The sequence below is a fragment of the Schistocerca serialis genome, chromosome 9 (genome assembly GCF_023864345.2).
Source record: "Schistocerca serialis cubense isolate TAMUIC-IGC-003099 chromosome 9, iqSchSeri2.2, whole genome shotgun sequence".
NCBI classification, from domain to species: Eukaryota; Metazoa; Arthropoda; class Insecta; order Orthoptera; family Acrididae; genus Schistocerca; species Schistocerca serialis.
Window position 1 is genome coordinate 99,625,768 of NC_064646.1, and position 72,089 is coordinate 99,697,856.

A 72,089-nucleotide genomic window follows, 5' to 3' on the forward strand; every position below is an offset into this window, starting at 1 on the left:
GCCAAACCTGTGGAGATTCACAGGATACCTGCCGTGGCCCGTGAGAAAGTGCACCATGCCACGTGCTTGATTTATGTACTTCAAATGTTCAAATGTGGGTGAAATCTTATGGGACTTAACTGCTAAGATCATCAGTCCCTAAGCTTACACACTACTTCACCTAAATTAACCTAAGGACAAACACACACACCCATGCCCGAGGGAGGACTCGAACCTCCGCCGGGACCTGCCGCACAGTCCATGACTGCAGCGCCTTAGACCGCTCTTATGTACTTCAAATTCATCCTCTCTCGGATACTCGGAAGGAAGAGTAGACTTGTCTTCCCTTATTAGTTGTGTCCCGTTCTGTCTACCATGTATCACTTCTCCACTTTTTAGATATCCGTCTGTCAGTTACGTCTTGTCCAGTTATTTCTCTTATTTTGTCGCGTCTTCCCCTCTTCAGCCAGTATGCAGCTGCTCTGTGCCGAATTGTAATGTCTATATGGAAAACTCCCAGTACCACGCACAGTGCCTCAATAAAGTCGAGCTGGAAGTCCCTGAGATTCTGAGTAGGGTACTCCTCTGGCCGCACCTCATAATGGTCTTACGCGTACCTAAGCATAATCGATGTGCCCAAGCACTAGCCGCAAAACAGTTTACTGACTCAAAGAGTGCTGTGTAATATGTCCTCATTGCCTGAAGGTGTAGCCAGTATCTTATAGTCTTCAGTCTTGGAAGTTTATGCATGAGTTTCGTTGCTTTGTTAATAGTCCACCTGGCATGTTTGTAAAGTGTAAATGTTCGTCAATGTAAATGCCAAGGTATCCTGTCATAGCTTTCCTTTTGATAGATATGTTGTTCAACTTTATAACTGGATTTCCTTTCAGTGTGCCTCTTAGCAGTAGGTACACTATGTGATCAAAAGTATCAGGACACTTGGCTGAAAATGACTTACAAGTTCGTGGCGCCCTTCACCTTAATGCTGGAATTCAGTATGGTGTTGGCCCACCCTTAGCCTTGATGACAGCTTCCACTCTCGCAGGCGTACGTTCAATCTCGTGCTGGAAGGTTTCTTAGGGAATGGCAGTCCAATCTTCACGGAGTGCTTCACTCAGGAGAAGTATCGATGTCGGCCGGTGAGACCTGGCACGAAGTCGACGTTCCAAACCATTATGAACAGGTGCTCGATCGTGTTGAAAGATGCAATCGCAATCCCCGAATTACTCTTCAACAGTGGGAAGCAAGAAGGTGTGAAAAATATCAATGTAGGCATGTGCGGTGATAGTACCACGCAAAACAACAAGGGGTGCAAGCCCCCTCCATGAAAAACGCGACCACGCCATAACACCACCGCCTCCGAATTTTACTGTTAGCACTACACACGCTGGCAGATGACGTTCACCAGGCATTCGACATACCCATACACTGCCATCGGATCCCCACATTGTGTACCGTGATTCGTCACTTCTCACAACGTTTCTCCACTGTTCAGTCGCCCAATTCTTACACTCCTTACACCAGGCGAGGCGTCGTTTGGCATTTACCGGCGTGATGTGTGGCTTATGAGCAGCCGCTCGACCACGAAATCCAAGTTTTCTCACTTCTCACCTAATTGTCATAGTACTTGCAGTGGATCCTGATGCAGTTTGGAATTCATGTGTGATGGTCTGGATACATGTCTGCCTATTACACATTACGACCCTCATCAACTGTCGGCGGTCTCAGTCAGCGGACGAGGTCGACCTGTATGCTTTTGTGCTCTACGTGTCCCTTCACGTTTCCATTTCACTGTCACATCGGAAACAGTGGACCTAGGGATGTTTAGGAGTGTGGAAATCTCGCGTAGCGAAGCATGACACAAGTGACACCCCATCACCTGACCACGTTCGAACTCCGTGAGTTCCGCGGAGCGCCACATTCTGCTCTCTCACGATATCTAATGACTACTGAGGTCGCTAATGTATAGTACCTGGCAGTAGGTGGCACCACAATGCACCTAATTTGAAAAACCTATGATTTGGGGGTATCCGGATACTTTTGATCGCATAGTGTAAATAGTTTTGTTTATTGCTACTATGAGTTTTTTGTTTGTGTACGATTAACCTCTACTGTTCGTATCAAGCCCAGATTAATTGTCAAGTTTCCCCTTATTTTCTTAAACCTCTTCAGCCAAATGCCAGGATAATTCCTTTGAAAATCGCACTCCTGACTTCCTTCCTCATTCTTTTGTAATCCGAGCTTGTGTCCCGTCTCTAATGACCAGTCTGTCGGCAGAACATGAAGCTCTAATCTTTCTTCGTTTCTTTCTGCTGGTTAGTGTCCCCCATAGATACCTAACCTCAGCTGCTTTGTCCATATCCAAACATCAAACTGCAAAACTTCTGTGTACAGCAGTGTCTCTAATATGACAGTCTTGACAGTATGAATTCTGCTGTAGGTGGAGCTGCTACTCTGCTGTCGGTACAAAAGACGTTAATAAAGATGTATGCATCAGAGTGTACTTTCAAAGCTGTATACTGGTGGGAGAGGTTTTTCCGAGTAATCTTCCAGTGGACACTCAATATTTTAAATTGAATATGTCATGCGACTCGTTTATCTCAGAACAGACGGTCCAGCCACATTAATGTCACCCCCTCCTATGTTCGAAGTCAACATGCAGTAACCACTCAAAGACAGCTGGTGGCAACATTGGCAGTGGACGGTGTACAGTACATCATTATCGTAGATAAAGGTGAGACTCAAATGTCTCAAGGAAAATTCAATGTCGGCCAGAGTGGCCGTGCGGTTCTACGTGCTACAGTCTGGAGCCGAGCGACCGCTACGGTCGCAGGTTCGAATCATGCCTCGGGCATGGATGTGTGTGATGTCCTTAGGTTGGTTAGGTTTAATTAATTCTAAGTTCTAGGCAACTGATGACCTCAGAAGTTAAGTCGCATAGTGCTCAGAGACATTTCTGAAAATTCAATAATATCAGATCTATAGATCATTTACACCGAAGGTATGGCCAGTATTTGCCCATTACATTCAATGCTGTGGTGCTATTCCAATACCGGAGAGCTTCGGCAATAGTGATGATCCAGGAAGGGGAAAAATAAGCTGGAGATATGAAATGAAGTTTGTGTTAGGGAGAGCGCTGAAGCAGGGTAGTCCATACACGTGTGTTAGCTACAATGCTATAATGGCGCAATAGTTAGCACTCCTGCGTAGGACGCCAGGAGACTTGGCTTCGAGTCCTGGTGATGGCAAAAGTTTTTATTCATTTTTTCAGGTTCTGTCAGTATCGCAGGTGTACAGGGTGTTAATTTTTACTTAGAAATATCTCGAAAACTACACTTCGGATAAAAAAAATATGTTGTTGTTGTTGTGGTCTTCAGTCCTGAGACTGGTTTGATGCAGCTCTCCATGCTACTCTACCCTGTGCAAGCTACATCATCTCCCAGTACCTACTGCAGCCTACATCCTTCTGAATCTGCTTAGTGTATTCATCTCTTGGTCTCCCTCTACGATTTTTGCCCTCCACGCTTCCCTCCAGTACCAAATTGGTGATCCCTTGATGCCTCAGCACATGTCCTACCAACCGATCCCTTCTTCTAGTCAAGTTGTGCTACAAACTCCTCTCCAATTCTATTCAATACCTCCTCATTAGTTATGTGATCTACCCCTCTAATCTTCAGCATTCTTCTGTAGCACCACATTTCGAAAGCTTCTATTCTCTTCTTGTCCAAACTATTTATCGTCCACGTTTAACTTCCATACATGGCTACTACACTCCATACAAATACTTTCAGAAATGACTTCCTGACACTTAAATCTATACTCGATGTTAACAAATTTCTCTTCTTCAGAAACCCTTTTCTTGCCATTGCCAGTCTACATTTTATATTCTCTCCACTTCGACCATCATCAGTTAGTTTGCTCCCCAAATAGCAAAACTCCTTTACTACTTTAAGTGTCTCATTTCCTAATCTAATTCCCTCAGCATCACCCGACTTAATTCGACTACATTCCATTATCCTCGTTTTGCTTTTGTTGATGTTCATCTTATATCCTCCTTTCAAGACGCTATCCATTCCATTCAACTGCTCTTCCAAGTCCTTTGCTGTCTCTGACAGAATTACAATGTCATCGGCAAATCTCAAAGTGTTTATTTCTTCTCCATGGATTTTAATACCCAATCCGAACTTTTCGTTGGTTCCTTTACTGCTTGCTCAATATACAGATTGAATAGCATCGGGGAGAGGCTACAACCCTGTCTCACGCCCTTCCCAACCACTGCTTCCCTTTCATGCCCCTCGACTCTTATGACTGCCATCTGGTTTCTGTACAAATTGTAAATAGCCTATCGCTCCCTGTATTTTACCCCTGGCACCTTCAGAATTTGAAAGAGAGTATTCCAGTTAACATTGTCAAAAGCTTTCCCTAAGTCTAAAAATGCTAGAAACGTAGGTTTGCCTTTCCTTAATCTCTCTTCTAAGATAAGTCGTAGGGTGAGTATTGCCTCACGTGTTCCAACATTTCTACGGAATCCAAACTGATCTTCCCCGAGGTCGGCTCCTACACTTTTTCCATTCGTCTGTAAAGAATTCCCGTTAGTATTTTGCAGTTGTGACTTATTAAACTCATAGTTCGGTAATTTTCACATCTGTCAACACTTGCTTTCTTTGGGATTGGAATTATTATAATCCTCTTGAAGCCTGAGGGAATTTCGCCTGTCTCATACAGCTTGCTCACCAGATGGTAGAGTTTTGTTGGGCCTGGCTCTCCCAAGGCTGTCAGTAGTTCTAACGGAATGTTGTCTACTCCCAGGGCCTTGTTTCGACTTAGGTCTTTCAGTGCTCTCTCTCTCTCTCTCTTCTCTCTCTCTCTTTTTTTTTGTTGCAAAGAAGGGAAAACAAAAATAATATAACTGTAATTTATTTGTCTCGGAGGGGGACATGCAATGATACCACACTCGATGCCACCCCATTCCTTCGTTAAGAAGACCACGAAGCCCGTTGCGCAACCATTTCCCGCGGCGGCGGCGAGTGCGACTGTCTTTTGTCCCACTGTGCGACACGCGACGTGTGTCTGCGGGCGCGGCCTTGTCGTGGGTCGCCGTGGGAGCAGAGCGCATGGCGGTTCGAACGCCGCGCGACGTCGAATTCCTGGCCAGCAATCCCAGGCAGCCAGGCAGGGACAGCAGGTAGCGGGAATGGCAGCTGCCTGAATCCGCTGGGCCTGGCTTGCGCACTGCCGGTCCGGCCTTCGCCATTCAGGCTGTGCGACGAACGGAACCGACTCTCAGAGCGGCGTCCGCTGTCGAATACCGTGCTATGTTCTGTAATGCCTCCTTTGAAAGTGCAGCTAACCACATGCGAGCCTCTTGCAGAGCGAGTTCCTAGGAGCAATTTGTTCAGTTACTTCCTGAGAAATCGTAAGCAAGCAATGTGCACCAAGCACACAAATGTCAATCTAAGAACTACACTACTGGCCATTAAATTTGCTACACCACGAAGATGACGTGCTCCAGACGCGAAATTTAACCGACAGGAAGAAGATGGTGTTATATGCAAAGTATTAACTTTTCAGAGCATTCACACAAGGTTGGCCCCGGTGGCGACACCTACAACGTGCTGACATGAGGAAAGTTTCCAACAGATTTCTCATACACAAACAGCAGTTGACCGGCGTTGCCTGGTGAAAAATTGTTGTGATGCCTCGTGTAAGGAGGAGAAATGCGTACCATCACGTTTCCGACTTTGCTAAAGTTCGGATTGTAGCCTATCGCGATTGCGGTTTATCGTACCGCGACATTGCTGCTCGCGTTGGTCGAGATCCAATGATAGTTAGCAGAATATGGAATTGGTGGATTCACGATGGTAATACGGAACGCCGTGCTGGATCCCAACTGCCTTAAATCCCAAGCAGTCGAGATGACAGGCATCTTATCTGCATGGCTGAAACGGATCGTGCAGCCACGTCTCGACCCCTGAGTCAACAGATGGGGACGTTTGCAAGACTACACCATCTCCACGGACAGTTCACGACGTTTGCAGCACCATCCACTATCAGCTCGGAGATCATGGCTGCGGTTACCCTTGACGCTGCATCACAGACAGGAGCGCCTGCGATGGTGTACTCAACGACGAACCTGGGTGCACGAATGGCAAAACGTCATTTTTTAGGATGAATCCAGGTTCTGTTTACAGCATCATGATGGTCTTATCCGTCTTTGACGACATTGCAGTGAACGCACGTTGGAAGCGTGTATTCGTCATCGCCATACTGGCGTATCACCCGGCGTGATGGTACAGTGTGCCATTGGTTACACGTCTCGGTCACCTCTTGTTCACGTTGACGGCACTTTGAACAGTGGACGTTACATTCCAGATGTGTTACGACCCGTGGCTCTACCCTTCATTTGATCCCTGCGAAACCCTACATTTCAGCAGGATAATGCACGACCGCATGTTGCAGGTCCTGTACGGGCCTTTCCGGATAATGTTCGACTGCTGCCATGGTCAGCACATTCTCCAGATCTCTCACCAATTGAAAACGTCTGGTCAATGGTGACCGAGCAACTGGTTCGTCACAATACGTCAGTCACTACTCTTGATGAACTGTGGTATTGTGTTGAAGCTGCATGGGCAGCCGTACCTGAACACGCCATTCAAGCTGCGTTTGACTCAATTCCCAGGCGTCTCAAGGCCATTATTACTGCAAGAGTTGGTTGTTGTGGGTACTGATTTCTCAGGATCTATGCACCCAAATTGCGTGAAAATGTAATCACATGTCAGTTCTAGTATAATATATTTATATATTTGTCCAATGAATACCCATTTATCATCTGCATTTCTTCTTGGTGTAGCAATTTTAATGGCCAGTAGTGTATATCTCAGCGCTCGTCAGTCTATAAACTAATAAAATAAAACGGATCGATAGTGGGTCCCCTACTGTTCCCTCTGCACATAAACGACCTAAGCTTAAATGTGGTTGCTCGTAAAACGGTCGAGAGAGCAAACCAAAACGTAAATATCTTTGATTACAGACCAATGATGATGCTTCATTTCAATAAAGCGAAAATCATCTGATAAGAAAAACATGCATGTACTTGTAGCTGTAACAAAGGCACAAAAATGCCCCAGGAATTGTAAAGGAAGTCCGGACAGTATAGCCACACAAATGAAGAAAATAAAACGATCATATTTGCAGGTAAAACCACAATTCTATGAATCAGGGCAAGGAAGAAAGAATTGCAGCAATCAGTAAACACTCTCACAAAACAACTTACCAATTGGACACAGAATAATTAGGTTGTAATGAATAGTAAAAAACTACCGCACTAAAATTCCATAAGCTCCGTACAGGGATATGTACAACCCATCTGTCTCCATCGACGACGAAACAGTTGGTAAGAGTACGGAAACCAAAGTGTGAGGACTATGGCTGCAAACCCACCTAAAATGGAATAAACATATCGAATACCTTAATGGAAAACGGAGCAAGACATTCTACCTTCTCTGCTCACTAAAATTCTGCTGTAGTAGGAAACAATAACGAATACCATGCCTCCTTTCATTCTTGCCTTACATACGGGGTCACTTTCTGGAGGAACACTAAAGCAGTTATCAGTACTTTCAAATCGAAAAAAGGGCCATTATAATCGTGTTTGGATGCAAACGTTTACATGCACCTAAACCTTTATTTAAAATTTCTGGTATTCCTCTTTTACCATGCATCTACATCAAAGAAACCCATACATTCTTTAAAATAGTTAATGTAATACGTAAGAACTGCAGATTAAAAAAAAACGTTGCGATATTTATGATAACTTTACCAGACAAAACAAAAGCTTACATGTGACCAAAATCAGCACAGCCCTGTGCCAGAACGGTACTTTCCATATGGGAGTTAAACTTTATAACAAAGTTCCTGAAAACATGTAATCAATTACTAAGGTCACAATGATCGGAAAATCATTAGTCATATTTACAGCATCACTGCTTTTACTCCACTGAAAAATATTTGAATCTATGAATTGTACTATATAAACACTTAATGTATGTGGTGTATCATCGTAATCTTATATACGAGTAAATACGCATAGAAATCATTTTCACTTGTTTACCTATAAAATGATTTTTCCAATGCCTTATGCATAAGCTGCTTTGAAGGCGGCGGTAAAATAGAACCTATAATCCGTTTAGGTACTTGCTTAGGGCGAAGATTTCATTTGTTCTGAGTCTGGAGCGATATACAGCCGAAGCCTGTTAGGAAAATACTGACAAGAAATAATTAACAAAAGAATGGAAAACTGGTAGATGCTGACCTTGGGGAAGATGGGTTTCGGTTCAAGAGATATTTAGGATCACGTGAGGCAATACTGATCCTACCACTTACATTAGAAGAAAGCATTAAGAGAAGGCAAACCTATGTTTACAACATTTTTAGATTCAGAGAAAACTTTCGACAGTGTTGTCTTTGAAATGCTGAAGGTAGCCAGAGTGTAATACAGGGACCGAGGAGTTATGTACAAGTCGAAGAGAAACAATGCTGCAGTTGCAAAAGTCTAAGGACATGAAAGTGATTTGGTGATTGAGAAGGGAATGAGACAGGGTTGTAGCCCAATGTTATTCAGTCTGTCCACAAACAAGCAATAGATGATGATGATGATGATATTTGGTTTTTGGGGCGCTCAACTGCATGGATATCAGCGCCTGTACAACGTCCCAATCTTTTCACCGTCCAGTCTCGGCACTTTCGCGAATGAGATGAAATGATGAGGAGAACACAAACACCCAGTCCCCAGATGGAGAAAATCCCCAACACAGCATGGAAATGAACCTGGGACCCCGTGGTCCAGAGGCAGCAACGCTAGCCATTAATGCACTGACATACGCTTTCGCCAGCACACCGGTCGGCACTGGGAAACATTGTGTAGCAGGCGCTGAACTAAGCGGGCCAATGACAAGAGGAGACCAAGACACGCCCCCCACCTACGCTCCAATAACGCCCCCTGGATAACGTGCATATAGGCCGCCGCCGCCGACCGAGTAGCCTGAATTTCTCAACTTCAGTGCCTCATCGTATGTCGCATCGGGACTCAGTTCGCATTGCACCCCAATATGTCGCACGGTGCTCCAGTCTTCCACAGTGATGGTCGTCACCTCGCACCCTAGCTAGCTGTGAGGGGACGTTAGTCATTGTGTACAGTTGTGATACGGATACAGACAAGATTCAAAAATTAGTACGTGTTATTTGATTGCTGTTAACCACAGAACTTCAGACTGGACATCATTGAAGTTAAGTACTCAACTGGTTCCTGTAATAAAGTGTATTTTAAGCACGTGTGTATTTTGTGTTGCAGTGAGAGGTAACTGGCCACCCACCTAACATACCACCCTCTCCTCATCCAGCCAGGTACCACAAAATACTACAAGAGGACACAGCCACAACAGCTAGACCACGAGCTGAAGACAGTAAGCAACAGAGGAAGCAAACTGAGATTTGGTATGACAACTGAAGTTCGGAGAAACTTTTAACAACAAGAAAAGCGTGTATGAAAAGACAAATTTGTTAGCATCTAATATAAATTTAAGTTTGGGATGTATTTTCTGAAGCGCCTGGAACGTAGCCTTGTACAGAAGTGAAACAAAGACGAACAACAGTTCAGGCAAGAAGGAGAAGAAAAAAAAATAGAAGCTCTTAAAATGTGGTGTTACAGAAGAATGCTGAAGATTAGGTGGGTAGATCATGTAGCTGTTGAGGAGGTACTGAATGAAAATGGTCAGAAAAGAAATTTACGGCACAGCTTGACAAAAAGAAGGGGATCGATTAGGGGGACACATCCTGAGCCATCATGGAATCATCAATATGGTGACGGAAGGAAGTTTGGCAAAGATTGCAGAGGAAGACAAAGGCGTGAATAAGATAAGAAGGTTCACATGAACGTATATTGCGGTAGGGTCTAGCCATTTAGGGATAAAGAGGTTTGCACAGGATCGGTTGGTGTGCGGAGTTGCTTCAGAGAAGTCTTCAGACTGAAGACCACAACAACAGCGCCCTGTAAAATCGTAGAAAATCCGTAAGGCACTGACAAATGGTTGTGTAGCTGTTGTGTACATAGTTCCGCGATGTCAGTGCGTACACAACTTCCCAATCGAGCGCGCCCCGCTAAGCACAACAGCGCAGGCGCAGCGCTCGTCCGTCTCCGCTCTACGAGATGGCGCTGCCATAAAGACGGACCAAATTCTGCTTCCGCCGATCCGCATATTAATATGTAATGCAGCCAACGAGATTGCTGCTAACGTAGAACCTGTTCTCCTCGCAGGTCACACTCGCGCAGTGATACCTGAACGCGCGAGGTATTATAACGAGTGTACAGACCTCCGATGAGTTAGTCTGCATTTGTCTGCATTAGTCTGTACCAGTCTGCACCAGTCTGTACCAGTCTATAGTCAAGTTTCAGTCTGCGCCTAATAAGATTATCATATTCCTGTACATAGCCATGAAGATAAATGTATAGACACTTTGTCAAGTATCAGAGATATGTTAGAATAAGATTAACGTACCAAGACCAAAGGAATTTCAGATTGTCAATTGTAAACAGCATCCAGAATCAAGTTAAGTAATTTCTATGATTTTTATTATTTTAATAAATGTGTGTAAAAATTAATCAAGTTCTGTTTATAGTTGGTCACCGTCAATCTGCTACTGTAAGCGTGCAAGTGACATTTCTATCGTCTGGCCTAACGGCAGAAGATAAACACGCCACGATAAGACCACGAGACATATTGCTGATACTCGCCTACTTCGTTAGAGCGACAAGTCAAATAATCTGATGGTGTGTGTACCGAAGGTCTTAAAGTACGCACACCACAGTAGCCAAAAGGCAAACAAAACGATGTCGCTCCGGAAGGCAACTACACCCGATATTGTCGGTGGCGGTAAGTATGAAAATCACACGCTTATAAAAGCTAAAGCGCCGCTCACCACCCTCACACTGTAATCACTGATCTTTCGACTCTGCCCTTCTGCTTTGGACTAGTCTTCCCGCCTCACTGAACGACTTCGATAATTGTTTAGTCTTCGCCATCCGTCTTTTCCCCGCTCTTTCCCCTCCTGCCAACACTTTATTTTCGTGTAATGTCCTGATCGTCATTTGCACTCGCGTATTCGCTAATTTCCTCCGTAACTCTTCATCTGCCTACTAAGGTTTTAACGTCCTCCTGCATCAAAACATTTGATACGCTGCTAGTATCGCCTCTGATGTCTTCCCACAGTACCTGTTTCACTTCTATTGAATGCTGGGCAACAGCTGCACTTTCAGTTTTCCTATCACTGTTTGGTAACTGTCGGTTTCCATCACCTGCGCCTATCTCTTTCCGACGTCTTCCTTGTTTCGGTCACCTTGGATAATCTCGTTGCTTCTAGATAGCAGAATTCTTTCGCTACTTCTATCTCCTCTTTCGCAGTCATCGTGTTAAGCGAAATGCTGCTGCGATTTTTTAATTTCAATCTTTCCTACTTTTATCCATAATCAAATCACGTACTAACTAAGACGTCGATTTCATTCCGAGGTCTCTTAAGGGGCTCCGGAACGCCCTATACTTGCAATTTTAAAATAACGCTTATAAATTACATCTTTCCTCACAAAGTATTTGAGGTAGGAAGTTGAACTTTTTACAGATTATTTATTGGAATATGGGCTACAACTTAACACAGGGATTTTACAAAATTTTAGTTCAGTTATTAAAGATGATTTTTTTTCTATTGTAATGAAAATTCATTACATTTTTTCGCAATTTTTTATTTATATATTCAAAAATATACAGTTTTTTGGAAAAAGGCTGTGTTAAATTATGCAGAAGGTACTGTGTAACATTTACTGAAAGTTTGAAACAAATAGGTTTGGAAGATCCTTAGAAAACATGTAATTAGTATGAGAAAATAAAAGTTTTGGGAATCGAGCGACAAAGATTGGATTAACTTTTTAGTGCATTCCAGGTCCATGGGATGGATTATCTTCATCTTCTGCAAACTCCTCCTCCAGCTTCCTCTTGTTCCTCCTCCTGTTTACTCTTGCTTGTATTTCTAGACTCTTTACAGCCCTGTCTGCAGCCTGAAGGCGTTCCTTGTCTAAAGCAAGCATCGCTCGTTGTTGTGTTCGTAGATTTTGCTACCATTTTATTCAGTTGCAGTTACTGCAACACTGTTCCAAAAAGGTGGTGATGTATGAACACTTATCACATTTCAGTTGTATTTCACTAGCAAGTCCTACGTGCTTTATTATGGAGAGTTCCAGACCAACTTCACTACAATGAATACATCTTACACAGTTTGAAAAAATTCCTTTGAAAACCGACATATCAAATATTTCATTCACATCCGATTCGCCCATAAAACATTCATAGTTTTCACTCATTGAACCAAGCTTCTTCTGTGAAGTACTTTCTTTCCCACTTTGACTGCTATGGGCAGGTGTACTTGAGAGGTTAGGTTCACTCACTTGGTTATCGTCTTTATTGTTTACAGTAATAACACATACCTTTGGCTTTCCAACATTACTCCTTTTCTTAAAAGCCTTCAGAGGATTTCTAATAACTTTACTTTTACTCATTATTATACTTCAACAAAACAGAGGCTCAAGAAACAGAATTAATTATGAATATTTTCGAGATAACGACAGAGTAAATAAACATGAAACAATCGACAATCACACCAGCGATATATATTGAACCATCACAGGTTAGCCACAACACATACTTTATCTCACATCACTAAAATGTACCTGATGAACACGGACGTTAATAATAATACCATTTGACAGCAGTTTAACAGCACCACAGTGGGTCACGCCCATGTAGAACACATTTCAAAAAAAATTTAAAAATAGTTGTAGTCTTCGGAATTGAATAAATTATATATCTATTAAAAGGTAATAGTCTGCAGATTCAGAAAACGCAAAAAAGTAAAAATTGAACTTTTCATGATTTTGAGCCTTTCCGGAGCGTCTTAAGTCGCCTTAATTTCGTTTACAAGAGCTAGATTTCGCTTGCACCTTAACGTAAGTATTTCCTACCAGTGCCCTCTTTATTTAGTTCGCCCTGCTTAGACTATATAATTATAATAACAGGAATATGTCACATACGAAGTGCATCGAAAAAATAAGGAAATTTACTTAATCTACGCCAAGGTTATCCCCACCAGAACGGTCATCATTAGATATAAGACATTTATGACGAAACTCCTGTAACGCAATCTTTCGGATAATTTTTTAGCTTTTTCAATGATGTCTTTTTAATCTCATCTGAGCTTGTAATACGGCAGGCTGTTAAGGTTTCTCTTCATTCTTGTAAAGAGAAAAATTCACATGAGAGCCTGTCTGGTGAATGTGAAGGCTCGGCTATAGGTAAAGTACTGGGTGATTTAAAAAAGATTTTACAATTTTAAAAATTCATGTAAATTTATTGAAAAAAGATATATAGCTGGGTTTAGTGTTATTTTGTAGGGAAAAACATCAAGTTTTTGATGTATGTGGCTTCCGTCGGTTATCCTGCACACATCCCATCGGAAGTCAATTTGTTCCCAAACTCGCTGTAGCATTGCAGGTGTAACTTGCTCAGTGGCGGCGTAAATTCTTGCTCTAAGTTCAGGTAGAGAAACCGGCACAGGAGGTACAAACACGGTATCCTTGATGAAATACTATTAAAAAAAATCAAGTGGTGTCTGGTCTGGGGAGCGTGGGGGCCATGCAGTTGGCGCATCACAGCCAATCCATTGACGTGGAAAGCGGTCTCTGAGAAAATCCCGGACGTCAGCCTGGTAGAGGGGTGGTGCGCCATCTTGCGTGAAGTAGACATTTCGTTCCTGGTCATCCTCATCGATCTGTGGTATCGCAAATTGTTGTAACATATCCAGGTACACTACCTCGTTGATGGTTCTCTCAGGGAAAAAAGGGGCCGTACACTTTGTTCTTGCTCAATGCACAATCACGAACATGTTGCAATGTTTGGTGTGGATTTTCAGTGCGCCAAATCTTACAGCTATGTGTGTTAACCTTGCCACTTAAGTGAAAAGTAGACTCTTCAGAAAAGATGATTTGGTCCAAGAAATGTTCATCCTCATGTAATCGATTTAACAAAACTTGATGTACTTCCGTAGAATTGACAGTGCAATCACCACTGTAAAAACTATGAATTAATTTATATGAATTTTCAAAGTTGTAAACCCCATTTTGAAACATCCTGTATTGCTTTCGTTCAAAAATTCACGATCAAACAAACACATGTGAGCTGGTGAGTTATCGCAGATGAAAAAGAGGAATTTTGGGCGTTTATTTTCAGACTGCTTCACGGAACCACCGTTGAACTTGTAATTAGTTCTCCTTATTGTCGTTTACCTCATGGTGTCCTACTCCGTCACATTAGGTCGCACTTGTCCAGCTTTTGTCACTCTTCTCGATCCAGGATGCTTCCTCTGGGACTACTGTATCCGTAAGCACATGTTTCATCAATTGTTGTGACACATTTCAGTAGTTTTGGATCGTCATTGACTTCACCTAGCGATTCCTGATCAACCTGCATTAGCCCAAGTTTTTGTTTTAAATCCAGCAAACTTTGCTCTGACACGTTTCTTAACCAAAACATCGAAAAAAAAACTTATGCTATCAGCCAGTCGATATGCCAACATCGTCAGCGACCTCTATGTCTGTGACTCGGCGATCTTTCATAACGACTTTTCACTTTTTCCACTAGTTCATCTGTTGACGCTGACCGGTGTGGCCGAGCGGCTCTAGGCGCTTCAGTCTGGAACCACGCGACCGCTACAGTCGCAGGTTCGAATCGTGCCTCCGGCATGGATGTGTGTTATCTCCTTAAGTTAGTTAGGTTTAAGTAGTTCTAAGTCCTAGGGGACTGATGACCTCAGATGTCAAGTCCCATAGTGCTCAGAGCCATTTGAACCATCTGTTGACGATCGGTTTCAGTGTCCAAGGCTCTCGTCGTCTTTAACGTCTGTACGGCATTCCTCGAACTGCTTATACCACAAGTAAATCGTTGTTTTACTCATAACAGACTTGCCAAAATCAATATTTCGCGTCCAACACTTTGTTGTCCGTTCTCATAGTAAAATGTAAAGCAAATAAGATGTAGAATAATAACTGCTACCACTCACAATACACGGTGATATTATTTAAAACTCAAAAGATTTCAGGCTTGTACTCATCTTCGGGTGATTTTATACTGAGTTACATGTTTCAAGGCTCAATGTTGGAGAACAATACAGCTGAATTATCGATGTCGTTTCCACACTACATTCATCAGATTCCTTTTACAAAAATATGTCAATTTTTTATATATAACTGTATATTATACATCAAGCTAGTTAAGGTGCAAACAGTCGAAATATTTTTGTAAGAAGATGTGATGAATATAATGTGGAAATGACATGGATATTCCAACTCTACTGATCTCTAACACTGAGCATTGAAACATGTAACTGAACGTACACTGAAACGCTAAAGAAACTGGTATAGGTATGCGTATTCAAATACAGAGATAGGTAAACAAGTAGAGTACGGCGCTGCGGTCGATAAGGCCTATATAAGAGAACAAGTGTCTAGCGCAGTTGTTAGGTCGATTACTGCTGCCGAATGGTATGTTACAAAGATTTAAGTGAGTTTGAACGTGGTGTTATCACGAATGTACCGTGAATATCAGGAAACCGGCAAAACATTAAATCTCCGACATCGCTGCGGCCGGAAAAAAATCCTGCACGAACGGTACCAATAACGACTGAAGCGAATCGTTCAATGTGACGTAAGTGCAATGCTTCCGCAAACTGCTGTCCAAGGAATAGAAAAGCAACTGAAATCACTCAACAGAGGAAATTCCAACGGACCTGACGGGATACCAGTTCGATTCTACACAGAGTACGCGAAAGAACTTGCCCCCCTTCTAACATCCGTGTACCACAAGTCTCTAGCGGAACGGAAGGTTCCAAATGATTGTAAAAGAGCACAAAAGAGCACAGGTAGTTCCAGTTTTCAAGAAGAGTCGTCGAGCAGATGCGCAAAACTATAGGCCTATATCTCTGACATCGATCTGTTGTAGAATTTTAGAACATGTTTTTTGCTCGCGTATCAAGTCATTTCTGAAAACCCAGAATCTACTCTGTAGGAATGAACATGGATTCCGGAAACAGCGATCGTGTGAGACCCAACTAGCTTTATTTGTTCATGAGACCCAGAAAATTACTAGATACAGGCTCCCAAGTAGGTGCCGTTTACCTTGACTTCCGGAAGCCGTTCGATGCAGTTCCGCACTGTCGCCTGATAAACAAAGTAAGAGCCTACGGAATATCAGACCAGCTGTGTGGCTGGATTGAAGAGTTTTTAGCAAACAGAACACAACATGTTGTTCTCAATGGAGAAACGTCCACAGACGTTAAAGTAACCTCTGGCGTGCCACAGGGGAGTGTTATGGGACCACTGCTTTTCACAATATGTATAAATGACCTAGTAGATAGTGTCGGAAGTTCCATGCGGCTTTTCGCGGATGATGCTGTACTACACAGAGCAGTCGCAGCATTAGAAAATCGCAGCGAAATGCAGGAAGATATGCAGCGGATAGGGACTTGGCGCAGGGAGTGGCAACTGACCATTAACATAGACGAATCTAATGTATTGCGAATACATAGAAAGAGGGATATTTTATTGTATGATTATATGGTAGCAGAACAAACACTGGTAGCAGTTACTTCTGTAAAATATCTAGGAGTATGCGTACGGAACGATTTGAAGTGGAATGATGGTATAAAATTAATTGTTGGTAAGACTGCTGCCAGGTTGAGATTCATTGGGAGAGTCCTTAGAAAATGTAGTCCATCAACAAAGGAGGTGGCTTACAAAACACTCGTTCAGCCTATACTTGAGTATCGCTCATCAGTGTGGGATCCGTACCAGATCGGGTTGACAGAGGAGATAGAGAAGATGCAAAGAAGAGCGGCGCGTATCGTCACAGGGTTATTTGTTAAGCGTGATAGCGTTACGGAGATGTTTAGCAAACTCAAGTGGCAGACTCTGCAAGAGAGGCGCTCTGCATCGCGGTGTAGATTGCTCGCCAGGTTTCGAGAGGGTGCTTTTTGGATGAGGTATCGAATATATTGCTTCCCCCTACTTATACCTCCCGAGGAGATCACGAATGTAAAATTAGAGAGATTCGAGCGTGCACGGAGGCTTGCCGGCAGTCGTTCTTCCCGCGAACCATACGAGACTGGAACAGGAAAGGGAGGTAATGACAGTGGCACGTAAAGTGCCCTCCGCCACACACCGTTGGGTGGCTTGCGGAGTATAAATGTAGATGTAGATGCAGATTTCATTTCTGGGTCATCAGCAAGTGTCAGCTTGCGGAACTTTCAACGAAATATTGTCGATATGGACTTTCGCAGCCGAAGGCACACTCGTGTACCCTCGATGACTGCACGACACAAAGCTTTACGCCCCTCATGGGCCCGTCAACACCGGACATTGGACTGTTGATGATGGGAAACATGTTGCCTGGTCGGATGCGTCTCGTTTCAAACTGTATCAAGCGGATGCACGGATGTACGTGTAAGGATATGGAGACAACCTCATGAATCCATGGACCCTGCACTTCAGGAAGGGACTTTCCAAGCTGGTGGAGGCTCTGTAATAGTGTGAGGCGTGTGCAGTTGTAGTGATATGGGACTCCTGAGACGTCTAGATACGACTCTGACATGTGACACGTACGTAAGCATCATTTCTGATCGCCTGCATCCATTAGTGTCCATTGTGCATTCGGACTTGGGTAATTTCAGCAGCACAATGTGAGACACACACTCCAGAACTGCTACAGAGTGGCTCCAGGAACACTCTACTGAGCTTACACACTTCTGCTTGCCATCAAACTCCCCAGATCTGAACATTATTGAGCATATCTGGGTTGCCTTGCAACGTGTTGTTCAGAAGAGATCTCCACCGCCTCGTTCTCTTACGGATTTATGGACAGCGCTGCAGGATTCATCGTGTCAGTTCCTTCCAGCAGTTCTTCAGACATTAGTCGAGTCCATGAAACGTCGTGTTGCAGTACTTGTGCGTGCTCGCGGGGCCATACACGATATTAGGCATGCGTACCAGTTACTTTGGCTCTTCATTGTATAACCACCTGCAGATGGACACAAACCCGAAACCGGTCGGCCAAGAAATAAAATCACCTTCTATTGTGACTGGCAGTGGTTAATAATCAACACCGTCTAAAGGAGTAGTTGCGGAGTTCAGTTTTAGCCTTTATGTACAAAATTCGCGTAGTAAAAACACACTGAACCATTCTTATACAAAATAAATAATCATCGATACTAGCCAAACAAGAGCAGCTTCTTTTACATCTGGAAACAAAGTATTCAGTAGGGCTAACACTACAGTTATTTTCCTTGAAACGTGTTTACCAACGTAACAATGACCAAAGCGCTCGATTAGGGCCAATATAACACGCGAAATTATTTTTTTAAAACAGATCGTGTAACGGGTAGCTTAATGAACGGTGCAGTTAATGCTGCTTTAAACATTTGTCGCCACCATAATCATCAGCAGCAGCCATTCGACATCCACAGCGGACAAACGGCACTTCCAGATTTCTCCACATATTATGGTCGTCTGTTATACGAATACATGTTGCTCGAATGCTCGTTTGTGACGCCGTCCTGCCAACTTTCCCCAGATGGCTGCCTTCGTCTTCTTTGTCTCCTGGACTGCAACAGACACCGTCCTTGTTGTACATTCGAGGGATCGTCATATCATGAAAAAAATCAAGTTACGCACTTGAAAGTTGACGGTGGTATTAGTGATGCTGCACATCTACATTTACGTCTAGAAACATCTTCCGCAAGCCACGGTAATGTGCGTGGCGGAGGGAACCCTGTAACAGTATTAGTCATTCCAATTCCGTTCCGGTCCGCAGCTCGTGGTCGTGCGGTAGCGTTCTCGCTTCCCGCGCCGGCGTTCCCGGGTTCGATTCCCGGCGTGGTCAGGGATTTTTCTCTGCCTCGTGATGACTGGGTGTTGTGTGATGTCCTTAGGTTAGTTAGGTTTAAGTAGTTCAAAGTTCTAGGGGACTGATGACCATAGATGTTAAGTTCCATAGTGCTCAGAGCCATTTGAACCAATTCCGTTCCACTCGCAAATGGAGCGAGGAAAAAGTGACTATCTGCAAGCCTCTGTACGAGGCATAATTTCTCACGTTTTACTTTCGTCGTTCTTACGCGAAATTTACGTCGGCGACAGTAGAATAATTCTGCAGTCACCTTCAAGTGCCGTTTCTCTAAATTTTCTACGAGGGTTTCTCACTTCAGTTCACGAAGCATCTTTGTAACAATCGCTTGTTGATCGAACCTACCGATAACAAATCCAGCAGCACGTCACTAAACTATTTTGATGTATTCCTGCCTGGTCAGTTCCGCAAAACGGTAGAGCAGTACTGAAAATGAGTCACACAAATGTTCTACAGGCGGTCTCCTTTACACATGAGCTGTACTTCCCTACAATTCTTCCAGTAAACTGAAGCCGATCGCTCGCCGTCGCCACTAAAATCCTTACATGTTCGTTCCATTTCATATCTCTTCGCAACGTTAGGCCGAGACATTTAATCGACGTGACTGGCTCAACCAGCACACCATTAAAATTGCACCAGGGCGTTATAGGATTGTTTTTCCTACTCAACTGCACAAACATACATTTTTCTATATGTACTATATTGATTATTCCTTGCTACTGTAGTGTTATCTTGAATCTGTGAGAAAGGAGGACAGGCGCTCCAAGGCGCGAAAGCAGAGACAATACTGAGGGCAGACGGAACTAGTAGAGATATTGTCGCATGAAGTAAACCGTAAGGAAAGAGCCTTGCGAAAATGCAGACGCCCCCAGACGCGGTCCCAGGGCGCTAGTTACTCTTCAAGGAATTAACATGTAACTTCATATGTCGTCCAGACGCTGAGGAAGGTTGCCACCGTAGAACTTTGTAACCAACAGGCACGTATTAGCGTATAAAGCCAGCTTGATACCAGCCCTGAGAACAGCAACGTCAGTAGGCTCACAAGGGTTAGAACGAGAGCAACAAAACGCCAAAAAAAAAAAAAAAAATGTGGACCTAGCAGTCCCTACTCCGGGGAGCCCGAGGGGCAGGGCTAAATGACGTATAACAATAATGTTGCAAGACTTATTTGGCAGAGCAGTTACGTTTAGCTTTCAGCTGAACAATGTTGATACCAAATACAGACTTAGTGCAACTGCATTAACATCCCCGCCTTAGGAGTAGTAGTGGGGACCTAACTAAACCGTGATTGGCAGGCGCCTGCAAGAGACCTGCGGGACTGGCTCGGTGACTTTAAGTGGGAAACACAGTGCCCCCACGTGAATCTTTAGAGCCCCTAGATTCCGCATTTTGGCGGAATTCTCAGTCAGACGATGTGGGCGCCGATTCCGCGTCCGTCGACTCCAGCCTCGGTCCAGCTCCGCGTAAGTCTGCTCTCTCACTGGAGTGCCTCAGTGAACAGTGTCACATTCAGTATGTTTTGTTTTGCAACTAAGTTGTTGCCATAAGATGCTGCTACTGTTTGCTACTGAGGTTAGCATCCACTCCAGGGACTTCTGCACTTCCTTCTGTTGTAACAGTGTTATTCATACTTTTTCTAACCCTAGAACTAGCCTCCAGTGTAATAGTTAGTCCTGTCTGGAATAAACAACTATTTCAAAACCCTGTTTGTCCAAGAGTCTCCATAACGAGTTCCCTACCAAGACTCACCACCTGCATTTCTAGTAAATGCCTGTACCAGGGTTGGCTCAGAAGGGGACCCTCCATACTGTAAATGACGGATTTTGATACGCTTCAAATATGTTGGAGAAGCACTTACCATGAGTACCTGGCTATCTGATTTTTGTAGCGACGGTCCTTGGTTTTTGAGAAAATCGATTTTGAAGTTAATTGCGTGCCATGTATACCGGTAAGATTACACATAGGTATATTCCGAGTAAGGCAGCGTAGCGCAGCGGTAAGGTTCAGGGCTAGAGCGCCGAAGGTGCCGTGTTTGAATCCTCCTCGTGTACTTCATTTTTTTCACACTAGACCGAATTTTTTAATTTTATTTCAAAGAATATCAACAAACAGTGTAAGGTGTGCGAAATTATAAAGATATATTCAGTTACTAATTTTTTCAAATATTCATTCCGTTACTGGTCCACAGCTGGAGTTCCAAATGTTCGTACAACGGTCGCTTCTTGTATTACCTGAAATCGATCTCCGCCCATTATCGTCCCCTCTCCCGTGAATACCGTTAGTCGTAACGGAAACCACGACTCCTAGTTGCGGCCAATGAGTATTCGAGTTGCATTCCTTTACGTTCGCATCTAAACACAGCGTCAGCTGCTCGCAATGCGTCTCTAGTGCCGTGTGTTAGAAGAATTCTGTGAAATGGAAGTACCTCTTTCTGCAGTATCGCAGCCAGAAGAAGATCCACAAGTAGAGAAGTTGAACGAGGAATCAAAGGAATATCTTTATAATTTGGCACAACTTAGCACTCTTTGCTGATATTCTTTGAAATAAAATGGAAAAAGTCGGTTGATTTTGAAAAAAAAAGTACACGAGTAGGATTCGAACACGGTACCTCCAGCGTGGTAGCCGTGAACCTTTATCACTGCGCTACGCTGCCTTGCTCGGGAGATTTCTAATGTTACCGGTATAGATAGCGCGCAATGAACTTCAAAATTTTCCCAAAAACCAAGTCCCATCGCAAAAAAAACTCAGGGTAAGTGCCTTTACAACACATTTTAAGCGCATCAAAATCCGTGATTTACAGTATGAAGTGTCCCCTTGTCAGATATAAGAGAACAATCAAATGCCTTCACTGTGAATTGTCCTTCTGCCATCCGCTCTGTACCGCTCGGGGCCGCAGACTGACCGGTAACCCCTTTTCTCCCTCTCCCACCTACGTCAGGACACGACAAATATTTAGAGTTAACTGGCACTCGTCATACCAACTGAAAATCTTATCTAATTGATGTCGTATCCTCCTATTTTCATTCGTCTTCTAGTCATTCCCTTACACCGCAGAATCGCAAGCAAATAGCTGTAGATAGCTGCTCTCCGTGTCCGTCAGCTCATTTATACATACAAAGAATAGCAGCGGTCCTGTCACGTTTCCCTGGGCACCCTTGTTTCATGTTTGTAATGAACACTAGCCGTCCAGGAAAACGTACTGGGTACTTCGGGCCAATCACATATTTGGGAACTTTTTTGGAAATTTGTGGTAAGATCTTACGGGACCAAACTGCTGACGTCATCGATCCCTAAGCCTACATACTACTTAATCTAACTTAAACTTACTTACGCTAAGGACAACACACACACCCATACCCGAGGGAGGACTCGAAACTCCGACGGAGGGAGCCGCGCGGACCGTGACAAGGCACCTGAGACCGCACGGCTACCCCGCGCGGCACACATTTGGGAATCTATTCCGTATGGTAGTACGATCGTCAACAACCTGCAGTGCGGCCATGTGTCAAACGCTTTCTCGGATATCTAGGAAAATGGAATCTGCCGTTCGCCACTCATGCATGGCTCGCAGGATATCGTGTAGGAAATACGACACGTTTATCTTAATGATGGATGCCTTGGCAGAGACTCTGGTCCAAAATGTCTGTATTTTGGCTGTTCATAGGTCATTACACCCCGAAAATAATTTTTTTTGTCCTTCTAGAAATGCCTCCCACGCAGTGGATTCGCCGTTAGACGACGACGACGACGACGACGACGACGATGATGATAATGATGATAAGGTTTAGAGGTCAAACAACAGCAAGACCTCTAACGCCCTCGATAAAATATAATGAGGCCATAAAATATAATGATGCCAGTGTGGAGGAATACCATAAAATTACTAAAATGAGAACTGCGAATAAAAACGTAAAGGAAGTCCGGAAAAAGTTGATCACACTCGCGCCCAAAGGAACGAAAATCACGTTGTCAAGCCTAAAACACGGTAAGAGAGGGAAAAAGCAGTGTAAAGGGTTGAAAAAAGGTAGCAGACACCTGCGGCTGGCTGATCGCTGGAAGAAAAGGGTATGAACCGGCCGCTCTGCAACACACTAAAGTCTCCATCCTCAAAGCTTTGGCCAGAGCCCAGACGTATCACAAAGGTCGCAGCTTCACCACACTCGTCTCGTTATCAGTCGTCATACAAGGAAAAAGGAAGATGTCATTTGGTGCCAAGTCGGGAGAGTACCGGGTGGTGGAGATAAAATTTTAGTGCTCAAAGCAGCAGATTTGTGACTGCGTAGAATAAGCTGGAGCGTTGTCGAGGAACAGAACCACAAGCTTGGACATCTTGCTGCGACGCCTCTTCTTCACAGCCTCCCCTATCTACATCAGGAGGTTTTGGTAATACACTCCTGTGACGGTTTTTCACTTACGATCGCAATCTGTTTGCAGTAAACCATGACAGTCCCAAAAATCACCCGATGACTGTTGAGTCTTCACATCTTTCGGCGCTGGTGAATCCACATGCTTCCACTGCTTCCTTTGCTCCTCTATCTCACGGTCAGTATGATACACCCGGCAATAGTGCGGCCAAAGAAATCAGCCAGCTTGGCCTGAGACAGATGCCAGATTTTTCAAAAATCTTTGAAAAGGTTACGTTCAAGCGTCTACTTCAGCACCTTAGTGAAAATAACATACTGTCAAAGTCACAGTTCGGGTTTCTTAAGGGTTCTGATATTGAGAAAGCTATTTACACTTACAGCAAAAATGTCCTGAATTCATTGGACAACAAATTAGAGGCAACTGGCATATTCTGTGACCTGTCAAAGGCGTTTGACTGTGTGAATCACAGCATTCTTTTAAGTAAATTAAAATGTTATGGCGTCACTGGTAGTGCTGCAAAGTGGTTTCAGTCATATCTTACTAATAGAAAACGAAGGGTGTCATTACGTAACACTTCAGCAGTAGGTAATCAGACATCATCTGACTGGGAAGAAATTACATGTGGTGTTCCCCAAGGTTCCATACTAGGTCCACTACTGTTTCTTGTGTATATTAATTACCTGTCATCTGTTACGTTACCAGATGCCAAGTTTGTCTTATTTGCAGATGATACAAACATGGCAATAAATAGAAAATCAAATATAAATTTAGAAAGGGCAGCTAATCAAAATTTTACTGATATTAATAAGTGGTTCATAGCCAATTCACTGTCATTGAACTTTGAAAAGACCCACTATATGCAGTTCAGAACTTCCAAGAGATTTCCTTCTGGTGTGTGTATAAAATATGCTGACATGGAAATAGGAGAAGTTGAGAGTGTAATATTCTTGGGATTACAACTTGATAATAAATTCAGTTGGGAGCAACACACCAACGAACTGCTAAAGCGCCTAAACAGGTCTGCGTTTGTAATGTGAATGATGTCAGCCATAAGAGATATAAATATAAAAAAACTGTCATACTTTGCTTATTTTCACTCCATTATGTCATATGGTATCATATTTTGGGGTAACTCCACAAACAGAGAAAAATTTTTAGAGTACAGAACTGTATAGTAAGAGTAATGAGTAGTTAGTAGTGTAAATCCAAGAACATCATGTCGCAACCTATTCAAAGAACTAGGCATATTAACCACAGCTTCTCAGTATATTTATTCCTTAATGAAGTTTGTTGTAAATAATACATCTCTTTTTCCAACTAACTGCTTAGTACACAGTATCAATACTAGGAATAACAACAATATACATAAAGATTTAAAATCACTTACTCTTGCCCAGAATGGAGTCCAGTACTCAGCAACATATATTTTCAATAAGTTACCAGCAACCATTAAGAGTTTAGTTTCAGACAAGATACAATTTAAAGATAATTTAAAAGAATTTTTGGTGGCCAACTGCTTCTATTCCATCCATGAGTTTCTCAACAAGTGCAGTAGACCATTTTAACGAAAATTTATTATACTTTAATTTTTGACAATACTTGGTTGTAACAGCCAAGTAACTACCTACTGTGTGAATGACGGATGTATGGAAAGCAGATGTAAATCTTTAAGTCTGTAAATAGTGGAAGTTTAATTTTAAATCTTGAACATAATGTGACTGTTCTTAATTGAGGATCACTGAAATAAATAATTTACTTTAATTTTTGACAATACTTGGTTGTAATAGCCAAGAAACTAGCAAATGTCTGAATGATGGATTTAATGAAAGCAGATGTAAGTATTAAATCTGTAAATATTAGAAATTTAAATTTAATTCATGTACATAATTTTACTGTTTATTGACTGAGGATCATTAAAATTAATGAAACTCAAGTTTTTCTAATTACATTTTTGTATTGTGTTTATCTGACGTGTTCCACACCCAGGAGGATTCCCTCTTTTATTGGTCTATGGAATGAATAATTAATCTAATCTAAACATTCCCCGCTGCTTCCCCAGTTGGGAGGAATTTTTGACTGGGTGCGATCAGTCACGGAACCCAGAGGGTGGCGACCCTTGCCTTGCACGATGTTGAAAACTGATCCACGACTGATCTGCAATTTTTCCCCTGACACCTCAACTGTGATGCGGCTGTCTTCGAGCATAATGGTCTACTCTTGGCGGGTGCCGGTTCTTCGCAGGGAGATGGCCTGCCACTTTGTTCTTCGTCATTCAGTGTTGTTTGAGGAAGAGCTCGCGTAGTCAAATCACTGGGTCAAATGATGTTAAGTTGTTACCTATAAGTCATCCTGTTCCCTGTAGTTTTTGTTAAATCAGATAGTTTCATTTTTATAATTTTGTTATTTCACACCGTTCATATTTTTATACTTCCAATGTTCTACACTTTTAATATTAAAATATACTCAATTCAAGTTTTGGTTACTTTACATAACTCCATTTCCATAATTTTATTATTGTATACCTTTCACAGTTTACATTTCTATAGTTCTACGCTCTTAATAATTTAATGATAATTTTTACGCAATTTTGTTTTTTATAATTTTAGCTTAAGAGACTCACTCTTTACACAAGTTACTATGATAGAAATTTTCCCATTCCATCGTTGCAGGCTGTTACAGCAAACGGTTTAAACGCGTTTCAGAACAAAAGCAGTCTTGCTTTCGAAATTATTCAATAAGTTTCCTTTACCTCACATCAATGGTCACAAATTTTTTGTCGTCAGACAACCAGTTGTGGTCTATAATGACCATCTTCACATCTGTATTATAAAAACATATCTTAATATACTGGAGCCATAGTGGTGTCGTCAAATGTTAAACACAAAATCAGCACCAGTGCTGCTGACAAGATAACTCTTGCATATGCTGTTATTTGTATATTTCTGACAATGCTGGTGCTGATTTTGTGTTTAACATTTGACGACGCCATTATGGCTCCAGTGTATTAGGGCGTGTTTCTATAAAACAGATCTGAAGATGGTCCTTATAGACCGAATCCGGTAGCCTGATGACAAAAAAATTGTGATCATAGCCCTGAAGTAAAGGAAAGTTATTCTGTATTCGGGTGACTGTTCAATTGGCGACCATTTCGCAGCTTGTGAAATTATTCAGTGTCTATAACGCATTTCGCCTTTTTGGGGTATCATCATATTGTGTAAAAGTAGCTGGATACGTGACCCATCAGTAATAAAACCACAAATAACATAAAATAGTCATGTTTGTGTACGCGGCAATACAGGTAGTGCCTACGCGCGTTGTACCGCGATTTTGTAAGCGTGGCCCTACGTTGTACCGCCACGGTTGAGCCGGCTGATGTGCTCAGAGTCCGCTTCATGGTTTAGATATTTCATGACGGATGGATAATGCATCCGGTTACCTCGGTGTCTATTTTACTTTATACGTGGTTTTATGACTGATGGGTAGTGACTTATCCAGCTACTGTTCCTATTTCACATTGTACACAACTGGCCATTAAAATTGCTCCACCAAGAAGAAATGCAGATGATAACGGGTATTCATTGGACAAATATATTATACTAGAACTGACATGTGATTACATTTTCACGCAAATTGGGTGCATAGATCCTGATAAATCAGTACCCAGAACAAACACCTCTGCCCGTAATAACGGCCTTGATACGCCTGGGCATTGGGTCAAACAGAGCTTGGATGGCGTGTACAGGTACAGCTGCACATGCAGCTTCAACACGATACCACAGTGCCTGGCGTATTGTGACGAACCAGTTGCTCGGCCACCATTGACCACACGTTTTCAATTGGTGAGAGATCTGGAGAATGTGCGGGCCAGGGCAGCAGTCGAACATTTTCTGTACCAGAGAGGCCCGTACAGGACCTGCAACATGCGGTCGTGCATTATCCTGCTGAAATGTAGGTCTCGCAGGGATCGTATGAAGGGTAGAGCCACGGGTCGTAACACATCTGAAATGTAACGTCCACTGTTCAAAGTTCCGTCAATGCGAACAAGAGGTGACAGAGACGTGTAACCAATGGCACCCCATACCATCACGCCGGATGATAAGCCAGTATGGCGATGACAAATACACGCTTCCAACATGAGTTCACCGCGATGTCGTCAAGCATGGATGCGACCATCATGATACTGTAAACAGAACCTGGATGCATCCGAAAAAACGACGTTTTGCCATTCGTGCACCCAGGTTCATCATTGAGTACACCATCGCAGGCGCTTCTGTCTGTGATGCAGCGTCAGGGGTTACCGCAGCCATGTTCTCCGAGCTGATAGCCGATGCTGCTGCAAATATCGTCGGACTGTTCGTGCAGATGGTTGTTGTCTTGCAAACGTTCCCATCTGTTGACTCAGGGATCGAGACGTGGCTGCACGATCCGTTACAGCCATGCATATAAGATGCCTGCCATCTCGACTGCTAGTGATACGAGGCCGTTGGGATCCAGCACGGCGTTCCGTATTATTCTCCGGAACCCACCGATTCCATATTCTGCTAACAGTCATTGGATCTCGACCAACGCGAGCAGCAATGTCGCTATACGATAAAGCGCATTCGCGATAGGCTACAATCCGACCTTTATCAAAGTCGGAAACATGATGGTACTCAATTCTCCTCCTTACACGAGGCATCACAACAACGTTTCACCAGGCAACGCCGGTCAACTGCTGTTTGTGTATGAGAAGTCGGTTGTAAAGGTTCCTCATGTATGCACGTTGAAGATGTCGCCACCGGCGCCAACCTTGTGTGAATGCTCTGAAAGTCTAATAATTTGCATGTCACAGCAACTTCTTCCTGTCGGTTAAATTTCGTATCTGTAGCACGTCATCTTCGTGGTGTAGCAATTTTAATGGCCAGTAGTTTATGTGGTTTTATGACTTGTGGCTCACGTATCCAGGTACACAATCTGATGATGCCCCAAAAGGACGGAAAGCGTGAGTGAGAAATAATTTCGCAACCGAGACTGTTTTTGTTCGGGAAGTTACTATAATGTTTCACTCAATGAAAATCCGTTACATCTCTGCCACTCCCCCTTCCTAGCTTCTTTACCCACTCACAACACCCGACACTCCACTTCTCTCCCCTCCTGCTTTTCTCCTCTCTCCCCTCATACAGCTGTTACCTACTGTTATCAGAGTAGCATACTACAGCGTTCTGTTGTGTAGTTCCCTTACAGAGACATCTGGTTGCTGACGCTACTGCATTTTTAAATTCAACAGCTATGTGCAACACGATTGTACATTTTGTGAAATAATAGATAGTACATATTTAGTTTTGCTTTGTTTTTTAGAGCTGAAGATCATTCAGGAAGATATAAGCTAGTCATACTGTAAAACAAGTGCAACTGGGACCCAAAAATAAACAATATATTAAAAAATTGTGTATCAATACATTTGCTGAATTCCCTCGCAATGAATATGCTGGTTATAGTGATTCTTTGGTGTAATAGGGAAATGGTTTCCGTTTCTTGATTCACAACTTGTCTCGGTTTGTCATTTTGCAAGAAAATTGAACGAGTAAAAGCGGCGCTTTTTGGAGAGTTTGTCCGCTGGCGGGTGCCGCATTGCTGCCAGGAAATACCAGATGACGGAAGGAAGCCATTAGCTTCATCTGCCGTGGCGTGCCTGGGAACCGCGGCACTATTGTACGCTGCGCTCTGCCGTGCTCTGCTAAAATACCCGGACTGGGATCTGCGCAGGTGGACGGTACCAGGGACGGCAAAGCCACCAGTCTGTGTATGCAGCGCGGAGCTCACATTTAACAGTTTGGTCTCACACACCCACTGTCTCGAATGTGGCGTAATAGCATTTTTCTTTCTTTGCTTGATGTATATTGTTACAGAAAGATTCTATCTACACTACTGGTCATTAAAATTGCTAAACCACGAAGATGACGTCCTACAGACGCGAAATTTAACCGACAGCAAGAAGATGCTCTGATATGCAAATGATTAGCTTTTCAGAGCACATTGGAAGCGTGTATTCTTCATCACCATACTGGCGTATCACCCGGCGTGATGGTATGGGGTGCCATTGGTTACACGTCTCGGTCATCTCTTGTTCACATTGACAGCACATTGAACAGTGGACGTTACATTTCAGATGTGTTACGACCCGTGGCTCTACCCTTCATTCGAACCCTGCGAAACCCTACATTTCAGCAGGGTAATGCACGACCGCATGTTGCCGGTCCTGTACGGGCCTTTCTGGATACAGAAAATGTTCGACTGCTGCCCTGTCCAGCACATTCTCCAGATCTCTCACCAACTGAAACGTCTGGTCAATGGTGGCCGAGAACTGGCTCGTCACAATACGCCAGTCACTACTCTTGATGAACTGTGGTATCGTGTTGAAGGTGCATGGGCAGCTGTACCTGTACCCGCCATCCAAGCTCTGTTTGCCTCAATGCCCAGGCGTATCAAGGCCGTTATTACGGCCAGAGGTGGTTGTTATGGGTACTGATTTCTCAGGATCGATGCACCGAAATTGCGTGAAAATGTAATCACATGTCGGTTCTAGTATAATATATTTGTCCAATGAATACCCGTTTATCATCTGCATTTCTTCTTGGTGTAGTAGTTTTAATGGCCAGTAGTGTAATACACACCATATAGTCAGTTCTATGTAAAGTGGAATGCTGTCACATACTACATGAAATCGCACTTCCTTACGTCAGCTGATGTTTCATGTCCGCAAAATGTGGTTCAAAGGCTCTAAGCAATACGGGACTTAACATCTGAGGTCATCAGTCCCCTAGACTTGGAAGTACTTAAACGTAACTAACCTAAGGACACCACACACATCCATTCCCAAGGCAGGATTCAAACCTGCGACCGTAGCAGCAGCGCGGTTCCGGACTGAAGCGCCTAGAACCTCTCGGCCACAGCGGCCGGCCTCCTGTCAGCAATATGGCACCAGCCGCCAGCGGACAAATTCACCAAACGGCGCCACTTCTACTTGTTCAGTGTTCCAGTAAAATGACAGAGTGTTGAAGTCGGCAGGTTTGCTGGACGTCCGAATTCTGTAACCTCCTACAGTTTCTATCGTCTAAAGCTGGGAGGCCAAAAATTCGGTACACGAGCTGTCGTATGGCACACCTGGCTACACACTTCCCCCACCACCACACTATCTGAACCCAAGGAGGTAGAAGAGGTGGAAAATGCAAACACACAGCATTTGAATCACAATGCAGTCGCACTGCATACCACTTGGTTTGATATTTGGACTTTCGAACAATATAGACCACAAACAAAACCGATTTTCAGTATTTAATAATTTTTGGTCCACTGAAAACATAATATAATTTTTATCTGGTACAGTCTGTCAGCATGCGGATAATGTAGATGATGTTGCACTCAGATTGCCACATAATCATAACTCATTTAGTTCCATAATTGAAAAAAGCCTTTCTCACACACGTTGATCAAAATTTTTTATCTGGTTTGCAACGTCATTTTCCAGGCATGGACACTCTACCCGAGCAAAACAATGTAGACCTCCAGGACAGATTTAAAGTAGAAGCATTCGGGCTTTAAAAGCAAATCACACTACAGATCAATCAGTCCCACATGCACACACACAGGGGTAGATGAAACGGCATACAGTCTTGGAAACAGCTCAAAGACAGATATAACATTTGGCAGTGTCCTCCAAACATTCAGAAATCCTTGTAACTTTTTCAGAACCACAATGAATTCTTCAAAACGCGCCTTTTCTATGACATCAGTTCTCTTAGAGAAGTGAATGGAGTTTGTTGTCATAATTTGTCCCTTCCAGAATACAATTTGCTTTTTACGTGCATCCCCATCACATAAGAAATAAGTTGTTTCTGACCTTTTAATGTCGTACTGTGGCAAGTGTACAGTCAAGTGCACTTACAATGTGAGGTCTGCAATCCATTCTCGATGCTTTAATTTTCGATCCTGATTTCCTTTTTCCTTCATAAATTCAACAATAGCACGTTTTATATGGCAGAATCATTCCACACATATCTCTTGACTTAACCAATGTACATAAAGTCTCCATAGTCTTCTTTCAAATCTTTCTTGTTGCAGATGACACTGTAATAATGCGTTCGACTTCAAGAAATTTAGTGCTTCATGTCTGCAAATTTAGCACAACATTCTTCTTGATGTAGAGAACAGTGAATCCCATCTGTCGAACGTTGTAATGTTTTGCTCTCTCACTGTCAGCTGAATTTTTAAATTCGTTCCGCGCGTTGTTGTAATGTCATTCCATAGTAAATTGGCGGCACCCGTCGACTATGCGATTGCGTAATAGATATTACTAATTCTCATCCATTCTCTCATTCCCATTCGTTCTTAAAGGCTTTTAACAATCGATTACAAGACCGCCTCTTTCCTAGTGCAAACAGCTAGTGGATCTGTGGACTTGTTTTATACAACAAGCAAATAGCGAACGGTAAACCTGACAATACCATTCAGGCGAAATGAAGAATTTCGTGCCCACCAAAACGTGCCGCACTGCAGTAGTAAATGAAATGTCGCGCTTCAATCCAACCTAATTTTCAACATTCTTCTGTAGCACCACATCTCAAACGGTTTAATTCTCTTCTGTTGCGGTTTCCCCACAGTTTATAACTGTTACTATATAACGCTGTATTCGAAAAGCACAGTCTCAGAGACTGATTCGTCAAATTAAGGTCGATGTTCGATACTAGTATACTTCTTTCGGCCTGGAATGCCCTCTTTGCTGTGCTAATCCGTTTTTTATGTCCTCCTTGCTTCTTTCGCTCTTAAGTTAGAAAAATTCCTCCACGTCGAGTACTTCGTTACCCTCAATTTCTACGTTAGGTTTATCGCTAACCTTCTTTCTGCTACTCCTCATTAATTTCATCTTTCTTCAGTTTACTCTCTATTCACAGAGTGTTTTGATTAGATTGTTCATTCCATTCACTAGATCTAGTAATTTTTCCTCATTTTCGCAGAGGAGACAAACGTCATCAGCGAATCTTATCGTTGACATTCGTTCACACTCCATTTTAACCCCACTCCTGAACCTTTCCTTTAATTAAATCATTGCTTCTTCGATGTGTAGAACGAGCATAGGGACTAAAGACTACAGCCTTGTCTTATACCTTCTTGATTCCGAACACTTCATTACTGATCTTCCATTCTACCATTACCCTCCTGGTTCCTATACATACTTTATATTACTCTTCTTTCCCTACGGCTTACACCTTTCCTCTTGACAATTCCGAACGTCTTGAACCACTTAGCATTGCCGAAAGCCTTTTTTTATGTCGACAGATCCTACAAAGATGTTTTTATTTGCCGGCCTGTGTGGCCGAGCGGTTCTAGGCGCTACAGTCTGAAACCGCGCGACCGCTATCGTCGCAGGTTCGAATCCTGCCTCGGGCATGGATGTGTGTGACGTCCTTAGGTTAGTTAGGTTTAAATAGTTCTAAGTTCTATTTATTTTATTTATTTATTTATTGTTCCGTGGGACCAAATTAAGGACAAGTCTCCATGGTCATGGAACGAGTCAATACATGAAATTATAACACGATATTAGAAACAGATAAAATGAAATATAAAAAAACATATTCAGGTGACAAGTCGTAAGTTTAAATGAAGAAAATCAACAATGTAACACTGGAATTTGCTTAATTTTTTAGATCTTCCAGGAGCTCCTCGACAGAATAGAAGGAGTGAGCCATGAGGAAACTCTTCAGTTTAGACTTAAAAGAGTTTGTGCTACTGCTAAGATTTTTGAGTTCTTGTGGTAGCTTACTGAAAATGGATGCAGCAGAATACTGCACTCCTTTCTGCACAAGAGTCAAGGAAGTGCATTCTACATGCAGATTTGATTTCTGCCTAGTATTAGCTGAGTGAAAGCTGCTAACTCTTGGGAATAGGCTAATTTTGCTAACAACAAACGACATTAAAGAAAATATATACTGTGAGGGCAATGTCAGAATTCCCAGATTTTAGAATAACGGTCGACAAGAGGTTCTCGAACTTACACCACATATAGCTCGAACAGCCCGTTTTTGAGCCAAAAATACCCTTTTTGAATCAGAAGAATTACCCCAAAAAATAATACCATACGTCATAAGCGTATGAAAATATGCGAAGTAGACTACTTTTCGTGTTGAAGTGTCACTTATTTCAGATACTGTTCTAATGGTAAATAAAGCAGCATTTAGCTTCTGAACGAGATCCTGGACATGGGCTTTCCACAACAGCTTACTATCTATCCGAACGCCTAGGAACTTGAACTGTTCCGTCTCGCTTATAATATACCTATTCTGTCTGATCAAAATATCGGTTCTTGTTGAATTGTGAGTTAGAAACTGTAAAAACTGAGTCTTACTGTGATTTAGCATCAAATTATTTTCCACAAGCCATGAACTTATTTCATGAACTACATTATTTGTTACTGTTTCAATATTACACACAAGATCCTTCACTACCAAGCTGGTGTCATCAGCAAACAGAAATATTTTTGAATCACCTGTAATACTAGAAGGCATATCATTTATATAAATAAGAAACAGCAGTGGACCCAGCACCGACCCTTGGGGAACGCCCCACTTAATATTGTCCCATTGGGACTGAACATCACTACCACTCTCAGTATTGTGGAGAATTACCCTCTGCTTTCTGTTCTTAAAGTAAGAGGCGAACCAATTGTAAGCTACTCCCCTTACTCCATAATGGTCCAACTTCTGCAGTAATATTTTGTGGTCAACACAGTCAAAAGCCTTCGTTAAATCAAAGAAAACACCTAGCGTTCGCAACCTTTTATTTAATCCGTCCAAAACCTCACAGAGAAAAGAGAATATAGCATTTTCAGTTGTTAAACCATTTCTAAAACCAAACTGAACATTTGACAACAAATTATGTGAATTTAAATGCTCCAGTAATCTTGTATATACAACCTTCTCGATAACTTTAGCAAACAACGATGGCATAGAAATAGGTCTAAAATTGTCAACATTATCAATGTCTCCCTTTTTATAAAGTGGCTTCACTACCGAGTACTTTAATCGGTCAGGAAACCGACCACTCCTAAAGGAAAAGTTACAGATATGGCTGAGAACTGGGCTAACATACATAGAACAATACTTCAGTATTCTGCTAAATACCCCGTCATATCCATCAGAGTTCTTGGTCTTTAGGGATTTAATTATTAACTCAATCTCATTCTTGTCAGTATCATGGAGGAGCATTTCAGGGAACAGTCTCGGAACACTTTTTTCTAAGGGCGCTATATGATACTCTGTTGGGACTAGGTTTCTATTTAGTTCACCTGCTATATTCAGAAAGTGATTATTAAATACTGTACATATATGCGACTTATCAGTAACACGGACATTCCCACTACGCACTGATTCTATATCCTCGACCTGACTCTGCAGACCAGCAACTTCCTTTACGACTGACCATATGGTTTTAATTTTATCCTGAGAGTTAGCTATTCTATCTGCATACCACATACTTTTTGCCTTCCTAATAACATTTTTAAGCACCTTACAATACTGTTTGTAATGGGCTGCTGCATTTAGATTTTGACTGTTTCTAACGTTTTGATATAACTGCCACTTTGTTCTACAAGATATTCTTATCCCTCTAGTCAGCCACCCAGGCTGCCTGTTTGTGCTAGTACCCTGTTTTAAACGTTCTAACGGAAAGCAACTTTCAAAGAGCATGAGAAAAGTCTTGAGAAAAGCATTATATTTATCGTCTACTGTATCAGCGCTATAAACATCTTGCCACACTTGTTCCTTTATAAGGTTTACAAAGGTCTCTACAGCAACTGGATCAGCTTTCCTGAACAGCTGATGACTATATTTAACACGTGTTGCAGCACAAAAATCTTTTAAAGTTAAAATTTGTGCATCATGATCTCAAAGGCCATTCACCTTTTTGCTAACAGAATGCCCTTCTAGTAATGAGGAATGAACAAAAATGTTGTCTATGGTTGTTCTACTGTTCCCTTGCACTCTCGTTGGAAAGAATACGGTTTGCATAAGATTATATGAATTAAAGAGGTCTACCAGCATCCTCTTCCTTGCACAATCACTTATACAATTAATATTGAAGTCACCACATATAACTAACTTTTTGTATTTCCTATAAAGTGAACCAAGAACCTCCTCTAGCTTTAGCAAAAATGTTGTGAAATCGGAGTCTGGGAATTTATAAATAACAACAGTTAGAAGTTTAGCTCCGTTAAATTTAACCACACCTGCACAACATTCAAACACCTTTTCGGGGCAGTACTTTGAAACATCAATTGACTCAAATGGGATGCCGTTCTTCACATACATGGCTACTCCCCCACACCCCAAAGAGCTCCTCGAAAAGCTGCCAGCCAACCTGTATCCTGGTAAAGGAAGCCTCTGAATTATTTCCTTACTTAACAAGTTTTCAGATATACCAATAATTTCAGAGTCAACATCTATAAGCAGTTCACTAACTTTATCTCGAATACCTTGTATATTTTGATGAAATATACTAATTCCCTCATTACTCGGATACCTAAGCTTTGTCAAAAGTGATTCCCTTGTTAGAGAGACTTCCCTTAAGCAGGAATACCTATCAGCTGACTTCAATCCAAAAAAGGTGCAGCTCTAACACCCACTACTGCAGGAATTTTCCCATGAGTGATCCCACCAACCCCACCTATGCTGTCACCTATAAGCTTTGCCAACCTCCCCTTCCCATACCTGTTGAGGTGCAGGCCATGTCTAGTGAAACCCGTCCTGCTGATAGACTCCACCGACACCACTGAAATGTGACCCATGCTTTCTGTCATCAGCGCACCCCTAAGTCTCATGTTATTACGCCTGACGGCTGTATTAAGATGAGGCCGATCGTGACGCGGAAACAATTCCACGAAATGCACATTCGTGTTGCCAGTCTGAGTGGCTATCTTTTCCAGGTCACCATCTATGTTATACTCCCCATCCCTATCAATACTATTACCAGGCCCACCCACAATCACTACCTGATCCTCTTTAGTAAAATCTCTACATAACCCACCTATGTTAACAGTCACCTGAGCCAACTCTGCATTAGGCTTCACAATGCTGGTGACCTGGTACTCACTCCCCAGCACTTCCTGCAACTGCTGGCCTACACCTCTGCCATGAGAACTACCTAACAGCAGAACCTTCTTCTTCCTCTTCGACTTTGCAACTGTTCTAGGCACAGTAACTACTGAGGTCTGCTGCATACTTCCTACATCTACAGCTACTAGAGATTCCTCTCCACTAGACTCTGACAGTTGGTCATATCTATTGTAAACACCAATAGTAAAACTATCTGAAAATCTTCTTCTCCTAGCAGATCTCTTGCCAACAGCCAGCTCCCATTCCCCAACCCCCTTCTCCCTCCTCATCCTATCTAGCTCCTCCTGTGCATTTTTCAACTGCACCTGAAGGGCACAGATCTTACGCTCCTGACGCTGATGACCTCAGAAGTTAAGTCCCATATTGCTCAGAGCCATTTGAACCATTTTTTGTCTTTATTTTTCCTCAATCTTGTCTCCATTATCAAGGGCAACGTTAGAACTGCCTCTTAGATGCCTTTACCTTTCCTAAAGCAAAGCGATCGTCATCTAACAGAACCTCAATTTTAAACAATGGAAATTCCACTTACGAATATCAACAATGTAAAGAAAGATAGATTGTTTCTTACCATAAAGAAGACACGTTATGTTACAGACAGGAACAATTAAAAGATACTTACGCAAAGCTTTCGGCTACAGCCTTCATCAGCAAAAGATCACCACACACCATTCATACACACAAGGAAGGCGCCCGTCACGCACGCATGACCACCAACTCCGGCAGCACAGGCCAGAATGTGACGAGGGTAATCGCCTCCAACAAGTTTTTCCGTGGTTGAAAGTTAAAATAACGTCAGTATTACGATTTTCGTGGCTATTGTGAAGGCCGTTTTGACTAGACCATGACAGAGGCAGAAGTCGCTGCAAATGTAAAATCGGGATCTTGTTTAACCACAAAATTTAGTTTTTGTCTCTACTGAGAAACAAGAAATAAAAAATCTTTACGTGTTTGCGAAATTCGTTTGCTTCCACCCAACCCCCTGTTGCACATATTTCTTTTCTTATCATCCAACTTTTTCCTAGGTTACAGAATAAAACTATGAATGACCACATTAATTTCGTATGATATATTATTAAAATATATGTGTTTTTCTTTGTGATGATAAAAAATAATAAGAATTATATAGAGATGCAGGAAATCAACAGGACACGAGTGTACGGCATTAATTGTTTATGCCAACAAATGTCATCTGGTCTGATTTTATAATTAAGCTTAAATTTTGAACAAAACTCAGTGGCCTGTGTTTTCATTTCATACAATCGTATGTGTTAGAGGTAGTGTTCTCATTACCAGTTTTTTTTTTAATAAAATGACTTTTTTTGATACGGGTGGGCTGTGAAGGTTGAAAATGAATCGTTGACATTTGTAGTTGCAGGTGCTGATGAATGTCAGTAATATAAAAAGGAAGGGTTAATTTCCCGGTCTCATTTCAGAAATTACTTTGCCTCCCATCATATAATTCATGGAGCGCTACGTCATGTTAGCATTGTTTCGTTCCAGTATGTCATAAATGGGTGATGAATGTGTCCAGACTGCAGCATATCAAGTCAGTTTCAAATTTTGCGTCATTCGTTAGTTGCTACTATGGAGATGTGGTTCACGTAATGAGGGTAAATGAAACGCTGTTTGTATTGTGTCATGTTCGTTTAATGTATGTATTAATTGCATTATATAAGATTCACCGATGAGGTAGTGTATTACAGTTCTTAGCTGTTCAGTTGTTAGGCGAGAAATAATTGTTGTAGCACAAGTCTCGTGAGGTTAAATTACTGCTTGGTTCTACTTACGATTTTTTATCTTATTAGTCCATATGTGCTCTCCTGGAGTTATATTACTTGATCTGCAACACCAGGATGCCTGATTTTCGAAGTTTTTTGGTATACATCGCCACTGAACCAATCACTGTCACTGTTCACTCTGTTTTGGTTTGGTGTGTTTACTGTATGTAGAGTTGCCTGCTGTCACTATGTGTTCGTTTTTTGTTTGTGTTGTGGTGTCTATATATAGTTTAATATTCTTTCGTTTGTCGTGAGTGTAGTGTGTGTATCTGTTGAAATTTAACCCTTCTTCGGTGTTTCACTGTTTACGTCCCGATGAGGCGTTGTGTCGAAACGGTGCTGGAGCTCGCCAGCTGTGGTCGCTGTCTGCCCAACGTCAACACCGAAATAACACACGAGCGAGTGCAATGCTCGTTGTACACTAATTTAAACAAATCAGTCAAAATCTCCGAAATGTGGGCACCTGTATTGCAATAGAAATACCGCCACAGCGAGACAACAAATTAAGATATGCAAGTGACTAAGTATATTTATTATTTACACGTCGTCTAGTTAGGATTAATTATAGGACAATCAGGCTTATGATTACAAAGCAAGAACTGAACATCTTGTTTAGGCGCTGGTCAACAGAATGAACGAAATATACAAAATGCACTACACTGTGCTGTCTGTGAGAGTGATATTTATTCTGCTACCGTTTTGGGTCTTAATTCGTCGTCAACGGCAGAAAAATTATCACAGCTTTATCACATGTCATACATGCTTTGTCATACGTTACTTCTGAAAACGATAATTGCCAGTATAAATGGAAAATCGTGGCAAGATTACAGTACGATGGCTTACTCACAAAAGAACAACATGTTGATGTTGGTGTCCTGTTGTGAGTAAGCCGTCGTATTATAATCTTGCTACGATTTTCCATTTATATTGGCAGTTACCGTTTTCGGAAGTAACTTATTCAAAGAATGTACTGCATGTGTTAAACCTGCGATAATTTTTCTGCCGTTGAAGATGGTTTAAGACCGAAACCGGTAGCAGAATAAAATCATTCTCGCAGACATCACAGTGTTATACATTTTAAAAAAAGGCAAGAATTCACTGAACAACATCAGTTTATTGTGTACAAAGTTCTACACGGACCAAAGAAAACGACTATTAAGCAGTGACAATCGTCAGAACAATCATTTTCTGAACCTTAACGACAAACAGTGACTCACTAGATGCTTAATTGTATCTGAACGTACCCCTAACACAGTGGAGGATACATCAGATCTAACTGAAAGACTGCTTGCGAAGCGCAGCAAACTTTCGCTGTCTGTGTAGCTCGCAAGTGCAAAGTTGGTTGGTTGATTCGGGGGAGGAGGCCAAACAGCGAGGTTGTCGGTCCCATCTGATGAGGGAAGGATGGGGAAGGAAATCGGCCGTGCCCTTTCAAAGGACTCATCCCAGCATTTTCCAAAAGCGATTTAGGGAAACCATGGAAAACCTAATTCAGGGTGGCCAGACGCCGGTTTGAACCGTCGTCCTCCCGAATGCCAGTCCAGCGTGCTAACCACTGCGCCACCTCGTTCGGTGCAAACGCAAAGTAATCTAACGTAAAACTCACGAAATAAGACAGCTAATGCAGCAACCCAAGCTGCGCTGCCAATCTCGAAAATTGTGAGCTGCTCAGGTAACGAATAGTGCTAACTGCGAAATGCGAAACTCATCGAATATGCGCCCCAACAAACAAGACAGAACAAAATGCAAAATGATTGAGATAGCGCTGGAGAACAGATGCCACCGGTGTCAGGACAGATCTACACGTCCTGTCCACGGCAAGTTCGTGTCTCCTACTATCTCTCTACCTCCCAAAAAAATTCAGTGTCGAGGGAGGATCTTCGGACATTGCCGCAGTGGACAGCGAGAATTTCGCTTTCTTCTCGAGAATACATGGGAACCCTGAGTAAGTAGGCTGTTCAGGTGTTTATGTTGGTAACGCCACGTAGCGCTCTGTATGAAAATCACTGACTGTGCTGTGTGCAGTCTGTGGCTGGTTGGCATTGTTGGAATATTCGCTATTGTAGTGTTGGGTAGCTGCATGTGAACAGCGCCTAGCGTTGGGCAGTTGCAGGTGAGTCGCCAGTAGTGGTGGATGTGGCGAGAGAGATGCCAGAGTTTTGAGGGGACGATCTGGACGTGTGTCCGTCAGAAAAAGGAAATTTGTTTAATTGGATGTCACAAGATTATATATATTGAAAGGGTACAGTAGCGCCCGACATTGAAAAAAGGTACAACATTCTTCGTTATTCTTGTCAGAACAACATATTTTTTGTAATAATAACTCAATTTCACTTAATACACCGAAGCCGGATACCAGTGTAGGAAAGAATGACAATTTATTTGTTTAATTGATCACATGTGCATTCCCACAAAATAAATCCCTACACCCAATTTGGTGAGATCTGTGAAATGAATGAATGTATGGTCGTCTGCTAACCGCAGATAGTGAATGTGCAATATATGATCATCCTTGAGATGGTCCTTTGGTCACCTTTGGTGGAACCAAAGAGATGAAATTTACCTGAGCTTTGAGCGCCTGAAATGTGGCTGACCAATGTGTAGCATGGTCTTCCCCCACCTCGACAGAGATGCGAGATGACCTGAAGAACGGCCATGTTTCAGGACTCTGGTGCTGGATCTTGTGTTGGTAAGTCCTGTCTTAGGTGTACTCCGTAAAGACAAAAGAGTGGAGAGAGTGGTATGCATGTGGAATACTTAAGAGTAGTTTGGAATAATAATTTCTCTATTTCAGGAACTTTTGTAGGGAGAATTAGTCAGGCAGGTAATATTAAGGGGATCGTAGTAATCTTCGTAAGTGACCAACGGTCACAATGAAACCACGTGTAGAAATAAGTTGAAATACTTCCGAGTGCTAAAGTTACGCTGAATTACTGGCGTGTGTACTATAAGTTGGAAATATTTAAGACATGGCGTGTGCAGGACTTGAAATTAGGGACGAGTACTTCCACGTGGTGAGTACTGTGTGAGTCTCAATCTGTGTATGAGACAAAGGATAAAGATAATTCCTCGTCCATGGCATCAGTTGAGGACTCGCGTGTGTGACGAATATGTTCTTAATATTACTTTGCCTGTTATGTTTCCGTGTGACGCCGGATTCAAACTCTAACACACTGAGAGCGAAGCAAGGTGAGTCAGCCGTCTATCCAGCAACGCTACTTTGCTTGGATTGCACAGGAAGACGTGCACATATTCTCCAGAGTTCGTAGTAGGAAAGAAAAGTTACGAACTGGGGTAGTGTCGGGTGAAACTGGGATGAATGCTAATTGAAGTGGGAAAGCTGAAAGTGAAGTGATTCTATCGTTGTGACTATTCTTTGTGGTGTATGTTGCCAGTATGATGTATTTCATGTAATTTAAGTATGTGTGGTTTACGTGGGAGAGTAGCAAGATAGATTCAGAGGCAGTGGGTTATGCATGTTCCTTTTGTACCACTCGGTCTGGAGGAAATTTTCGTGATGATGGGTGTGAGAGGCGAAGTGTGAGATACAATAAAAGGTCCACCATCCTATCCAGAAAGTGCACTGTACCGTTAGATCATTACGAGACCATAAGATAATCACCAATGTAAAGCCATGCCCACTGAGCGGAATTTCTCATGTGTAATTGTAGTACAAAATGTAATAGTGGGTTTAGGTTATCTGTGAATCGCAATAGAATTTATCTGAATAAAAAAGATAGTGAAAAGAAAAAGATCGGTGGCCTTGTTCTTCGAATAGTGTGTAGTCATGATATGCAGAATTTATAATGTGTGCACCATTCACATTCAGTGCGGTGGCCACGTGTTGATCAAAGCCGCTGAGTAAGAAAGAAAATGTGGTATTGCCAATGCGTAGTGAACAATCAGAGTTGTGTAAATTACTAATAGTCAGATGTGCGTTATCCGTTTCCGTTGCGTAATATTCAAACAGGAGAATAATTTGTAACTTAATTGTGAGTAGTAGAGCTCATGTTACTCGATAAATGGTTCAAATGGCTCTGAGCACTATGGGACTTAACTTCTAAGGTCATCAGTCCCCTAGAACTTAGAACTACTTAAACCTAACTAACCTAACGACATCACACACATCCATGCCGGAGGCAAATCGAACCTGCGACCGTAGCGGTCGCGCGGTTCCAGACTGTAGCGCCTTTAACCGCTTGGCCACCACTACTCGATAAATAAGAATGAACCCACTCGCTTGGCAGACCACTCATCTTGCAGGCCTGACTGCTTGATCCCACAGTATGAGCAAGGCATGTGGATGCCTCTCAATATATTATGCCTTTTGAACACTATTAAGGTAAATACATTGTTTGTTCTCTATCAAAATCTTTCGCCAGAGTTCTGAGCGGACGATCTAGCGCCTTCAGTAGTTAGAATCTTGTATTTAGCTGGCAGTATTGGCGCTCGCTGTATTGCAGTAGTAACGAAGATTTTTGTGAGGTAAGTGATTCATGAAAGGTCTATGTTATTGTTAGTTAGGACCATTCTTTTGTAGGGATTATTGAAAGTCAGATTGCGTTGCGCTAAAAATACTGTGTGTCAGTTTAGTAATGATCAGAATAAGTAAATAGAGAACGGTCTGAGTACGTTGTGTGTTACTCAACTGTTTCTGTATCAAATAACGTAAGAGTTTTACCAGCACAGTCATTCATAATTTTTCAAAGGGACGTTACACCTAATCGGATTTACCATTATTGGCTCTCTGAATGCATTTTGGTGTGCAGAAGGTTGATACTGACTCCTAATCAGGTTCTATTTACTGGTCAAGTCTTCACGCCTGAGCACCGTGTCGGACAAGATTCTCACGATTGGATAACTCGATTTTGCAGGGAAGGCGATGAGATTTCCACGGTAGACTAGCGGCGCCATACAGTACTCTTCTGCGGTCTGTCTATCCAAATGTGAATTCGTCACACTTGGCAATACTCTGAGGACTAGTCGGCAACTCGTTTCAAAGGAGAAAACCGAATTTGCAGCCGAAATGGACAGCCACTGGCTTAATACAGACGCTTCTGCGAAGAGCACCACCCGCGAGTCTCGAGTCCTTCCACCACAGCCTTTGTGACAGACCTCCTGCGGCCACGAAGGCCACTCAGCCCGATCGTTCTCCAGTAACGCAAACTGAAACCTTTCTCCGTAATTATCTGGCCTTGTGCTTTCGTCGAAAGTAATAAAAAATGAGCAAATAAAAAGGTAAACATCACAAAGCGACATGGCTCTGCAATGTCACACTGTTTGTGTATGTGTGTGTGTGTGTGTGTGTGTGTATGTGTGTGTTTATGTGCAGCTCTTTTTCTTAGGTGGGGGGGGGGGGGGGGGAGCGATTAACTTATTATTTGGTTGTGTTCTACGTCTCTGTTACGGTTTCAGTGGCTAACGTGATCGAATCAGTACAGCTAACAATTCAGTGACCATATTGCCCACTGAAACGATAACAATCATAGATATACACACATATATAACAAGCGAAAGAATATTAAACTATATGCAGACACCACAACACATAGTGACTGCATACAAGAATCACACCGAAGTAAAACACAGTGAATAGCGTCTGTGATATTTACAGTGGCAATGTGTGCAAAGAAACACCGGAAATCAAACATACTGGTGTCGCAGACCAGTTAAGTATAATCAAATTATCCACGGGTGTGCTGCCGGTCTATAGTGTCCAACGGGCACAATATTTCGGCGATCATACATGTCGCCATCATCAGGTGAACTGACGGACTGAGCTCCTGTAAACGTGCCGGCACGGAGATCCGTACGCTATGGCTGCTCAGAGGGAACTGGGTTCGGTCTGCTGCTTTCATCTAATACTTTCCCCTCGTTGGGGAAGAGTGGGGGGGAATTTGTAGCCTTTCGGCTTTTACTCCCCTGTGTACTTGTGTGTGTGATTATTTCTGTACTTTTTTGGTGTCTGTGAACTGTGATGATTGTTCTGTGTGAGTCTGGTACTTGCCTGAGGTTTGGCGAGATAATTGTAGTAATTTGGGTAGGAGCAGGATTTGGGAATGGATATTGGGATTTACTCTTCGACTTAGTCGTCGAAGATCGTCATGGGGCGATTGTGTTTATCGTGGGACATGTCATACCGACCTAGGGAGTGGATGAGGGCGTTTCCCGATCTGGAAGTACCTTCATAGAAGGCCCTTGCCAGGTCTTGAAATCGCTCTCTCAGGAGTGGGATTTCCGCAGCGGCATGCAAATCGTCGATAGGGAATCCAAGGGGTAAACGCAGTGCCCTCCTGAGGGCGCGGTTCTGCAGCCTCTGGAGTTTGTCCAGGTGCTGCTTCGCCGCGTATCCCCAGACAGGACACGCGTATTCCATGACTGGCCGGATCAGGGCCTGGTATACGTTCACTCCTACTGAGCAGGAAAGGGAGCTGGATGAGTTGAGGATTGGGTACAGGATGGACATTCTGGCGCAGACCTTCCTATGGACCTCGTCTATGTGGGGTTTCCACGTAAGACGAGAGTCCAAGGTTACGCCAAGATACTTGGCGGTTCTGCGCCAGGGGAGTTGGGTTCCGTTTAGGTGAAGGTGGAGGGGGGCGTTGAGGAGGTTCGCGCCTTCCGAGCCTACAGGCGATCAGCATCGCCTGCGTCTTTTCAGAATTGATGGTGATTCGCCAGCGATGGGCCCAAGTTTCTGTGTCATCTAAAACCTTTTGTAGCCTACGGATGACGAGGTACTTGTTCGCATTTCTTGTGTAGAAGGCTGTATCGTCAGTGTACTGAGCGGTGTGCACCAGGGGGGCCGTTGGTGTGTCCGCAGTGTACAGACTGTACAAAACGGGCCCCAGGACCGATCCATGTGGCACCCCAGCACGAATACGCCTCTTGGTGGAGGTGGCTGTTTCTACTTTGACAGAGAAAGTTCTGTTCGAGAGATAGCTTTTGATCTGCTTAACTATACTCCCGGGGAACCCTTGAGTGTACAACTTGTAGAGTAGCCCTCTATGTCATACTGAGTCAAAGGCTTTGGCTACGTCTGGTAGCACTATCCCGCAGTAGCCTCTGTGGTTGAAGCCCTCTGTGGCTGCTTCAACCACTCTCATGATCCGTTGTGGGGCAGAGTGGTTCTGCCGGAATCCGAATTGGAAACCCGGCAGAATTTGCTCTCTGGTGATATGTTCTTGTATGGGTCTTAGCAGGAGGCGCTCATAGATCTTGCTGAGAGTTGGCAAGAGGCTAATCGGCCTGTAGTGCTGCGGGAATAGAGGTTCTTTCCCTGGTTTGTGTATTGCGACCACTTCCGCGTGTTTCCAGCAAGCTGGGAACTCGCGGGTACGAGTAATCTCGTTGAAGACGTTCGCGAGGTGTTCGATCGCCGTGGTTGGGAGGTTTTTGACCAACTGGTTGGTGACATTGTCATGTCCTGGCGCCTTTTTGGAGGGGAGGGACCTAATTACTTTTGCCACGTCTTCAGGGGCAAAAACTGTGGGTTCGTCTTCTGGGTCCTCCTCAGCATTGAGGAAGACAGCCAGTTGACGACGGACCACTCTTTCATGCTCATCATCCTGGGCTTCAGCCGCTTGGAACTGCTTCTCGAAAGTGTCGGCGAGGGCGTTGGCCTTTTCAGCATGGCTGTAGGCCATACCCCGCTCGCCGTGCAGTGGCGGCATCCTAGCGCGTCTTCTTGTGAATTGTTTGGTTGCTTGCCAAAGTGTGTGATCGTCTACTTTGAGGGCTGTGAGGCGGTTTTGCCATTGCTGGTTTCTGTGCTCATTGAGCGCTACCTTCAATTCTCTCTGTAGACGATTGAGCAGCCTCCTTGTGGCCTGGTTTCTGTTTATCTTCCACTCTTTTGCCACTCTGTTCTTATGTCGAATTTGAGCTAGCAAGTGTTCCGGGAGCTGTATTTGCGGCGGCGGACCATCCCTTTGTGGAGGGGTGGCTTCTTCCGCTGCCTGCAAGATGGTGCCTGTTAGGTCTTGTTGCGCTTGTTCTACTGTTTCGGCAGTAGGTGGCGGAGCGCGAGCGATATCAGAGGCGACAGTTTCTCGGTATCGCTCCCAGTTTGTACGTTTGTAAGACGTCTGGTACCGTGGGAGTGCTACCCATTCTCCCACGTCGACCTCTAGGATCACTGGGTTGTGGTCGGAGGACATTCTGTTGATCGTCCTCGCGGTCACAAACCCCGTAATCCTCCTAGTGAGAGCTATGTCTAACACGTCGGGCCTGCCTCCATTTTTTGGAAAATGTGTGGGCTCGACTGGACCCCAAGTTTCGATGTGGTGGTTGCACGCTAGTTGTTGCAATCTGGCGCCTGCTCTGGAGGTTACTCTAGAATTCCAATCAGGATGTTTGGCATTGAAGTCGCCCCCTATTATGAGTTTGCCTTCAATTTGCCCTAGAGTAGCTATGTCTCCCTCATCTATCTGGTCTTGTGGGGGTCGGTAGATTGCAACGATTGTTAGGGGTCCAGTGGCAGTGGCCACTTCCACCGCCACTGCTTCGATTTTATTGGTAGCTGGTAAGAATACCTGGTGGTGGGGGATCCCTCTTTTTATGTATATGGCCACTCCTCCGCCATGGGTTGGCCTGTCTTTGCGATAGCTAACATAGTTGGGGACTGTCGCTTTTATTCCCGGTTTTAGGTGGGTTTCCCCCATCATGCATATGTCGATGGAGAATTCCTTCATGAGTTCTCTGAACTCGACCTCTTGGTTAACAAAGCCGTCTGCGTTAAAGACGCATATTGTTTGGTCGTCTATCCATGATGGGGTTTTGGAACTACTGAGGAAGTCGCAGAGGGGAGCGACTGCTGGACTGTTGCCTGAAGGGCAACGAGGATCTGTGTGTTCTGCTTCTGGGCTTCCCGGAAATTCCTTCATGATTTCCATGAAGAGGTTCATGGTCTGCACCATTACGCCTAACAACTGATCTATTTGGGGGGGGGTGGAGGGGGGGAGTGTGTTGATGCTGTGTATTTCCCGGTGTTGTTCTCGTGATAGTGTCTGGTGTAGTGATGATTGGGCCACGCTTTCATGGTTCCTCAGAGGAGAAACCACTTCCGCATATGTCGCCCTCGGTGTGTCCGGTCTTGGTTTTACCCAGGCCTTGTCTGTGTGTGTTGTTGTATTTTGTTTTCTTGTGTGAGTGGTTGGGCTTGTCGTGTTTTGTTTACGTGTGTGGGGGGCGGCCTTTGCGCCCTTTGCCTGCTGTGAGTGTCTTTTGTGGACCTCACAACCTTGGTAACCCGCTGTGTGGTTTTTGCCACACAGCGCGCACCTTATTTGTGGGTCCGTGTGCTTCAGTGTGCATGTCCTGGTGTCGTGGGCCTCGGCGCACTTCCTGCATCTCACTGGCATGTTGCAGTGCACAGTGATGTGCTTCAGGCCCTGACACCTGAAGCACTGCACCGTCTTGTTTTTACGGCGCAGCGGCTCCGTGGTGACAGGCACTGCCAGGACCATCTTAATCTCCCTCTTGTTTTGGGGTATGTCAGGGAGTGTTACCTGGTACAGCGGCCACTTACTGTCTATGCTGCCCATTTGCTGTACTACCTTGACGACGTACCCCCGGGCAGTCAGGTCTGTTTTGATTGCCTGGGGGGATGGGTTCGGTCGCGGCGGCGGCGGATTTAAATACCCTCCGCCCGCGGTGCGCTCCCTCCGCCGTCCGCGCTCCGCGCTCCGCGCCACGGTCGCGCGGTGGAACAGATTGCGACGGCGTCTGAGATGACGTCGGTGTGATGGCTCTGTCCGCCGTGGTCGTCACAACTATACGTTTGCTCGACTTACTCTTGATTAACCCAATCGCTGGTTCCCAAGCCTTGCTAAGATTATAGCCACAGTCACGGTTTATGAGGTCGTCATTGGTGCGAATTTCGATGGCCTCTCTAACAACGCTGTCCCAGTATCTCGACGTTTGTACCAGAATCCGCGCCGGGAGAAACTCAGTATGGCATAGAGGGCTACTCTACAAGTTGTACACACAAGGGTTTCCCGGGAACATAGTTCAGCTCATTAAGAGCTATCTCACGAATAGGACTTTCTCCGTCAAAGTAGAAACTGCCACCTCCACCAGAAGGCGTATTCGTGCCGGGGTGCCACAGGGATCGGTCTTGGGGCCCGTATTGTACAGTTTGTACACTGCGGACACTCCAACGGCCCCCCTGGTGCACACTGCACAGTACGCTGACGATACAGCCTTCCACACGAGAAATGCGAACAAGGACCTGGTCATCCGTAGGCTACAAAAGGTTTTAGATGACACAGAAACTTGGGCCCGTCGCTGGCGCATCACGATTAACTCCGAGAAGACGCAGGCAATGCTGATTACCCGCAGGCTCGGAAGGCGCGAACCTCCTCAACGTCCCCCCCTCCACCTTCACCTAAATGGAATCCAACTCCCCTGGCGCAGAACCGCCAAGTACCTTGGCGTAACCTTGGACTCTCGTCTTACGTGGAAACCCAACATAGACGAGGTCCACAGGAAGGTCTGCGCCAGAATGTCCATCCTATACCCTATCCTGAACACAAACAGCTCCCTTCCCTGCCCAGTAGCAATAAATGTTTACCAGGCCCTGATCCGGCCAGTAATGGAGTATGCGTGCCCTGTCTGGGGATACGCGGCAAAGCAGCACCTGGACAACCTCCAGAGGCTGCAGAACCGCGCCCTCAGAAGGGCACTGCACCTACCTCTTGGATTCCCCACAGACGACTTGCACGCCGCAGCCGAAATCCCACTCCTGAGAGAGCGTTTCCAGGATCTGGCAAGGGCCTTCTATGAGGGTTCTTCCAGATCGGGAAACGCGCTCATCCACTCCCTAGGTCGGTATGACATGTCCCGCGATAAGCATAAGCGCCCTATGACGATCTTCGACGATTAAGTCGAAGAGAAAATCCCAAAACCCAATCCCTAATCCAGTTCCTTCCCATATAACACCAATCTTTTCGCCTACCTCAGGCAAGTACTAGACTCACTCACAACAAACACCACAAGTCACAGACACAAAAAAAAACTAAAGAAAAATCACACACACACGTTCACAGGGGAGTAAAAGCCGAAAGGCTACAAACTCCCCCACACACACTTCCCCAAAGAGGGGAAAGTAACAGATGTGAGCAGCAGCAGCGACCGAACCCAGTTCCCTCTGAGCAGCCATAGCGTACGGATCTCCGTGCCGGCACGTTCACAGGAGCTCAGTCCGTCAGTTCACCTGATGATGGCGACATGTATGATCGCCGAAATATTGTGCCCGTTGGACACTATAGACCGGCAGCACACCCGTGGATATTTTGATTATCAAATACGCCGGGAGAAACTCAAGAATCACAGTTAAGTATAATTCCAGGACGGCACATATTAACTAACATCGTATGTAGAGCCCAGTAGTAATTTAACCCCATGAAATTTGTGCTACAAAAAGTTGTTTCTCACCTAACAACAAGTGGAAAAGCAAAGAACTTTGATATAATAACGTATCGTTGATTCTTATGCAATGCCATTATTATATATTACAATGAAATGAACACCCTCAGCTGCTTACAGGCGTTGACATACGTCAACGGGTACAGATGAAAATGTGTGCCCTGACCGGGACTTGAAACAGGGATCTCCTGCTTACATGGCAGGGATATAGAAAAAAAATGTTTCAGTCTTGAAAAGCTTACAACAGCGTGGGAAAGATTACATTGACAAAATGTTTCAGTCTTGAAAAGCTTACAACAGCGTGGGAAAAATTACATTGACGTACAGTTGTAAATCCGTTTACGCGGTTCACAGCAAGGAAAGCATACATAGTAAAAAGAAAATTGTTATTAGTGGTTGCTGGGCGCTGAGGCCGAGAGGTTCGAGGCGCTTCAGTCCGGAACCGCGATGCCGCTGTGGTCGCAGGTTCGAATCGTGCCTCGGGTATGGATGTGTGTGATAAGTCCCATAGTGCTCAGAGCAATTTGATGAGGTGGTGTCCCCTTGGTAACGCCAATAGTCCTAGGCTTAATGAAACCTCTCCCAGCGACTTGGACGACTTCCTCTCGGCCCTCCCGCCGTGAAGAGGTCATTTTCACTACACAGTTTATTGGGCACTGCCTTTTTAGCCATCGTCATTTGATAAGTGGCGCTACTCCACCACTTTGTACACAATGCTCCCATGTTTTAACTGTCCAATACTTCCTGACGGAATGCCCGTTTTTAACCGTTTACGTTCCCGCTTGGGTTTTCCGTTTGAGTTATCGACCGTTTTAGCAAATAGTACGCGGACTGTCGATCGCGTTTTACTTTTTATCCGCCAAAGCAATATGGCGAAGGCCATTTATTTTTTTAGTTTTGGACCCGTTTCTTTATGATGTCTTTTTTACCCCTTTCGCCACGTCCCTGTTTTTAGCTGTCTTCTCTTGCGTCAATTCGGACTGGCGTATTGTCGTTTTTTAACTCCTTTCTGTCTTCGTGCTCTATAGTTTTGACTTGGGAGCGTATTACCCCAGTTGTTTTATGCCCCCCCCCCCCCCCCCCAAAAAAACGCCGTTGAATGCGCACTAAAAACTGCACCTCGTGTCAATATGAAACTTTCAAGAGAAACGTTATCAGAATTATGTTTTCCAACACTGGTATTAACTGAAATCAGTTTTTAACAGCAATTTTCTAGGCTTATCAATCTGCCATCAGATGTTATGGTTCAGACGTTTCGAAACCAGTTACTAACATTAGGAGCCGCGCGGGATTAGCCATGCGGTCTAGGCGCTGCAGTCATGGACTGTGCGGCTGGTCCCGGAGGAGGTTCCAGTCCTCCCTCGGGCATGGGTGTGTGTGTTTGTCCTTAGTATAATTTAGGTTAAGTAGTGTGTAAGCTTAGGGACTGATGACCTTAGCAGTTAAGTCCCATAAGATTTCACACACATTTGAACATTTGAACGTTAGGTAATCAATGACTTGTCGTTACAACAAGAAAGAATGGCACTATGAAGGTGGTTTTCTAAGACTCCCAGGTTGGACAGGATTCTTTTCTTTTTGATAATAACTCTTGCCGCTTTGTATTTTCTGTACTCTTTATTTTTGTGTAACTCAATTATTTTTCAGCGTAAATAGCAAATCTCATCTATTACTTTTAGTGTCTCGTGTTCCAACATAACTCAGTATGTAACACGTTTTAATTCGACTACACTCCATTGGTTTATTTTACTTTTGTTGACTTTCAACTTGTAACCTCTTTTCAAGATATTATCCATTCACTCCAACTGATCTACAAGACGTTCTGCTGTCTCTAACAGTACTACAGAATTATCTGCCAACTTTAAAAGTTCTTATTTCTTGCCCTTAGGTTCAGTTCGTTATCCAAATTACTCCTCAGTTTCTTTTACTGCTTTTGCAGTGTGTAGATTGAATAATATTGGGAACATACTACAATCGTGTCTCACTTCCTTCTAAACTACTGCTTCCCTTTCGTGTGTTTCATCTCTTGTAAGTGAAGCTTGGTTTCTGTGTTGTTGTTGTTGTTGTGGTCTTCAGTCCTGAGACTGGTTTGATGCAGCTCTCCATGCTACTCTATCCTGTGCAAGCTTTTTCATCTCCCAGTACCTACTGCAACCTACATCCTTCTGAATCTGCTTAGTGTATTCATCTCTTGGTCTCCCTCTACGATTTTTACCCTCCACGCTGCCCTCCAATACTAAATTGGTGATCCCTTGATGCCTCAGAACATGTCCTACCAACCGATCCCTTCTTCTGGTCAAGTTGTGCCACAAACTTCTCTTCTCCCCAATCCTATTCAATACTTCCTCATTAGTTATGTGATCTACCCATCTAATCTTCAGCATTCTTCTGTAGCACCACATTTCGAAAGCTTCTATTCTCTTCTTGTCCAAACTATTTATCGTCCATGTTTCACTTCCATACATGGCTACACTCCATACGAATACTTTCAGAAATGACTTCCTGACACTTAAATCAATACTGGATGTTAACAAATTTCTCTTCTTCAGAAACGCTTTCCTTGCCATTGCCAGCCTACATTTTATATCCTCTCTACTTCGACCATCATCAGTTATTTTGCTCCCCAAATAGCAAAACTCCTTTACTACTTTAAGTGCCTCATTTCCTAATCTAATTCCCTCAGCATCACCCGACTTAATTAGACTACATTCCATTACCCTTGTTTTGCTTTTGTTGATGTTCATCTTATATCCTCCTTTCAAGACACTGTCCATTCCATTCAACTGCTCTTCCAAGTCCTTTGCTGTCTCTGACAGAATTACAATGTCATCGGCGAACCTCAAAGTTTTTATTTCTTCTCCATGAATTTTAATACCTACTCCGAATTTTTCTTTTGTTTCCTTTACTGCTTGCTCAATATACACATTGAACAACATCGGGGAGAGGCTACAACCCTGTCTTACTCCCTTCCCAACCACTGCTTCCCTTTCATGTCCCTCGACCCTTATAACTGCCATCTGGTTTCTGTACAAATTGTAAATAGCCTTTCGCTCCCTGTATTTTACCCCTGCCACCTTTAGAATTTGAAAGAGAGTATTCCAGTCAACATTGTCAAAAGCTTTCTCTAAGTCTACAAATGCTAGAAACGTAGGTTTGCCTTTCCTTAATCTTTCTTCTAAGATAAGTCGTAAGGTCAGTATTGCTTCACGTGTTCCAGTGTTTCTACGGAATCCAAACTGATCTTCCCCGAGGTTGGCTTCTACTAGTTTTTCCATTCGTCTGTAAAGAATTCGTGTTAGTATTTTGCAGCTGTGACTTATTAAGCTGATAGTTCGGTAATTTTCACATCTGTCAACACCTGCTTTCTTTGGGATTGGAATTATTATATTCTTCTTGAAGTCTGAGGGTATTTCGCCTGTTTCATACATCTTGCTCACCAGATGGTAGAGTTTTGTCAGGACTGGCTCTCCCACGGCCGTCAGTAGTTCCAATGGAATATTGTCTACTCCGGGGGCCTTGTTTCGACTCAGGTCTTTCAGTGCTCTGTCAAACTCTTCACGCAGTATCATATCTCCCATTTCATCTTCATCTACATCCTCTTCCATTTCCATAATATTGTCCTCAAGTACATTGCCCTTGTATAGACCCTCTATATACTCCTTCCATCTTTCTGCTTTCCCTTCTTTGCTTAGAACTGGGTTTCCATCTGAACTCTTGATATTCATACAAGTCGTTCTCTTATCTCCAAAGGTCTCTTTAATTTTCCTATAGGCGGTATCTATCTTACCCCTAGTGAGATAGGCCTCTACATCCTTACATTTGTCCTCTAGCCATCCCTGCTTAGCCATTTTGCACTTCCTGTCGATCTCATTTTTGAGACGTTTGTATTCCTTTTTGCCTGTTTCACTTGCTGCATTTTTATATTTTCTCCTTTCATCAATTAAATTCAATATTTCTTCTGTTACCCAAGGATTTCTACTAGCCCTCGTCTTTTTACCTACTTGATCCTCTGCTGCCTTCACTACTTCATCCCTCAAAGCTACCCATTCTTCTTCTACTGTATTTATTTCCCCCATTCCTGTCAATTGCTCCCTTATGCTCTCCCTGAATCTCTGTACAACCTCTGGTTCTTTTAGTTTATCCAGGTCCCATCTCCTTAAATTCCCACCTTTTTGCAGTTTCTTCAGTTTTAATCTACAGGTCATAACCAATAGATTGTGGTCAGAGTCCACATCTGCCCCTGGAAATGTCTTACAATTTAAAACCTGGTTCCTAAATCTCTGTCTTACCATTATATAATCTATCTGATACCTTTTAGTATCTCCAGGGTTCTTCCATGTATACAACCTTCTTTCATGATTCTTAAACCAAGTGTTAGTTATGATTATGTTGTGCTCTGTGCAAAATTCTACCAGGCGGCTTCCTCTTTCATTTCTGTCCCCCAATCCATATTCACCTACTATGTTTCCTTCTCTCCCTTTTCCTACACTCGAATTCCAGTCACCCATGACTATTAGATTTTCGTCTCCCTTCACAATCTGAATAATTTCTTTTATTTCATCATACATTTCTTCAATTTCTTCGTCATCTGCAGAGCTAGTTGGCATATAAACTTGTACTACTGTAGTAGGTGTGGGCTTCGTATCTATCTTGGCCACAATAATGCGTTCACTATGCTGTTTGTAGTAGCTTACCCGCATTCCTATTTTCCTATTCATTATTAAACCTACTCCTGCATTACCCCTATTTGATTTTGTGTTTATAACCCTGTAGTCACCTGACCAGAAGTCTTGTTCCTCCTGCCACCGAACTTCACTAATTCCCACTATATCTAACTTCAACCTATCCGTTTCCCTTTTTAAATTTTCTAACCTACCTGCCCGATTAAGGGATCTGACATTCCACGCTCCGATCCGTAGAACGCCAGTTTTCTTTCTCCTGATAATGACATCCTCTTGAGTAGTCCCCGCCCGGAGATCCGAATGGGTGACTATTTTACCTCCGGAATATTTTACCCAAGAGGACGCCATCATCATGTAATCATACAGTAAAGCTGCATGCCCTCGGGAAAAATTACGGCTGTAGTTTCCCCTTGCTTTCAGCCGTTCGCAGTACCAGCACAGCAAGGCCGTTTTGGTTATTGTTACAAGGCCAGATCAGTCAATCATCCAGACTGTTGCCCTTGCAACTACTGAAAAGGCTGCTGCCCCTCTTCAGGAACCACATGTTTGTCTGGCCTCTCAACAGATACCCCTCCGTTGTGGTTGCACCTACGGTACGGCTATCTGTATCGCTGAGGCACGCAAGCCTCCCCACCGACGGCAAGGTCCATGGTTCATGGGGGGGGTTTCTGTGTAAGCTGCACATAACCTTTCGCTCCCTGTATGTTACCCATGGTAACTTCATAATTCCGCATTAAAATATTTATATGCAGTGGTTACCCGATTCGGGTAGAACGTGACCATCTTCAGACCATTTATAGCATAATCTGCATCTACATGGATACTCCACAAATCACACTATAGTGCCGGGCAGAGGGTTCATAGAATCAGCTTCACAATAATTCTCTATTATTCCAGTCTCTAACAGGGCGCGGAAAAGACGAACGCCTATATCTTTCAGATTTCCTCGATGATCGTTTCTCCCTTTGCAGGTCGACGTCAACAGAATATTTTCGCATTCTTAGAAGAAAGTTGGTGATTTAAATTTCATGAGAAGAGTCCACCGTAACGAAAAACTCCTTTGTTTTAATGGTGTCCACCGAAAATGCTGTACCACGTCGATGACACTCTCTCCCCTATTTCCCGGTAATACAAAACGTGCAGCCCTTCTTTGAACTTTCTCGTTGAACTCCGTTAATCCTATCTGTTAAGGACCCCACATCGCACAGCAGTACTCCATGAGACGAGGAACAAGCGTAGTGTAGACAGTCTCTTTAGTAGGTCCGTTACATTTTCTAAGTGTTCTGCCAATAAGACGCAGTCTCTGGTTTTCCTTACCGACAACATTTTATATCCGTTCTTTCCAACTTAAGTTGTTCGCAGTCGTACCTCCTAGGTATCTAGTTGAGTTTACGGCCTTTAGACTTGACTGATTTAGCGTGTACCCGAAGTTTAGCGGATTCTTTTTAGCACTCATCTGGATGATCCCACACTTTTCATTATTTTGGGTCAACTGCCACTTAACACACGATTCAGATATTTTTTTCTAAATCGTTTTGCAATTTGTTTTGATCTTGACTTTACTAGACGATAAACGACAGCATCATCTGCCGACAGCCTAGGACGGCTGCTCAGATTGTCTCCTAAATCGTTTATATTGATGAGGTACAGCAGAGGGCCTGTAACACTACCTTGCGGAATGCTAGAAACCCTTCTGATTTATTCGATGATTTTCCGTAAATTACTAAGAACTGTGACCTCTCTGACAGGAAATCATGAATCCAGTCACACAAGTGGAGGATATTCCATACACACGCTATTTCAGTACGAGCTGCTTGTGTGGTACAGCGACAAAAGCTTTCTGGAGATACAGACATACGGAATCAGTTTGAAATCCCTTGTGAATAGCAGTCAACACTTCGTATGAGCGAAGAGCTAGTTGTGTTTCACAGGGACGATGTTTTCTCAGCCTGTGTCGATAGAACGTTCTCTTCGAAGTAATTCATAATGTTCGAACACAACATATGCTCCAAAATCCTGATGGTAGGTAGTAGTGGTGAACGCAGCACGTTTTGACGTTCGTAGTCATTACACTTGCTCCATTCTCCGCCACCGCCTACCATCATGATATGAATGGTCTGAACATCGTGACATTCTGACCCAACCTGGTAACTACTGCCAATAAATATTTTACTTCCGTCATGGCTGTTTTTACTCTGGTTTTAAAGCATTCCAACTCTGGTGCACTTTTGACGATCAGTGTAGCAATAGGTCATTTCACACGTGCTAAGATGTACGGAGGGGTTACTATTCCGCTGTCTTGTTAGCTGCAGCGGGGTCAGTATCAGGAGTAGATGAAAGGTCAGGCGCTATACATCGATAACGGCTGCCTCAGGATCGAAAGCCTGGGGAGTTCGCTTTCCGCCGAAACCGCAGGTCAGACACACTGCTGTTGAAAGTTAATACTGCAGGAAACAGGCGACAACACGCTGAGGTTATCCACAGCAAGCGGAGAGTGGCTGGAAATACGAGGGCACCGTGGGACAAGGGTGACTGCTATGTGGTTGCTGTCAACAGGAGCGGTCCACTAGTTTTCCAAGAGGCAACAGGTTATATTACCGTAGATATACATTTAGTTCCATGGGTGCATAGTGAGGACATCTTCAAGGACGTAGAGCATGTCACAAAACAAGAATACAGTTTTCATTCAAGAGATAATAACAAATTTATTGCAAAGATGCATTACTACAATACACGTGAACGAACAAATACAGCTGAACCAGGTACAGGCGGACTTCATCTACTGACAGGGAGAGACCTGCGACTGTACGGGTTGTATGGAAACGTCCATGTGGTGTGGATGACGACATAAAGTGCAGTCTTGCCGAAAATTAAAGTTCTAAAGCCTTCACAATTTCCATATCAGATCAGAGCTACTGCACGAGTTTCTTAATATCTTGGACGCGGCTGATAAAACCACGATTAATTGCGCGGGTTATCATTAGAAAAATCATTGAATTTTCACAGTACATCAAACTATAAATTCCGCAGTGTCTACACGCTAAACCTTGTAAGTAGACTGTTTAGGTTTTTATGTTGGTAACGCCACGTAGCGCTCTGTATGAAAATCAATGACTGTGCTGCGTGCAGTCTGTGGCTGGTTTGCATTGTTGGAATATTTGCTATTGTAGTGTTGGGCAGTTGGATGTGAACAGCGCGTAGCATTGCGCAGTTGGAGGTGAGCCGCCAGCAGTGGTGGATGTGGGGAGAGATAAGCCAGAGTTTAAAGATGTTAATATAAGCGGACGATCTGGACCTGTGTCTGTCAGAAAAAGGCAATTTGTCAAACTGGATGTCACAAATTATATATACCGGGTGATCAAAAAGTCAGTATAAATTTGAAAACTTAATAAACCACGGAATAATGTAGATAGAGAGGTAAAAATTGACACACATGCTTGGAATGACATGGGGTTTTATTAGAACCACCCCGTATTGCTAGACGCGTGAAAGATCTCTTGCGCGCGTAGTTTGATGATGATCGTGTGCTCAGCCTCTACTTTCGTCATGCTTGGCCTCCCAGGTCCCCAGCCCTCAGTCCGTGCGGTTATTGGCTTTGGGGTTACCTGAAGTCGCAAGTGTATCATGATCAACCGACATCTCTAGGGATGCTGAAAGACAACATCCGACGCCAATGCCTCACCATATCTCCGGACATGCTTTACAGTGCTGTTCACAACATTATTCCTCGACTACAGCTATTGTTGAGGAATGATGGTGGACATATTGAGCATTTCCTGTAAAGAACATCATCGTTGTTTTGTCTTACTTTGTTATGCTAATTATTGCTATTCTGATCAGATGAAGCGCCATCTGTTGGACAATCTTCGAACTTTTGTATTATTTTGGTTCTAATACAACCCCATGTCATTCCAAGCATGTGTGTCAATTTATACCTCTCTATCTACATTATTCCATGATTTATTCAGTTTTCAAATTTATACTGACCTTTTGATCATCCGGTATATATATATATATATATATATATATATATATATATATATATATATATATATATATATATATTGAACACTATTAAGGTAAATACATTGTTTGTTCTCCATCAAAATCTTCCATTGCCTACTATATGCCTATCAGTAATTAGTGCCTACAGTAGTTAGAATCTTGTATTTAGATGGCAGTGTTGACGCTCGCTGTATTGCAGTAGTTCGAGTAACGAAGATTTTTGTGAGGTAAGTGATTCGTGAAAGGTATAGGTTATTGTCAGTCAGGGCCATTCTTTTGTAGGGATTATTAAGAGTCAGATTGCGTTGCGCTAAAAAAAAATATATTGTGTGTCAGTTTAGTGATGATCAGAATATGTAAAGATAGAAATGTCTGAGTATGTTCAGTTTTGCTCAGCTGTTTGAAAATCAAATAACGTAGAAGTTTTCCAGCACCGTCATTTATAAAGTTCTTCTAAGGGAATGTTTTGATCTTGTAAGTGCTGCTTATATCACACGAAACCTGAAAACTAACAAGTTCATCAGACGCCGAAAAATATCTGTCCGAATGTAGGAACTCGGAATAATTCACACGCCCGAACTAGCGGCTGTTTCACCGCTCATGAGGTAAAACTTCCTCCTAATACAGACTAACATAACCAGACCGCCCCCAATGGCCTCTGAACCAAGACTCCCCTCCAAATTGTCGCTGTTCACCCAGGAAACCTCGGTCAAGCACCACTGAAGTCAGTTAAACTACTGAACGTAAAAACTACTGAAATTCTTAATTTTAACCCTTCATTCACATGTGATGCATCAAATCACACGGAAATTCTCCGAGATATATTATGCTGTTACCGGTTTTCTTTTATCTACTATAATTTATTTATAAACAATAATTTCAATGATTTTCCTCCGTTTTCTCATTTACAACTGTAAATATTAACAAACAATTTAAATTATACATTAAGTAATTTCCAATACATCTAACGTTTACGGTAGTGCCGCTACTTTTAATGGCTCTGAGCACTATGGGACTCAACTGCTATGGTCATAAGTCCCCTAGAACTTAGAATTACTTAAACCTAACTAACCTAAGGACATCACACACATCTGTGGTGTCACCGCCAGACACCACACTTGCTAGGTGGTAGCCTTTAAATCGGCCGCGGTCCATTAGTATACGCCGGACCCGCGTGTCGCCACTGTCAGTAATTGCAGACCGAGCGCCACCACAAGGCAGGTCTAGAGAGACGTCCTGGCACTCGCCCCAGTTGTACAGCCGTCGTTCATAGCAATGGTTCACTGACAAATACGCTCTCATTTGCCGAGACGATAGTTAGCATAGCCTTCAGCTACATTTGCTACGACCTAGCAAGGCGCCGTATTCAATTGATAATTAATGTTATGAAGCATGTACCGTAACCAGAGATGTTCTACAATTGTGGATTAAAGTTAAGTATTTATATCAACTACTTACTTTATTTGCTACTATTAATTCCTTTAACTGTTCCAGACCTCACGCCAGTCAACGTGTAATTAAACGCGTGCATTTCGGCCTCCTCTAGCAACACAGTGTTGGCGCTTCTGCCAACACTACAACATCCATACCCGAGGCAGGATTCGAACCTGCGACCGTAGCGGTCGTGCGGTTCCAGACTGTAGCGCCTTTAACCGCTTGGCCACTCCGGCCGGCTACTTTTAATGTATCTCTATTTATTTAGTAACAAAAGCTGTTTTTAATTGTGCTAAATCTAATTCTCGGGCTCTCATTTAAATATGTGAATAATTTGAGTAAATCTACCATCACTCTCCGATACAGCTCTACAAGGTCAATCTGTCGACACCTCGTTTGTTGCAATCGAATAATCTGTTACCGAGATATTCACTTTCACAGTAAGGATTTTTTCTTTTTGTTTCTTTTTTGTACTTCGATTCCGCGGGCTGCCAGCAGCGTAATACGCCGCTCTGAAGCCTACAGATAATGTTAAAAAACATAATGAGGAGATATAACAATAAAAAGAGGTGATAAAACGGTGACTGTTTAAAACTGGTACATGGTGAAAATGTGGTGTCACCGCCAGACACCACACTTGCTAGGTGGTAGTCTTTAAACCGGCCGCGGTCCGGTAGTATACGTCGGACCCGCCTGTCGCCACTATCAGTGATTGTAGACCGAGCGCCGCCACACGGCAGGTCTAGAGAGACTTCGTAGCACTCGCCCCAGTTGTACAGCCAGGGGGGTGAAACTCATGGAGGTAAGAATAAGGGGAGATGGCGCTACGTATCCCAGCCGTACTACGTTTTGAAGCCATGGGGGCTTGGCTCGCTGCCATGACACTCTGACCAAAACATTGCCAGTGTGCTATAGCGCTGCGTGTATTACAGTCGCTAATTGCACCATATACGCATGTAACGTCATCGGATTGGTTGTTTCAAAGTTTTTGTTTAAAATAAAATCTCGTTAAGGCGAAATTCCGCGTTTCTTCTGATTAAAAATAGTGTTTAATGTAATATTACGAATAGCTAGACTTCAATGTAAACGATACAATTTTGTTAATTCAGTAATAAACGTGTATCACAAACTAAATGATAGAAACTGTAAACTAAGTTACCTATACCCTCCCTCCAAAGCCCCCATAAATACATCTTGTTTGTAATACGAACTGAGACATTTCTGTTACGTTACGCTACTGGGAAACACTGTTCATTACCACCAATATTTACTGAAATACGGTACACAGAATGGCAAATCTACAGTGTCCTGTTTAGGCCTATACTTTACGCCAGTTAATGTAGTGTTAGCTTTTAATTTGGTACATGTGAACGTCCCCTTACTTAGAACAATTATACATGACTGTTCTTAAACTGACACACAATACTTTTAGCGCAACGCAATCTGACTTTCAATAATCCCTACAAAAGAATGGCCCTGACTAACTTTAACCTATACCTTTCACAAATCACTTACCTCACCAAAAATCTTCGTACTCGAACTACTGCAATACAGCGAGCGCCACTACTGCCAGCTAAATAAAAGATTCAAACTACTGAAGGCACTAACTACTAATAGGCATAGTTAGCAAATGAAAGATTTTAATAGAGAACAAACAATGTATTTACCTTAATAGTGTTGAAAAGTCATAAGATACATAGTAGTTCATGACATCCAGTCTTACAAATTTCAAAACTCCGCCATTTCTCTCCCCACATCCACCACCGCTGGCGGCTCACCTCCAACTGTGCAACGCTACGCGCTGTTCACATCCAGCTGCCCAGCACTACAATGGCAGACAAAAATGCAAACTAGCCACAGACTGCACACAGCACAGCCAGCGACCCTCATACAGAGCGCTACACAACATTGCCAATAAGAAAACATAAACACCCTACTTACATAACCCCCATGCTCCCCACAAAAATTTTACAAATTGTTTTGGGCAGTGGCCAATAATGATTTGATAAAATTTTTCATAATTACAATAACAAAGATATCAAATGCACACACTTATTGATACAATGTTGGTCAAAAGCTAAAATTTTCTCACAGTCTATAAAGACAGTCCTGATCATTTATCACAGTAAAATTACAGTGTTTTTCTCAAAGGCTGAGCAGTAAAAGAAAATGCACACGGAAGTAGTGGATTTCCATGCAGTCTTGAAGAAGTAGTGTTGTCCTTCCAACGGAAAGACAGTGCTGACTCTTGACATGCAGACATGCCACAACAGAGCAAACCCACAGCAGAGTCATTCGAAGGTTTGAAGAATATTGGTAGGTAGGTAATCACAGAGTAGACCCACTGTAGTCCTGGTAGAGATTGTGGTGTTGGTCGGCCACCACAGGTGCAGACCCACTGGTGTCCTTGTAGAAATAATGGTACTAGTGAGTCAGCAAAGGTGTAGACCCACTGTAGTCCTTGTAGAAAGAATGGTATTGTTGGGTCATCAAAGATGCAGACCCACTGTAGTCCTTGTAGAGATGGCCAGCAGCCATCTGTTGTGACTGTGCAGGTGCACAATCACCATTGAAGAGTCTTGCGGATAATATAGCAGGTCCATAACCACCACTTGTGCACTCACAAAGTTTTTGGAATTGTCCTTAGAACCAGCAATGCTGTTGTCCAGTTCCTTGCTGAATGATTAACACACGTGCAACAGTCCCTACTTATCACATATTGTCCATATACTATGACCAACAGAAACATGTGCAGTGAAATGGAACTTACAAGTTAATAATATGATGAACTGGTGTCAATTACAATTTTATAACATAAGAATACAATTACAAAGGTACAAAATACATCATTAAAGAACATAACAATACAGATAACATTTGTAGTACAGGCTTTACAAAAGAATCGAAATAACATATACATCAGTGTTACAGGAATTATGACATAAGTACATACATAAAAGATCAGAATAACTTTCGAAACATCAACTTCACATATGAGCATTAAAACAAGACAGAATAAATAATGTCTAAACATCTTTACAAAGTAAATAACATATTATTAATGCAAATTATATTTGAGGATAACAGTATTCCTCATCATAGTGAATGAAGCTTAGTATTAGAAGAGAAAAAATTCTATGAAACAGTACACAGAGACAGGAACAAAACAAATACACAAGGGTACACAAACACATAGTGGGATGAAACAAAAGGAAAGGACGGGGTTTGTTTTCAGTGTAACATTTGGTATTGCAATCCAACCCAAAACTTCATTCCATAGATCGTCCCTCATATTTCAACAGCCAAAAAAATCCTATCCAAGTGTGCTTTCTGTATTCTGTTCACATCCTCTTTCGAAAATAGTTTTTCTCCACTGAACACTACTTTTTTGGCCAAACCATTTTCTTATAGCTTCTCAATGCATTTATTTCAATTCATCATAGTTAGTTTCTTATATAGTCTACCCCCTCTTAAGCTAACTTAAATCTACTGAGCTCAGATATATATACCAAAGGACGAGGCAATGCTGCAGCACATAACATATTAACACAAACAGCAAGGACAAAAAAATACAAATTGGCAAAGTAAGCAACAATATTACAACTAATATAAGGCAATGAGCAGCAAACAAGAAAAATAAATCAGTAGTAAACTGGCTTAGCAGAGTAACACAAAGTCAAATTCAGTAACACTATGCCTGGAAAACAGCAGCAGCAAATGAAATAACTTATATCTACACATGACATAGCTCAAGCAAAAAAAATATTACACTAAAGACAACAATGCAGTCAAGGGAAATGTATATTCACGTCGTAATGTCTATGTAATTAAAGTGGTGCACCACAAGAAGTTATTCTACCAAAAAAATTACCAAGTAGTTGAAAAGAAAATTATATTTGCAGTTACTGTTATTAGTCCCTTCTTATTGTTCTTTCCATTCCAAGAGCTCCTTTTTCGAAGAATGTGGATCTGAAAATAATTATTTAATAGATCTGTTGACAGAAAGTGTTCACATTAACAAATGCATTTAATTTCATTTTATGAAACCAATGCTGCAAGACAGCTGGAAACCAGATATCAAATGAAATAAGCAACTACGCAAACCAAAGCATAAAAACATCATTTAATAGCTATGTGGCATTTCGTAAGTCAGTAGCTCGCAACTTTCGTAGAAAGACACTTGTCATAATTAGGTTTGCAGATGTAAGAATATTTCCCATCAATTCATAAGCATTTTACTAAGTAGCACAAAGTACGATATGTTTCCAAATAATGAGCGTGTCGTATTTGCGATGCTTTCTACAATAGAATGTCAATAGCGAGGACAATGGCCTCCTTTTTTCTCCGCCTGTGCCTCTGAAAGGCACGCACTAATGGCTTTTTTCCAGGCGACTGTCGCGCAGCTCCCCACGTAATGCGTCGTGCCCATGACGCATTACGTGAAGGTCACTTTCTTGCCGAAATATTTACGACACCAGTTTCCGCTACAGTGACAGTCTCATATAAAAATATTTCACAGGTCGAGAATTTGCATTGCAAATGTGTAGAAACAAAATCCTATGAATATAACAGTGTTCAAAAAGATTTCGTCGGCATTGTGATACATTCACGCGTTTACACACATTTCATAACTCTTAAAGTACAATTCTTGGTTTCCAACATCCTTTTCCACAAATCAGAGTTCCTAAACACTACTCATTATTCCTTACCTTATTCGTCGACACTTCTTCAATATTTCATCATAACAGATACGTAGCATACCCAGATAACTCATATAGCATCAGCTTATTGATCATAAACATACTGCAACAGCATAATACACATAGTCACCGTAATAATAACATCATAACACCTCAGTCAACTCTCAAAATCGTTGTAGCTTCCTCCAATAATTTCAAAACCAAAAAAAAATCTCTGCCACTTCAATAGTGTCATCTACCTCAAACGTACTTTAAAAATCGTGATCCTGTACCAAATATATCATTCAAAGCTCTCATAATATCACAATGGTTCCGAAATAATATAAACAGTTCACAAAGTACAGACAAAATACAATTTCGTAAGTGTGAAGTTATCCAACTGTGTAATTACGTAAACATCTGTCACTGACGTATTAAAACAAATGTTTCTTTCTCTGTTAAATAATCAGATAGCTGTGTATTTTATGTGCTAGAGAAATATGGTACCGATGTGTAAAGTTGTGTAAGCAAATACCATACTAGCTAGGGCTCCTTGTGCTTGCCACACACATAGTACACAAAGTAAGCGTGTACCCCCCTGAGGATTAATGTAATTATACCCTCAGGTGTTACAGATTACAGCAATGGAAGGAAATGTATCACGGGAAACCTTTGTACCATTGTACTTCAAATATCTTTAAAAATAAATGTTTTAGGTACAAAATTAATTACTCAAATACGTGTACTATAGCACTAAACTATGCGTCTTGTTGTAAGATAATCTCTGTGAAAGTCTCGTAGTTATCGTCCTCCGAAAGCTAAGTTCTGCAGAAGTCAATGTACTTACCTCATGATAAACAAAAGTGAAATGCTTTGCGTGTAGATATCTTAGTTATTACGCTTATTGCCATGATGAAGAAACTACTGTGCTGTAACATATTGTTGTGCTATGGAAAAGGCTGTCTCATTGCAGCTATACCACAAAAGTTACTACTAAAACATGTTTTACTTCCCAGAATAATTCAGAAAAACTGTGCAGATATAAAACAGAAACACCACAAAAGCAACAATGTAAAATTGTGTCACATATTAATAGCGTCGTAATATAATCGTGTAGCTATCAAAGAAACCAAATGCTAAGTCATCTTTAATCTCATCGAATGTACTTCAAATAAAGAGTATCTTTTCAAGTACACCAAAATGTTGCATTAATATCTCATTAGCAGTATAAGTTCTAAGTATGTAAGCCTGATAGTCGTTACGTAATCGTGCAACTTGTTGCAAGAATGTATAACACTGTGTTGTCTGTTCACTATAAAAATGCATTCGTAATTACTGTCTAAATAAGTTGCACAGGTTCTTGACTGGATATTTAACTTCAAACATTGTTGCATGGTAAAAGTTTCTAAGTCTGACAATGCATACTAGAAATATGAAGTGAAAAGTTTCATGGCAAAGACAAAGTTAAAAAGTAGATTATCTTTCAATAAACGGTTTTACATGTGAAATGTGGTGTAAACCTTTACTCTTCCTAGTACGCAGAGTTTCAACTTCAACGCAATTATCATGTGGTACACGTCGGATTCTGTAATGTCCATTGTAAACTAGAAAGAATTTGTGACTCAAGTGTTTCTTCTTATGTGACAATGAATGAGCTTTAATGAGAACTTTCTGACCAATATATAATTTCTTTGCATTTGCTTTACCGTGTAGTTTTCTCCTTTCGTCTGCTGCAGATTTTATATTTTTAAGAGCCAAATCAATTATGTCTTTGTGTCAAAGTTTACGTGTATTCGGGAAAGGTACAAGCTCTCTGATTCTGTTCGGTGGTTCTTCATTCTTCAGTACAAGAGTAGGTGGTGAAGCAGTGGAGTCATGAGGCATTTCATTCAGCACATTTTGAAATAAGTGTAAATATCTGTCCAAATGCTGATGCTTTCTGTGACAATAAAGTCTGCAAAGCTTATTGATTTCTTTCATAATCCGTTCAGACGGGTTACAATGTGGTGAGCACAATGAAATAAAAACAGGTTTGATTTTATGATTCCGAAGCATGCGTGACCAAACTGCAGATCTGAATTGCGGTCCGTTGTCTGAAATGACTTTACTAATGTGTCCAACTTCACGTAAGAAATTTTTAACAAAGGCGTTGGATACAGACCGTCCAGTGGCTTTACGTAATGGTGTGAAAGAAACAAATTTTGAAGTAAGTTCAACAGCGACTAGAACGTACGAAAATCCATGTGATGTTCTGACAAGCGGTCCCAAGAGATCAACAGCAGCAAATTCTTTAAATTTAGAAGGAATAATAGGAAACAACGGAGCACGATGTGAGATAGTAGATGGTTTCGCCTTTTGACAAAGTTTACAAATAGACAAGACTCTTCGAATTCTCTTTTCCATATTGTTAAAATAACAAGTCCTTCGAAGAATATGATAACATTTTCGTGGGCCAAAATGTGCGTAGCTGAAATGAATGTACCAAATGAGCTTATTAACAAAATCGTCTGGAATGCAAAGTACCCATAGCTTGTCATCTTTATCTTGTTCATGAGCAATGTCCTTTAAGGATGTGGTATTGAAGTTTTCAAAGGCGACTTTCTGAATGTAAAGAATACTGAAATTTTTCTCGAGGTTGCCTTCTGTGTTACTTTTCTCAAGCCCAGCCGGTGCGCGTGACAGTGCGTCCGCAACAATGTTCTCCTTGCCGGGAATGTAGACTATTGTGAAGTGGAATTCTTGCAGAAACAATGCCCAACGTTTTAACCTGTCATGATTTAATTTTGAAGACATGAGAAATTGTAATGCACGATGATCACTGTATACTTTTACGTGCTTACCAGAAAGAAAGAAATGGAATTTGTTAAATGCCCAAACGATAGCTAAAGCTTCTAATTCAGTAACGGAATAATTTTTTTCGGATGTTGTTAGCACTCGGCTAGCAAAAGCAATGGTTTTCTGAACAGTAGTGTCATTTTCTATGGCTTCTTGAAATAAATGGGCACCAAGACCGACTTTAGAAGAATCCGTGTTAAGGCAGAAATCTTGTGAAAGATCTGGATGAGCTAGTATTGGCGCGTTAAGTAGCGATTCTTTCAAAGAATTGAATTCCAACTGTGCTTGTTGGTCCCAGTTCCAAATAGTATTTTTTCCAGTGAGAGAACAAAGTTTTGGTGTGACAAGAATTTGCATATTCAGAAAACGACGGTAAAAATTTACGAGACCTAGAAAACAACGTACTTCATTTTTGTGGGTGGAACTGGAATGGCTCTGATTGCTTCTAACTTTTCAGGATCTGGCTGAATGCCTTCAGAAGAAATATGTCCCAAAAACCTCACTTTTGACCTACCGAAACCAGACTTTTCCAAGTTAACTGTAATTTCAGATTCTGCAAAAATACGTAACAAACTGTTGAGGATGCGATTATGTTGTTCCCATGAAGCTTCTGCTATTAGAATATCGTCCACATATAAGGTGATGTGACGTTTTAAGAACTCAGGTAATATGAAATTTAGCCCGCGTATGAATGCTGCCGAAGAAATGTTCAAACCAAAAGGAAGTTTCCGAAACTGATAACAAACGCCGAAACAAAGGAAAGCTGTGTATTTTCTACATTCTGGATGAAGTTCGATCTGATAAAATCTGGACCTGAGATCAATGGAAGACAACACTTTTACACCATTAAAATTTTGAAGAAGTTCTTCCAACGTTTGCGGCCTGTCTGTTTCAGGAATAATGATAGTATTGATTTGTCTCGAATCTAAGACAAGCCTGATCGATCCATTTTTCTTCTCAACAACATGTAATGGATTGTTGTATGAGCTTACTGCAGGCTCAATAATGGCCTCATCAAGCATAGATTGTATTTCTGTTCTAACACGGTCCCTATAATGTGCTGGAATTACGTATGGTCTAACACAAAATTTAGTATGCTCACGAACACGAAATTGGTATTGAAATCCCTTGATTGTTCCTGTTTTGTGACTAAAAACTGTGGAATGTGCTTGTAAAAGCTCCAAAAGGTCCTGCCTATCACTGTCATTACAATTGTCAATTGTTTGAATTTTATTCTGAATTAACTCATTAGTTTCAAATATGCCGTACATATCATCCCTGTCAGTACTTGCAGAGTGATTGTTAGTGTCTAGTTCCGTAGAAAATTCCGAACTGTTGTCTAACAGAAGGTAAAGCCGATTAATTTCTGCATCATCTTCAAATTTCATCTTCAAATTTCTTCATCTTCAAATTTCAAAGCTATTGACTTACCTTCTTTCTCTAAACTTATTTCAGCATCGTGAAAGTTTAAGATTGCTTTGTATTCATTCAAAAAGTCTACTCCCAGTATAATTTCCGTCAACAATAATGGAACAATAAGAATGTTCATAGCGAAGCTGTGGCTTTGACAAAAGAATTCTAAGTTGGTTTGTTGGCGTACATCTACACTTTTTCCAAAGATTGCACCTTGTAATTTAATCTTACGTAACGGAAGTGTGGGGCAATCGTTCGATTTGTTACATTTGCAAAAGGCTGTTTCATTAATTACTGAAATGGGACTGCCAGAGTCAAGTACTGCCGTAAATTTTACGTCATTTACAGTAATGTGAATCACAGGATATGCAATGTTCTTCTGTTTTATGTCGTGTTCCTGAAGTAAGATGTCCCTAATGTCTTCCATTTTTACGTAATTACTAGCTACGGCAGCTGTGTCAGTTTCATACGTACGTTTCGTGGCTGCCAGCGTTATGAGTCATTGCCTATTGTCTCTTTGTTGGCGCGCGTCGTTATTGGGATTTGGAGACCTAACTTCTACAAATTCACCTTGTCGAGAGGGCCCTGCTCTGTTTGAATCCCGCCAGTTCTGATGCAATTCAGGTCTGTCGTTACGATCATATCGTCTGTTGTCATGTCGGTAGATTCCATAGTTTCTTTCTTGTCGGTCACGTGGTGGAGAATTTCTCCCTGAATCGTAACTGCGCGCAGGACCGTTGCGTCTAAAGTTATTCTGTCTCCCTTGATAATAATTATTTTGGTTCCCAAATTGTCTGTTTCTCTGATTGTCCCTGTGATAGTCACTACTGCGGAGAGGTGATCTTTCCCTGTAATTATTACTACTCTGCCAACGGTTGTCATATAGGTGGTGTCTGTTTTGGTCACGATATGTGTTGTGAAAATAGCCTTGTCATGTCCAGTTATTATTTCTTTCATCGCGGAATTGTGACGGATGTGACCTGTAATTGTTGTGCTCCTGTTTTCGCATTCCGCGATTGTCAGTGTCAAATTCTAATTCTTGTAAGAGTCCCTGAAAAGCTTCAATGTCGTCTTTGCAACGTCCTGCCAAAATAATATGTCGTAAATGTTCAGGTAATTTGATTAAGCAAATGCGGATGAGTTCTGAGGGGCTGTATGAGTTTGACAGGTACTGATTCTTGTGCAACATCTCTTCAAAATATTTCACAAGACTGGAAAATTCAGATTGTTCGAAATCTTTCATCATTATGATGCTGTGTTTTACTCGGTCTTGTGTAGCTTGAGACCAATATGCTGAGAGGAAGGCATGATAAAATTCTCCTTCACTGTGACAATCGTGAATGACCGATCGCATTCTTACAGCTGGTTCATTCTCTAAATTCTAATCTGTGCTCTAATGACCAGTTGGGAGAAAAACAATGAGTGAACTGATGAAGCCACGCTTGTGGATGAATGTCGTTGCCGGAATTCTTAAATGTTTTGAATTTACGTGTAGTAATGAATAGCTTATAGTCAAAATCATCATGTCGGCAAGTCGCATTTCGGTCATTGTTACGTTTTTCGGCGGTTCCATCTCAAAATTCGGTGTACCTTGCCAATTTCTTTCATAATTTCCGAAGTGTCCTGTGTTATTATTTTGTGGTTGTTCCGTATTTCCATGTCCCTCTTCCCATACTGGAGCGCGAGTGTCCTCTGAAATTTGTAATTCTTATATTACTTGTGCCAACCGATCTTGTACTTCCCGGATTTCTCTTTTGTACTGTGTATTGATTTGATTTTGATTTTGTTTGAATTTTCTAATTTGTTCATACTCTTCAGTGTCAGTGAAAGCTACAGGTCATGTGTCATTCAGATCATCATCTACCTTTGTAGAAAAGTCAGTGAACTGATCTGAAAGTTCGGCTACTTTATCCGATACTGAAATTATTTCCTCTGTGTGTTTTTCTGAACCAAGTTTCAGAGTGTCCATTTGTGTTGAAATCGTATCTACTGTGTCCTTTAAGTTTTCCTGAGTTTTTGCAAGTTGTGTAACCGAATTGGTAGATGCAACTGAGTCAATTTTGGCTTGCAAGGTCTCATGATATTCATGAACAATAATTTGCAGTTCTTTTATGGCTGCTTCGTGATTCTGTAATGCATTTTCATGACGCGAAAAAATAGGTTGGAAATGCACACAAATTTGTGTTTTTACGTCATTACAGAATTTTAGGCATTTCGATTCAATGTTATGTAACTCAGTAGATAAATCTTCACGTGTTTGTTCAAGTGCGGTGTCTAACTTCCGAAGATTTTGTTCCATTGTGTCTAACTTTTGAAGATTTTGTTCCATTGTGTCTAACTGTTGCTGTGTTTGTCTCTGGTGTTGTTCCATTGTGTCTAACTTTTGAAGCTTCTGCTGTGTTTGTCTCTGATTTTGTTCCATTTGTTGCATTAATTGCAATAATAATGTATTAGTGTCTGGAATGTGTTTCTCTATGCTTTTCGGCAGTGCATTTTCACCGGCAACATTCACGTTTTGACAAGCAGAAAATGTGTCTTGACTCATTTGAGAAAACGGTGAGGACCCAAAACCTGAGTCTACAGTATTTGCAATATTGTGTTCTGTCATTTCGGATTCCTGAGGCGAGCTGTTGCCGACCGATCGATCGATAATGCTTCAGTGTTCACAAATTGTTTCACTGCCTACACCATTGTTTGCAGCCTGCTCCATTTCCCTATGCACAATTACCAAATTATTACTTTGAACATTAGTTAATTCATTACTCTATGGCGCTAACACACTGCTTTCGTCTTCACTGTCATTTCTCAGTTTACTTTGAAGCCTAGTATTACGTTTTTCACACGCCATTATTGTCACTATATTTCACACGAAAACACATAAAATCACAATTTGAAGAGCAAAATAACAAAACACATTAACATAGCATTGAAAATAATATCTAGTTAATTGCAAGTGCAGCTGCGAAATACTTGGTGCAAAAATCTACATGCATGCCACAACTGTGTACGACAATGAAAAACTACAACTACAAAGGAAATTCTCTCTATAATTACGCGCTAGCAATAAACAAAAGCTACACTAATTACACAAACTACAAGAAAAAATAAGAAGATTCCAGTGAGGTATCCTCGGCTAAGGGTCGACATATGAAACGTCCCCTTAGAAAAATTATATACGTGACTGGGCTTAAACTGACACACAATATTTTTAGCGCAACGCAATCTGACTTTCAATAATCCCTACAAAAGAATGGCCCTGACTAACATTAACCTATACCTTTCACAAATCACTTACCTC